The sequence below is a fragment of the Lactuca virosa genome, chromosome 4, assembly GCF_052849685.1.
Source record: "Lactuca virosa cultivar CGN04683 chromosome 4, Lactuca_virosa_CGN04683_v6, whole genome shotgun sequence".
Taxonomy (NCBI): Eukaryota; Viridiplantae; Streptophyta; class Magnoliopsida; order Asterales; family Asteraceae; genus Lactuca; species Lactuca virosa.
The window spans coordinates 359,798,459-359,870,547 of NC_136429.1; positions in this window are offsets into that span (position 1 = coordinate 359,798,459).

A 72,089-nucleotide genomic window follows, 5' to 3' on the forward strand; every position below is an offset into this window, starting at 1 on the left:
CAACCAACTTCCCATTAAGGAAAGCGGTTTTGACGTCCATCTGTCATATTTCATAGTCATGAAATGCAGCAATGGCTAGTATCACCCTAATAGACTTTGTCTTCGCAACCGGTGAGAAGGTCTCATCATAGTCAACTCCGGGAGTTTGAGTAAAGTCCTTCGTAACCAATCGCGCCTTATAAGTGTGTACCTTCCCATCCATGTCGGTCTTCTTCTTGAAGATCCATTTGCACCCGACCGTCTTACGACCTGGCACATTGTCAACCAAATTCCAAACTTGGTTGTCATACATGGGCTGAATCTCGCTGTCCATAGCCTCATTCCATTTCGCAGACTCCGGGCCTGCCATGGCTTCCTTTTAGTTGTTAGGTTCGTCCAAATTTTGCTAGTGCGTATCCCCTTCAGTAGTAATATGGAAACCATAACACTGGGGTGGAACGCTAACTCTTTCGGAACGTCTAAGAGGTAATGACTCGTCAATCGGTTCAATAGGAGTTTCCTCCTCATATTGAACGCCAGTGTTAGAGGTTCCTTCGTCGTTCGATTCTTGAAGCTCTTCAAGATCGATTTGCCTCCCACTGTGCCCTTGGCTTATGAGTTCTCGCTCTTGGAAAACCCATCTCCTTTCAACGAAGATAACATTGTCACTCGGTCTATAGAAGAGATATCCAAAGGACTTCTACGGGTAGCCTATCAAAATACACCACTCACTACGAGGTTCAACCTTGTCGTGAGTCTCTCGTATTACGAAAGCCTCGCAACCCCAAACCTTGATATGTGCCAACGAGGGAGCTTTCCCCGTCCACATCTCGTGAGGTGTTTTGGAAACCTTCTTTGTAGGGACTAGGTTAAGGATATGGTCGGCAGTCTCTAAGGCATACCCCCAGAGTGAGATAGGTAGCGAAGCACCACTCATCATGGAATGAACCATATTGTGTAAGGTTCGATTACGCCTCTCAGCTACACCATTCAACTGCGGTGTCCTAGGTGGCGTCAATTGCGAAACTATTGTGCATTCCTTGAGGTACTCATGGAATTCAAGACTAAGGTACTCTCCACCTCGATCAGATCGAAGCATCTTGATTTTCCTGCCCAACTGATTCTCCATTTACTGCTTAAACTCTTTGATCTTTTCAAAGGTTTCTGACTTGTGCTTGATTAAGTAGATATACCCATATCTGCTATAATCATCGGTGAAAGTCACATAGAAGCTGCTTTCATCCCTTGTGGTGGATCTAAAGGGCCCACACACATCGGTGTGTATGAGATCCAATAAACCCTCACGCCTTTCACAAGTACCAGTGAAGGGTGACTTGGTCATCTTTCCAAGTAAACAAGACTCGCATACGTCATCGTCCCTAAGGTCGAATGACTCCAACACTCCATCCTTTTGAAGTTGGGCTATGCGCTTCTTGTTGACATGTCCAAGACGACAATGGCATAAGCATGCTTTGTCGAAACTATTGGATGAATCGATATGCAACACATCATTTCCTTAGTTGTCTACAACCATCATAGTTTCATATATTCCATTACATGGCAATGCTTCAAAATAGAAAACACCATTAAGATAAGCATTAATAGAACCCTTTTCATTATCAAATGAATATCTAAATCCTTGTTTATACAAACCGTGAAAAGAAATGATGTTTCTTGCCATTTCTGGCGAATAGCAACAGTTATTCAAATCTAGTTCTAATCCATTACTAATCACTAAAGAGTAAACTCCAATCTTGGTGACAGGCGACGATCTTCTGTTCCCCATGATCAAGTTTATCTTCCCATGCTCCACATCCCTATTTCTTCTTAGGCCCTGCAAATTAGAACAAATGTGAAAACCACATCCTGTATCAAGTACCCAATAAATAGCATGTGATGAATCATTAGATTGAATAGTGTAAATACCTGTGTAAGATGGCTTGATCTTTCCATTCTTGAGATCTTGCAGGTACTTCGGGCAGCTTCGTTTCTAATAACCTTTTTGGTGGCAGTAGTAGCACTCTACATCCTTTGGGTTGGAGGTGGGTGCAGCGGGACCAGCCTTGGTTCCACTAGAAGAGGAGCCATCGTGGGACTTTCCTTTATGGTGGCTCTTGGAAGGAGCCTTCCTCTTCTTACCCTTCCCCAGCCCAGTAGCCAAGACGGGGGCAGCAGTAGGAGTTGATGCACTAGACATATCCTTGAGGTTGCTCTCAGTAGTCCTCAACAACCCTTGAAGCTTGCTCAACGTGACATCCTCTTTGTTCATGTGGTAGGTCATGCGGAACTGCTTGTAGCAAGGAGGTAAGGAGTGAAGAATTAAGTCAATCGCCAACTCTTCATTGAAGTCCACATTTAACTTCTGCAGACGGTCAACATATCTCTACATCTTCTGGAGATGAGCAGTGACAGACTCTCCGTCTCTCATCTTGGTCGTGATCATTGAAGTGATGATCTCGTACCTCTCCTGCCCCGCGCTTTGATGGTACCTATCCATCAAATCTTGATGCATCTCGTAGGGATAGAAGTCCTCGTAGGACTTTTGGAGTTTTGCCGTCATGGTGGCGAGCATGATGCAATGGAGTTTCGTAGCATCTCGCTTGTGGGTCTCATAAGCAGCAATCTCCTCGGGAGTAGTATTTTCGAGGTTTACTTCCTTCAGCTCCTTGTCGAGGACATACTCCTTGTCCTCGTAGCGAGTAACCATTCACATGTTACGGATCCAATCATTAAAATTATTTCCATCGACAATTACCCTCCCACACAAATTCATGAGTGAGAATGAGCTGGAAGAGTTCGAGCCTAGAGCGTTGTTTGATTAGATAAGAATCCCCAATTAAACACCTAAATGAGAAATTAGGGCTAGGATCCAAGAACATTATTTACAACTTAAAAGAGGGATGTCGTAGTTTAAATTGCAAATAATTTGAAGGTAAGTGAATGACGATTCACTAATTTCCACCATGAAAAACGAAAACAATTAGGTTTTAAATGTATTGAAACTCCTAGATCTTCTGAGATTCATTGAACTTTTCAATGGCATGCTTAAATCTCGATATGCCCTTCAAGTTTGTGATTGGGATACCGAGGATCACAAACAAGGTGTGAATAACCATGCGAACGTACTTGGTGCCCTCGATGTTACAGTCACCTAATCAATGTGCCGGTTAGCCACACACGCTCCATTGATCTATGACAAACAACAAGTCACCCTTTTCCACCTTTGCATAGAGCCAAATTAGTGTGCTGGTTAACCACACACGCTCCACTAACGTCTTAGCAAGGGTACAAAGTGTAATTCCATGATTTTTCCTAAAGTAACTAAGATTGGGAATTTTATAAAAACATTTAGTTACTTTATTAATCATTATACTTTTAATGAGGAATTAGGTTGCCCTATCCTACCCGTTCGGCTAACGACCCTCCACCAATCAAGGAAGCGGTGGGTGAGAGTGGACACCCATTAAACGGCCATTTTATAGGCCATAACCTTATACCCCCTTATAGATCGGCTTCGTGAATGAGTCCTACTAACGGTAAGACTAGCATTTATCTTATACATATATAATAATTATTCTTATAATATTATAATAGTATAAGGTGAATTTTAAACTTGTAAAATTCTAGGGTTTGGAATTTAATTATTTCAAAATTAAACTTTTAATCCAAAAAATTAAATTCCAAAACTTGAGGGCAAGTTTTGAAACATTTCAAAACTATCTAGATCAAAATTCAAATAATAATAATTAAACAATTAATTGGTGATCATCTAATTTCGACCTAATCCAATTTCATGCAAGATAATTAATCAAATAATTCAAATAATTAAGGTTTATCAAATAAGGCAATAATTATCCAATTAAATGATAAAAATCTTTTATTTTGACTAAGATAATCACATGGAATCAATAAAAATTGGATTTTATTAATCAAAAACAATTTTGGTAATTATCCCAAGTCAAAATAAGCCAAAATCCCGAGATTTGCACTCTGACTCGCCACCACGTCGTGACAATCTATGCCACGTCGTGGTAACCAGCCAGAAGCAAAAAAAACGCAAAAACTTTTGCTTTGAACGATTAATCTATGCATCAAATACAAAAGAAAAATAGTCAAGGCTCTGATACCACTGATGGGTTTTGAGCAAAAGAATATCCTATGTGCACATGCAAAACCCTAAAGCATTTGGATCTAGGTTTCTCTATTTTACATGCAAATTATCCAAAGCTTGTAAACCCTAATCTAGCATACTTTGAAAAACGAGAGCTATAACAAAACAAGTTTAGATGATACCTTTCAGTGGTTGGAATAATCTTCGATCTTCAAGAAGCTTAGTGTCACAAGTGTAACACCTCTAATGGCTTACAAACACCAAAGCAAGAAGATGATCTAGATGAGAGAAGGAAAGAGGCACAATTTCGGCTATAGTAACTCTAGGGTTTCTCGGTGTAAAACTGAAGCCCTGGGGTCCCTTAAATAGCTGAACTGCTAGGGTTTCAGTCAAAACCCTAATTGGATGACTTAGGCTCTAAGCAGCTTAAGAACCTTTTGGAATAAGGCCCCCTTGGACGAAATTAGAGTGGGCTTCCACTCCAAATTTCGTCCCCCTTATGCTCATGAGGATTCACAGCCCAAATTCAGTTATCTTATATATGACAGTTCCAGTCCCCCTTTATTTAATTATTCTCTTTTAGCCACAAAATTAATTCTTAACTAATTCTTGACCAATATTAATCAAACTATATGATTTATCTTTTAATATATTATTCATATAATATATTAATAAACCATAATAACCTCTCTCTCTCTCTTTATCCATAAATCATCATGTCCAGTTGCTTTGGTGAAGGCAACCCAAAAGGACCATGCACAACCGGGTCAAGTACATACCAAATATAGTTACGGGCTTAGACACTAATCCAGCATACTTTTGGAGAGAAGTTGAATTTATTATTTGGAATAATAAATTGATATATAAATGATTTATTAATAAATCCTGAGAATGATATATTAATTAGAAATCATGTTATTTAATTAATAACATGTTATTTAATTAATATTTAATCAGAAATTAATTTATAATTAACTTTGGAATTAAAGGAAAGAATTAAAAGTACAGGGTTGTTTTGCAACTAATTGATAGTTGTGAAATAGGGCTCTTGGACTCCTCAGATATGAGTGGAGGAAAATTACAGGGAGACCCTATAAGTTTTTGGCGAAGGCTTTTAGATGAGGAGTTTATGGGCTGCTTAGGCCTTAAGCAGGAAATTAGGGTTTCCACCTGCAAACCCTAGCTTTGGGACTAAGCAACCTCAAGTTTAAAAGGAGCTTAACCCTTTGGATTTTTTACCAATTGCTCTTAACCCTACCATAGCCAAAACTTTGGTGTTATCTCCCCCTCTCTCCTCTCATCCTCTTGCAAATAGTGTTTGTAAGCCATTAGAGGTGTCACATTTGAGGCACTTGCTCTCAAGAGTTCAAGATCTACAAGGATTAATTGTTATTACTGCATAACAATTTAGGTATGTATCTAAACCCTAGTATTAGGTTAATTTTGATTACTATAGATGCATATTAGGGTTTCTCTTTTGTATTCAAGTTTGCATGTTCATCTAGTGAAAACCTTGATCCAAAGTTTATAGGGTTGGATGATCACATAGGATTTGTAGTTATCCTAAAAAAAATCCATCAGAAGAGATTAAAATCTAAATAGATTGTACCTATATATGTTCACACGAGTCAATACAAATAGCTTCAAGACTATCACCCATGTCAAAGCTGCTCCACTTCCTTTCGCTCTTCCTTTCTTTTCTAAAAATCAATAGGTGTGGAGAGATGAGACATAGTCAGGGTTGCTAGGATATAATCGGTGTTTTAACTATTTTATTTTCTACCTTAATGATTGTATTGTTGGGTTTATTCATAATCATTTTCCTGAAAATGCTAAAAACAACAACGAAATCTTTAAAATTAGAATAAACTTAAAACCATTTTAACCCACTGAGGAACATTTTGCAAAGCATGTAAAGATTAAATCAACCATAGAAGGAAAAAAGAGTTAAAACCTTTGAAGAATTTGATTCCTCTTTAGAGGTTGGAAGTTTATGAAGATGGAAAACAACTCAAAGTAGAGCTTCCCTAGAAGTGTCCACCAAGCAAGAGTAAACCACCAATGATGCTAGTCTTCACTTATATATAAGTTATTCTTAAGCCATAATACATATATGAAATAATTCTTGAGTAGAAGCAACTAATAATCACTTATTTCATGCACCCAATTTCAAGAAGAATGAGAAAGGAAGATGCCATCAAACCCACAGTTTGGCAGCCCAAAAAGAGAGAAAAGAGGATGAAAAAACATAGTAGTTTTTGCCTCATGCTCTTCCTTATATACTTCCACTAATGAACCAAGTCAAAGCTAGTCATTAAATAAAAGTATGACCCTTTATGAAAAGCATGGTGTGAAGGATAAAGAAAGACAACACACAAACTCAACCTCTCTTGTAAGTTGCTGTTTTTTTGTTTGAAAGTCAATACTAAGAGTGTGCAACACTCCATATTACTAACTATTAGTTACATATCCAACTAGATGGTTACTCAAAGTGCCTATTTAATTTGTACATAACTTATATGTTCATCCCTTATGAATATAACTATTTAATGTTGTCTTTTATTATTATTTCCTAGAAACAATAAATCCCTATATGTTGGTAAAATATTATTTTCATAAAATAACAAATTTTCAATTAAATACAAGTGTTAATTATATTTATTAATAATCAAATTACTTTAACAAATAATCAATAAGTAGTAACTTGCTATAAGGTGTGACCCTATAGGATCATATGGCATTAGAAAATATCATTCTATAATGACTCCGGTCATAAAGATCTTTCAATCTCCTACCTGTATAAGATTCATCATAGATTCATATAGATAGTCGTGAACGTATAGCAACATTTCACTGCCTCTAATAACACACGATGAAGAATGCCATGATCAACAACCAATTCTCAAAAGCTTAAAGCTACAATTGTTGAATAAGGTAAGTTTACCAGTTATCCATTTATTACAGAAATCTTGTTGAACATGAGACTTAGATCGCAATCAATATCATTTGTTGATCAACTTTGGGTAACACATGTTAGATGTATAACTCTCAACACATAAGATGAAAAAATCCAATATTGACTACATAAGTATCTTCTGTTGTTCATACCACACCTGATAATAGTCATTATAATCTCTTGTTTAAAAATAAGCATTTCACCACATCAAAGTATAACATTCCCTACACTTAAGTCCCTATATGTATCTCATGAATTAAGGATAAAAAGTTAGTACCTTTTATCCAGTATCACTCATGATAGCTGTGTTGCTGAAAAATTAAAAAAATAATTTCGTAACCAAATTAGTAAGTGTGGTGTGATGTTTGAAATAAGGTGTATAAAATTTAAGTGCTTAAGATCCTGAAATGTGCTAATGATCTTGGACGTGCCCAAGATCATGAGAATAAAATAATGATATTCAAGAAGCCTTAGATTAAAAATGTATTATTGTGTTTTGTAAATAGACGCATTTGATATATCTGGGAAAAAAATACTATTAAATTGATTTAACAAGTAAATTTGTGTAATTATTAAATGTGACTTGAGCATTTGGAGAATTCTCATGGAGCATTTGAGTTCAATGGAGCACTTGAGGTTCATGGAGCATGTAAAAAAGGAACGAATCATCTTATAAGGGAATGAATCATATAACAAAGGAACAAATCAAGTGCCAAAGGAACTGATCATTTAAAAGGGGGTATAGAGCACATGTAAGAGGTTTGGAGCACTTAGGAGAGGAATGGAGCACCTTGATGCATAGTTACTCCATTTGATTAAGTGTTGGGCCAATTGGCAATCATGTTGCGCCATTAGGCAAGCATATTGCACCATTGTCATACATGTTGTGCCACTTTGGATCATGTTGTACCACTCTGGTGGATTTTGCGCCAAAGTGGTAGAAATTTCGCTAACCTGGAAGACCTTGCACGACCTTGAAAGGAAGTTGCGCCACCTAGAAGGAAGTTGCACCGTGCTTGAAGGATGTTGCACCATCCTTGCATAATATTGGTCATCATCCTACAAGATGTGCTATATTGGTGCAAGGTGCGCCATTTTGGTTCCTTGATGAGCCATGGTAACCCTGATGATCCATTTATGCTATGAATTCCTCTATGATGCTCAAGATTGTTCATGGATGCTCAGAAGTTGGTGATGTTCAATGAATACGCCATGTTGTGCCATCATGACAAATGTTGGGCCACTAATGTTCATGATGCGCCACATATGCATCATGATCTGCTCCACTATGGCTCATGGTGCTCCATCATGTATGTTGCTGTTGCTCATGTGTTGTATGCCATGGATGAATGTTACATAAGCTACTGGATGGCGGATTGTGATTGGTTAACACCATTCATGGGCCTATGGGCCAATGGGCTTGGCCCATTATGGTTTTATGTCTGATCCCTTCCGGATGAATAGGGATGCATGTTAAGTCATTTGATGTGTCTTGAATTCTAGAGTGATAGGCGAATCTGTATGAATTGTACTTGTAACCTCTATTTGAGAACTATGAAATAAAGAATACTCCTTTCCCGCTCGTGGATGTAGGTCACCCTGACTGAACAACGTAAATATTGTGTCTTATGTGCTTTTGGTTTTGCTTGTTTTCCTCTTTACTTACTAATAAGTTGTATCAGATCTTGGCAAGTGGCATCAGATTTATTTTGAGTCTTGACAAGTATCGTCTATTTTTCTTCCTAACAAGTCGTATTAGAGCTGCAGTTTTTGTTCTTGTGATTGAAGATGTCTACTCACAAGTTTGATTTAGAGAAGTTCAATGGTTCAAATGACTTCACTTTGTGGAAGGTGAAGATGAGGGCTCTTTTGGTTCTACAAGGATGTGCAAAGACACTGGAAGGAGAAGCAAAACTACCAAAATACATGGTGGCAGAAAGGAAGGTGGATATTTTGGGAAGAGCACATAAGGCAATTTTTTTTGATTTTGACAGACGAAGTACTGAGAGAGGTCGTGGATCAAACGATTGCATCTAGGCTTTGAGAGAAATTATGTGAAAAGTATCAGAACGATTCTCTGAAGAATAGGTTGTATCAGAAGCAATGTTTGTATACTCTTACGATGTCGAAAAGCACCCAAGTGAAGGATCATCTGGATAACTTCAATAGGAGCATCTTGGATTTACAAAGAGTGAATGTAAAGATTGAAGATCAAGATCAAGCATTTATCATCTTATGTTCATTACCGATTTCTTATGAGAAATATGTAGATACTATGTTGTATGGTAGGACAACGATCACTGTGAATGATGTGAAGGATTCTTTGATGTCTAAGGAACTGAAAAGAAAAGTTTTAGTTGGAGAAGAGGTTTCCAATTCTTTTTTATTTTCTAGAAAAGGAATAACATCATATAGAGGTAGAGGTAACAAAGGGAATTCAAGTTCTGAATCTAAAGCCAACATCAAATGTTATAATTGCAAGGAAAAGGGGCACTTCATAAGAGATTGCCCATTATTGAAAAAATGGAATAATGGTGTTGGATCAATCATCAACAAAGCTATTGTGGTTCAAGGAAATTCTGATGAATGGGATAATGGTGAAGTTTTGACTGTATGTACAACTGGTTCTGTTGGTGCTTGGGTCTTGGACTCTGGAGCATCCTATCATATGACATGCAATCATGACTAGTTTGACTCCTTCCAGGAGTGGAATGACACAGTCAAGATGAGTGATGATCGGGTGAGCTAAGGGTAGTGCCATAATGCAGATCAAGATGCACAATGGTAATGTTGGGAAACTAGATTGTTGGTACGTCTCGCAGATTCAATAGAATCTAATTTCTCTTGTTACTTTGGCGAAGGATGGATTGAAGTATTCTGGAGAGGGTGACTGGGTAAGAGTCCCTAAGGGTGCTCTTGTAGTTATGAATGGAAAGATGAATCCTCATGGGATTTATATATTGGAAGGCTATAAGGTTAGAGGAATGATGACTGTATCCTAATCCATGGATTAGTATGATGATGAAAGAAAGTTGTGGCATCATAAGCTAGGACATATATGCGAGAAGGGGTTGTTTGGTAGAGATGCAACTAGAAATGCTAAACCTGGTGAAGTTTGTGTTCAAGAGATACAATGCAGATGGAAGTTCGGTTTGGTTCAACACTTAGGCAAGGAGATCCTCGAGTGTGTTCACTCAGATTTATGGGTTCCTTTTCCGGTGAAGTCTCATGGTGGATGTCAATACTTTGTCACTTTTATCAATGATTACTAAAAGAAGACCTGAGTGTACTTTCTGAAGATGAAGTGTTTGGGTGGTTCAAGGAGTGGAAGAAGATGGTTGAGAAACATACCAAGAAACATGCCAGGTCACTTAGAACAGAAAATGGGTTGGAGTTCTTCAAGGCTTCGTTTGGCAATTTCTATAAAATATAAGGTACAGTGAGGCATCACACTATACGACTAACACCACATCAAAGAGAGTGGAAGAACAGATGAACAAAAACTGGTGGATCATGCTCAGTGTATACGATTATGTGCTGATTTATTGGAGCAATTCTAGGTAGATACAGTCATCACAACTTGTTATCTGGTGAATAGATCTCCATCAACTTTAATTCATTATATGTGACATCCCAAAATTTAGGTCTAAAACTGTAGACAATCTAGTCACAGGGACCTCTTTGCAATTTGACCTATTGAGCTTTAATGTATATTTTGGAAAATATATAGTGTCATTACAATTAAAATAAGATATCTCATGCTATCTTACTTCCAATAGTGGAAAATTTCAAACGAATCACAAAGGACAAACTGTAACCCAATTCAATACATCTGAAAATTCGTATTAAGAATTTGTGAGAAAAGAAAAAACAATCTAGTCTCGTAGTACATGTTCCATTGTTTCCAAAAATATAAAGAACGTCCAAAACAGAGTTCGTATGAAAACGATACGACCGTTATAAGAAAACAATCCAGTGTAACACTGATTTTCTTTAAACTGCTAAAACCATTTCTATCCGTTGAGGCACTTGCACACTTCAGATGGAATTTTCGAGAATGTTTTTGGACTCAGACCATTGTCTAATACTAAATTCCATACTCAAAATATTTGTAGACAAAATATTCTCAAAAGTCGAAAAATCAAACGTTTCGGGTCATTTAGACGTGAATCTTTAAACGCGATTTTCCGGAGTTCTACAACTAGAAAAATTAATCCGTTCGGGTTTCTAAAATCCTTGAAATCTACTCTATAATATGAAACTTTAAAAAAAAATATTAGGTGCCAGGATTTTGACACACAAAACTTGGATGGCTTTTGGGCATTTTTGAGAATGATGACATCACTAGGCCCTATGTTAAAACCGTTGTCGTGCACGATTTAAACAAATAAAAATAAATAGAATATTTTGCACAAACAGGTAGTACAGGTAAGCAGGGTCGGATCCTTAGAGACACGTCCTAAAGTCTATGCCTCTTTGCGTAAGGCACGAACTAATTGTTGACATGTATATAAAACTTAAAGGGGGGGGGAGAGGGTTATTTCTGAAAATTAAAATTAATAAAAGAAGAAAATTATAAGGAAACAACTCAATTTAAGTATTTGAAAAGTTCAATAAGAGAAAGCAATTTGAGTTCCGCAGTGACTCCCCTAATTATGCAATTGACTTTCAACATGATAATTGACTGTGTACTTGTTTAAACTGGTACTGAAGTTCATTAAGAAGCCCTAATGACCTATATTACAAAAATCATTTAATCAAAATAAGTTCTTTGAATTAAACCTAACTTTTTACCAAATTAACCAAACAAGCTCTTGATTAACATAGAAAAGCAACATTAAACACAATGTAATTTCCTAGTAAAGTCTGATACCTCTCATAAACTCGGAGGTGTAAAAACTTGTTTGATCAATTCATATTAGAGTTAATCCTTAATACAGAATTAATCTAATACTTGTTACTTTTTACTAATTAATCTAGACAATTACGGATCTAAACAATCAGATAACAAGAATGATTTACAAATAGTTAAAGTGGCCAACAGAAATTGAAATCAAAATCAAACAATCAATTAAACATAGAATTGATTAGACTAAATAGTAATCACAGCCAAACATTGTGCCTAATGATTAATCACATGAAAAGGTTGCGTCTTGCAAAACTGAAATCTGAGTTTTAGCCTGACATGGCTAAAAACGAATTACAAATAGTAGAAACGGAATCTAAACGATGAATCTTACTAAGCAATGAAAAGGAATCAAATCATATCCTCTAGATCTGCGTTTTTCACTTGAAAGTCTCTGAAAATTTCCTTGTAATTATCAGGAATCGCCAATTAGGGTTACTGGACAAGTCTGTGGGTCTATTTATACGTCCAACTAGTAAAAAATTCATGCATGCAATCGCATGTATGGAAGTTGTGATCGCATGTTTTTAGGAAAACGCGTCTCGAGCCTTTTAAATGAAGTAAGTCGCCATTTTGAAGCATTTCGGCCAACTTCCGATCGCACGGAAACAAGTTGCAATCGCATGGAGTGTAGTTTCAATCGCATAAACAGTCTTTTCTCATCCATTTGAATTTTTGGCATGAAAAATCTTCGAAGTTAAGTTGCGAGCCAAACCTGTGATCGCATGGTCAAAGTTGTGATCGCAAGGATAAGACATGCGATCGTGTGTATTCATTTTTGTCTCTTTTTGATCATCGTTCTTCCTTCCAAGCTGTTCTCAGTCATTCCTCGTCATCCTTCCTTAGTTTAGACTCCAGTTAAGCTCCAAAGCATCCACTAACGCATCCTGAACTCGCGTAATCATCCATGTGCTCCAAATTGCCCTGAAATTCATAGCAAACGTGAGCAGTATGGGCATTCTACAAAATAATCACGAAACACACAATACATAAGAATAATCGGAAGTTAGTTAGCTTTTTATAATGAAATATCGAGGAAATTGTTCTAAAAGATGCATGTAAAATGCATATAACAGACCTCCCCAAGCTTAGACCTTACTTGTCCTCGAGTAAGGAAAGGATAACATTGAAAATGGAATAGAGGGTAAGGGTAATAAAGAAATAACGTAGACACACAAACAACTAAAAAGGGAAACCAAACTCGCAAGAACAACAGAAAATAAAAAGAACAATGAATAAAATATGCATGCAAAAACAAAAGAAAACAATAAATTAACGACAATGATATGGAAAAGAGAAACAAACAACTGAAAATAAAAACATACTTCTTTTTTCTTTTCTTTCTTTTTTTATTATTTTTATACGATCAGACTTTACATCGAAAGGGGCTCCAATCACTAACACCTAAGCAACCATCCTGCTACCTTTCATGTATCACAGATTCCCAAAGTGAGGAAGACCATGAAACGGTGTAACCCAATAGTCCAACCATAGTTTTATTTAATTTTTTACCTTAATTAGCTTTGTCAACGAAAATAACACAGTCCAAGGTCTCATGTCCTTAAGACTAGATAATCAAAAATCAGAATCAACGCATCCTAAGAACCTGACATGACCAAATCAGCTTTCGCTGAAGCAGCAATGGGCCAACCCCCATAGAGCCCAAAGCTCTAGGCTTGCACTTGGTAGAGGACAACAAATATCATATCACACAGTTCTTGCGCCAGATTTGTCTTCGTTGTGGCTCTTTATTTGATTGAACTTGAATTTGCATCTTGTCTTCACTTTGATTTCTTCAATCATCTTTTGAATTTCTTAAGATTTCTTCGATTGAGTGCTTGAAATTTTTGATTTGGGTACCGGATATGACAGTTGTACGCTTCTTCCTTCTTGACTGTGTGGGTCTGATATAAGGTCCTAACTAGCGCCTACTAAAAGAAAGGGGAGTAAATGATGAAGAATAAAAGAACCATTTAAGGTGGCATTGTCCACGGAGAAACCACCCTGAAGCCAAGTCACTATGATATCTCCTACTACGGGTATGGAGCTAGCTAAGCTTGTAATTACTGTAGTCCCACAAAAGCTCATTTTACCCTAAGGTGGTACAGGATGTCGGAATAGGAGAGCACTCATCTTGGGGTGGGCTTACTACTTAGATGCTTTCAGCAGTTATCCGCTCCGCAGTTGGCTACCCAGCGTTTACCGTGGGCACGATAACTGCAGTTACCCAAGGGTAATTCATGTCAACAAATAGAGCCATGTTCTGTGGGTCCATAATTGTCGATAAAGATTCTTTTTAAACATTCAAATGCAAATCATCCCAAAGCTATTATTACCGCCCACAAAAACGTTTCAGTATGCCATTTTTTTATTCTCTAAAGTTGGGGTCTCAAATTACGGTATTTGGGTCCCCTAGTTATGACAGTTGATTCTACACTTCCAATAAAAATACGGTCGCTTCGGATTTTTTTCATTCTGATTTACATTTTCCCACTTCGCGGAGCTATCGTATGTAAAGAGTATCATCATCTCGTATTTTTTTTGAAATCATAACAAAAACAAAAGATCTTTTTTTTTTGGTTTTTTAATATGTAAATGCAAAAATGCAGAAAAATGATAATATTTTTGTTATGTTTTGTTTTTTTAGAGAAATTAGGAAGAAAAAAAATGAAAACTAAGGATATAAATGAAAAATCTTTTTGGATTTGTAAACTTGTATAAATATTTTTTAGAAAAACTTTGTACAGAAAGGTGACAAATCCCCTCCCCAAGCTATTAAGCATTGTCCTCAATGCTTAGGGAAGAGTGCAAAACGACTACTGTGGCAGGGGTGGAAAACAACAGAAAAACTCATCACGAAAGTCGGTGAAATCCTCTCTATAACGTTGATAGTTGAGGCGGAGACCAACCACACTCTGTTGAAGAGCAGCGATATCCTGACGGGTGTCTAGATTGTTGGGTTTTTATTCAAAAATCCGGTTTCATAACTGGTAAAATTGACAATGGACGCTTTATAAATGTTGAATAAAACTAAAACAATTTTACCCACCAAAGATCATTTTGCAAGGGTTAGAAAGATTAAAACAACCATAGAAGGGAAAACATAACAACCTTTGAAGACTTTGATCCTCATGGGAGGTTGGAAGTTGATAAACTGTGGCATGAAACTCTAAAACAAGAGTTCACCACAAGTATCCACCAAGCAAGAGTAGAACCATCAAAACATGCTAGTATTCACTTTTAATTTGTTGTTCATAAGCCTTTGAAATATATACCAAATATATGTTCAAAGGTGAAGCAACAAAGGGGCTTTTTCTAGCATCAAAATGCAAGAGAATGAAGAAGAATAAGAGCCTTCAAATTCCAAAATTTGGCAATCCTCTAGAGAGCATGGAGCTGTCAGATTTGGCTCTAAGAAGAGGAAGAAGAAGACTTATAAGAAGTGTATCAAAAACCCTTCCATGCTCTCTCTTATATAATGACCAAAAAGTGAAATGAGACCATAAAGAAAAAGGAGAGACAAATTTGTCCCAAGCATGACAAAAGAAGACCATGCTTGGTCTCCTCCCTTAATTTCAAGAAAAGCATGTCCAAAAGAAGACAAAAGTTGTCTCATGCCTAGTTTATACATACATATATGTTATCTTTACAAAAATTAATCATTTTTATAAAGAATTCCCAACATATATATTTATATTTATATAACTAGTCATATATAAATATCTTATTTTATATAACACTACCTTTTATATAAATTATAACTAGTTTATTAAGATATAAATATGAATATATAAATATATTATTTTATATAGAACTACCTTTTATATAAATTGAACTAGTTTATTAAGATATAAATATAACTTATAAATAATATATCATACTTTATGATATATTTCATAAGTTGTTATTTATCCAATAAATATTATTTCCACAAATAATAAATTCCCATTTAGTAAAATATTATTTCCATGAAATAATAATTTTCCAATTAAATACAAGTGTTGATATATTTATTAATAATCAAATTATGCTAATAAATAATCAATTGATGGTAATTTGCTATATGGTGTGACCCTATAGGATCATATATCATTAGCAATATCATTCTATAATGAGTCTTGGGCATAGTAGATATTTCATCCCACTTGCACAAGACTCATCATAGATTGATATAGACAGTGGTGAACGTCTAGCAACATTTCACTGCCCCCAATTACATATGATGAAGAATGACATTCATCAACATCCAATTCCAAAAAGCTTTAAGCTTCAATTGATGTATTAAAGTAAATTTATCAATTATCCCTTTGTTACAGACATTCTGTTGAACATGAGACTTGGATCGCAATCAATCTTATTTGTAATTCAACTTTGGGTAACACGCGCTAGATATCTAACTCTCAACACATAAGAAGAACAAATCCCATATTGACTACATAAGCCTCTTGCATAGTTCACACCATACCCGAATATGACTTTTATAACTGCCCGATCAAGGAACAACATTTGGTCATATCAAAGCACATCACTCCTTACATTTAAGTCTCACTATGTATCTCAGGTGTTAAGGATACAAAAGTAGTACCTTTTAATCAAGTATCACTCATAACTGTGATCTATGAGATGATCTTGATGCGGGTCCGTTCAGTACTAGTTCTCTTACGAGTACCTATGAAACGTGGTTACAACTACTTGCCTACTTTCATCTAGTGAGAGTCAACCAATCTATTTCATATTAGTATTACTTCATAATTTCTCCCACAATCATGACCGACTATGAACCTTTAGAATAATAAGATTATTCATGGATTAAACATGTTAATATAGAACACAACAAATATTAATGTAATGATCATATCCTAGTATATCAAAACATTATTTAATAGTTTTTGTTACAATGTTCCAATATCCAAATACTAAATTCAAATCAAAATCTCATTACTAGAGTAATAAAAGTCTTATGGATGAAATGTGACCACTCATACTTAGCTTAGAAGGAAAGACTTTATTAATGGGTTCGACTACATTTAATTTGTGTGAATTCTGCAAATACAATCATCTCCATATTTGACATTACTCTAAGTATAGTTAAATATTTTGGAGAATATAGTTGGTGCTCTTATGTGACATAGAGTTTCTTGGCTTGATTAAGTACACTCTATTACTCACAAAAGATTTATAGGTTATCCTTAAATGGAAGGATTCATCCTAGCTTTTCAATGATCTAGTTCATCCAATTATATTTGATTTCAACTTCTGAAAAGCAGTGTATTCTTATTTAGTACATTGTGCTATTTTGTTTTGCTTGGATCTCATTCCAACTAAACTCACTCTTCCTCCCATAATGAAGTCATAATCCAATTATAATTCATAATTATATATATTTATTTAGAAGTCAAAATCATATGTAGCTCTTTACATTAAGATTTTGTTCTAAACTAATTGTCTCATATACATTCTCTTAGCTCTTCTTAAGTACTCTTAGAATGTTCTCACAGTCATCTAGTGACATAACCTTGTATTCACTTTTGTATCTCATGATATGACATAAATGATGGATTCATTTTCCAAGAAAATTGTAACACCTGTTCCAGGTATTATTTAATTTTTTAAGTTTAGGGTTTTAGGCTCGGACTCGACGAGTTGGGGAGCTCCAACTCGTCGAGTTGAGACATTTATGTGGACGTGGATCCTACTCGACTAGTCGGAAGGCCCCGAATCAACGAGTAGGCGCTGTAAAGGAAAACCCTAATTTTTAGGGTTTGCACCATATATAATGGACTTAATCCGCCCCTTGTGGCCTCCCTTACCACTTCACTAGCCAGAGAAGAGATCATAAGCCATTCTTTGCTGTCCATTGTGCTTGAGAGGCTAATAGAGGGTTTTTGGTGCATTTTGTTGAAGAAGTTTGAAGGTTGAGAAGCTTGGAACAGGAAGGAGATTCTAGAGCCAACATCTACAACGTTTAGGCACTCATTTGAAGGTAACAAGCTATTACCTTGATCATTCTAGCATTACAACCTCTTTTCCTTGGGTTTAGGCCATTTTTAGTATATTTGTGAAGCATTTCGGGTGTTGGGTAAGATCTGGAGTTGTAACTTCAGATCTGGACTCCTCTAAGTCCTTAGAGTTATATAGTCACTGAATTTATCAAGCATTGTCCATTCTCTTTGGCTAAAACCCCTCCCTTAGCTTGGTTTTGGCACTTAAGAGCTTGCATGCACGTAAAGTTTGCAACTTTACATGGAAACCATGCCTTAGGAGGCTAGATCTGCAATCTGGAGCTTTGGGGTAGCTTAAAAAGGTTCGAACACAAAAAGGATTGAAGGAACTCGTCGAGTCCCTTAGCTAACTCGACGAGTCGGGTAGGGTTTACCCGTTTTTTGAGATTTCGAGTGATTTCAGTGAGGGATTGGAGTATTCGGTCTACATGGGTTTTCAGTTATCTGGACATTGAGGAACTCAACGAGTTACATAGGTAACTCGACGAGTTGACGAGTTACTCAGGTAACTCGACGAGTTGCTGGATGCACTCGACGAGTTGAGGTCAACATGGACTGTTGTCCTTGACATTGACCAGGGTTGACCAAGGTTGACTTTAAGGATATTTATGGTATTCTAGGATTGTGACAAGTTAATCACATGATAACTATACGCAATTGAGTTGGAGCAGTGCGTGGGATTTATCTGATCTTAGCTTGTCAGTTCAACATTCACGAGAGGTGAGTCTCCTCACCATACCAATGGGTCGAAGGCACCAAGGCCGGCCCATTTTATGATATGTGGTATACTAGCTGAAGTTATGTTATGAGGCATGATAATTGGTTATGTACTAGGAAGTATGCTAGTTTTATATGTAGTATGTTGTATGGAAGACCATGGGAGAGACCATGGTACCTCGATGTAAGACCTTGTTGAGAGCCCATGACTTTCCTACTAAAGACCATGGGAGAGCCCATGGCATCCGAATGTAAGACCATGTGGAGAGCCCATGGCACTTAGGTGTAAGACCATGTGGGATCCCATGGCATCCTAGAGTAGGACCCTGGGGACGAGCCCACGACATCCCTATATGTTATATGCATGGCTTTGTTGGGTTTTGGTATACTACAACATCCTATGGTGCACATACAACCCTAAATACCTTGGATCTATGTTTTCACTAATTATACATGCAAATGGTTTCCAAGGTATAAATCTTACAACTAGCATGCATTTAACATAAAATTATAATATACTAGTTAGCATGACATACCTTTTGATGGAGCTTGAATTGTTGGTGTATTTGGCCTTAAAGAGCTTAGCCCCAATAGTGTGGAAGCCTCAAATGGAATCACAACACACCATGGACAAAGGATGAACTTGAGAGAGAATTCCATGCACACAAAAGACACCATGAACTCTTAAAAGATACAAGTCGCGATTTTGGGCAATGAAGTATCTATTTATATGTGGGATTTCTAGGGTTATGGATATAACCCAAATCCATACCCATGGGTTTTATGATCCATGGTTCATGTGGCCCAACTCTTTATGTATCCATACATAAACTTGGTCCAACATGGATCATAAGCCCAACACATATAAATATAACTAATTATCATAATTAGTCCCCATATATTTTATTAGTCTCTTTCGACCACTAAATTAATTCCAAATTAATTCTTGATCACTACTAATTAAAACATATGATTTCATATTAATATATTATTACTTATAATATATTAATAAACCATAAATAACCTTCTCTCAAAAGTCCATCCTAACAAATTGTCCTGATGATATGCAACCCAAACGGACCATGCTACTCTCAGGTCGAATACATACCAATAATAGTTATGGGCTTAGACACCTAATCCAACAGTCTCCCACTTGGATAAGTCTAAAACTATTATTCAAGTATGACTCCAAGATCCCGACTAGCAATCGTAGCTCTTAAAGCCGCTGTCAAACTCTGAACAAATCAAATGACATGTCCATTAGATAAGGGATCATATATTCCTCCATTCTAGATATCATATGGACTGAGAAATGGATTATAATCATTCTCTCTGTCCATTTGTTGTTTCCCGATTTCCGATTTATGATGACTGACTAATTGAACAAATCAAATCAGTCCAGGCCCGGCCGAGCACTTACGTTTGTCATCACCAAATCATCGAGGGGCCCATAGATATCGCTTTTATCCCGAAGGTAAAAGGAATGGATAAACTTCGACTCATATGGCTTGTTCTACTCCTTGTTGAATCATACACAAAGGCACGTTTTATAACATCGAGTTACCAATGCGTTTTCATGCAATCAATGTATAACCAACTCATAGTAACAACTCATATCTCTAGGTTTGAAGAATATAAGATATTATCGTCTCATGGTCACTCGTGATAAAATCCATGAAGTGATTCCAATGAGCGCGGGTTGAATCCAATACTCAGAACTTATGAGCACTCATGAGTGTTGTAGCCCTTTGTCCAACATCTTAGACCTCTACAAGCCAACCCATGACAGTCTTAATTCATATCTACTTCCAACATATGACCGAATGTGGATGGTTTGAATAACTTAGTCATCCAGAACAATGACCTAGTTTATTCTGGAAGTCAAAACATGCAAAATGAAACACAAGAATAACTAAATCGAATATGGTATCAAAACCTATGAACATAAATAAAACACCTTTTATTTATCACCATATGATTACACATTATTCATTGTATACTGTTTCAGCTATCAACTTTATTCTTGAATTTAAAACAATAGTTGTCCCATGCTCCAAGCATGTACACTATGTTTTCTAAACACTAGTCATGCCATACACCAAGTATGCATACTATGTTTGTCTATGATCTTTACTTTGTGAAATAGATCAATTGAACATAACTCCAATGATCCTCTTTTCATAGTCCCAAATCCTTACTGCAAATGCAAGAATTCCAAATTCATGCCATTTACTGAAATCTGTTATATTCTAAACTTATATGCATTGATCCTCTTGTAATGCTTATGCACAAAGTCAGATAGACTTGACAACAAACATTACAGAGCATTCCAAAGGAGATCAACTCCTTGGAAACATCCTTCTTGCATTAAGTTTCCTAATCTTACACAGATTGAATAATTTCTAACTTTGAAACATTTCCATATTCCATTTTGACTATCACTTCTGAACAAGAGTTTCCTCCTTACAGATTATGTCAATATGGTCCTTCCAGAATTATCATTATACTTCCAACTGTCCTTGAGCAACCAATCTTTGGTAAACCTTAGATTGTCCTCGACAATTGTTTAATCCTTTTAGTCATATCCAATTCTAGACCTTTTCCCTTCTAAATACCCCAGGCATTTGGAAAATTTTAGAAAGGATGAATATAGCACATGCAATCGATCCTATATCCGAAGCATATGGGACACGATTCATGATGTATCACATAAAGACTACACCAGTCTTTTGCTATAATATTTCCATCTCAATTTGCCAAGTTCTCATAATTCAGATTATGAAAAGGGATGTCGTAATCATAATCGAATTTTAGAACGCAAATAATGGACCCTATATTAGAATTTTCTTATGTTGAGCCATTCCAACATAACATTCATATATATACTTGACTAAATACGATTAAAACCTCAATATAAGCTTTTAGATTTGAGATGAAGTATAATTTCCTCTCCCTTAATTATAGCAAAACAACTTTTTCCCAATTGAAACCTTTTGTTTTCTATAATTAACATTGCTAACTTGCAACCTTTATCATAATTATCATGCTCCCACTAACATGATGATTATTAGCATAACACTTATGCTCCCACTAGCTTTGACATGTACTCAGAAATCAGTTGAACTTCTAGAAAAAACAATACTTTATTGACTTTCTTACCAAAGTTCAGATTTCTGATACTAGATTGCTTTGATAAAATTTTATCAATATCATACACCTTATCTTAGATAGCTCACAGGTGTGTCTAAACAATTTCAGAACTATGAAAAGGGATGCCGTAATCATAGTCTCAATTGTTTAGACCTTTGCCACTTCTCACAAGTCCATGTTAGTGTGCCGGTTAACCACACAGCTCCACTAACGACTTTGAGAATGCAAATATCACAATTGTTATCTACTTCAAATCTACTTGGTGGAAGTGTTTCCTCACCATCATTTTCATGAATCAGAGAGAAACCTTATGACCCTTAGATTTAATGGTCTATGTGTTCTTATCCATGTGAATTGTCAAAACCATAGTCACAAGACAACAATAATGACAAATCCAAACTCATATGGACTGAACTCAATCTTAATTTCTTGCCACCTGGCAGCTCAAGGGCCTGCCATTGCTTCCAAGTTGTTGTGCAACTAATTGAGAACTCTAAGAACTCATATGCAAAGCCAACTTTAACTGGAATGGGCACAGAATATGTCAACACGATAGGTTATAAACCTCAAGTCGTGTGCTATTGAAGAATTTCAGGTTTTATTCTTGATTAGTACTTGAGACTTTCAAGACCTTTAAGACTCCCACTGTCCTCTTGACATACAAGACTTTATTGTCAGATATTCAAGAGATGGTGTGGATTCTAATCAAGACAAACACTTCACACAATTGGCCTTAGTTGGTCTTTGTTTTATCCAAAACATCACAACTTACCAATTTCAAATGTACAAGAGTAGAAAACTTTTACTCTTACATTTGATAAGTGTTTTAAACCTTCTTTAAGACATGTCACTCAAGTTACAATCTTAGAGTATAACTCTAAGAATTGTTTTTGGAACGAAGTATGAATCATCTTCTTGATTTAACCACTTCAATAATTCATAACTCATCTTCTTAACTATCAGAATGCACTTAGAGGATGAATTGTGATAAGGTCTCAAGATCATTAAGATGGTCTTAAAACTTGATACTAAAGTACTCTCCTATCTTTTCAGATTTGAGAAACTTTTATCTTTCTGCCTAAATTGATTCTGCTTATTCGCTCTGCCATACATTGGAACCTTTTCCAATGTCTCAGAATTACACTTAAGCTTGTAAGTATAACCATATTTATTGAGCTATAGTAAATTATGACGAATAGTCTTATCGATCTTTTATGGTGGACTCTGACCAGTGCACAAGAAGGTGTACCCGATCCCTTAGTCCTTCACTTGACTCACACACCCATGTGAACAAGTAGTTAGTCTTAATTTTTCCAATGCTCGAAAGTTCTCATTCATCATGTTATACAACTTGCATGATTCCAAGTTTCTATCCAACTGAAACTTGGGTGATGAGAATCTTTCCTTATTTTGTAAATTTAGACACTACCATAAATGAAAGAATCAAATTCATATTTCCACTCTTGCTCTTAATGGAATCTTATAAGCAACACAGATTTTCACAAATGCCATTGTAAGGATATTTTAAAATAAATAAAATCAAAAGATTTACCTTTTATTTTAAAACTTTACAGAAAAACTTATCCTTACAATCCATATGAAAACTTGTTGTTATCTATTCCTAAGCAAAATATCATAACTCCTAAGAAGTAGCTCAAGAATCCGATCTTCAAACTATGCGATAGAAATCCATCTACGCGATCAGATTCAGCATATTCTTTCTTTAAGTTTCTTCACTTTTCTTTGATTCTTAAAACATCAACATGTGACCCAGTCACATCATGTATCAAGAATCTCAGAATAGAAACTTAGTAGAGTTAGATAGTGGACTTTACCTGAAGTAGAGTCAAACTTATTGACTTTAACATCCTTAGGTAAATTTGGCAGCTTCGCAACCAATGCCCCTTTCTTTGGCAATATAAACATATGGACCCTTTGGTAATGAGACTATCTCAGACTTAGATTTTCTCTTTACCATTTGGTCAACCGAGTTGACTATGGCCGATCCATTTCCATTGGGAAGAGAATGCTTTTTTGGATTCCCAGTGTCATCATTGTCAATGTCCATAAAGTTTTTAGGAAGTTGATCTTAGCAAATAGATAAGATGATTAAGGGTCTTGTCATAGTCTGTTTCATAGGTGTTCCAAAAGAACTCACTATGTGACTTAGAAAGTAGTTGAGCCACCAACTTTCTCAAGACTTTGACGCCCAACTCTCCCGGCTTGTCAATATGTGACTACATCTCCAAGATGTGATCACACATAGACCTTTGCTTGCCAATAGGGCTTGAGTGACCTTAAACTTTTCAGGAACTTGTGGGTTAGGGAGGATAATTGGACGAGGTGAAAGAAGTATGATTTCCATGGGACATCATCTTCATTTAGGAAAGCTTGTTTCAAGAGATTTGGGAAGATCATAAATGTCTAAACCAGACATCTTTTGGGAGATACTCAAGATAGTTGATTTAAAGTCCTTAATATAACACCCAATATGAAATATTAAGGCTAGGACCCAACACAATACTTTTATAACTTGGAAGAGGGATGCCGTAATCCAAGCTATAAAATATTTGAAGGTAGGCGAATGACGATTCACCAATTTCCACCATGAAAACGAAATATATATTATTAGGTTTTAATTGGTTTTTGAAACTCCTAGATCTTTGAGATTCACTGAACTGTTCAATGGCATGTTTCAATCTCGAGTGTGCCCTTCAGGTTTTGTGACTGGGATGCCGAGGATCACAAAACAAGGTGTGAAGTAACCATGCAAATTACTTGGTACCCTTAAGTGTTTACCCCTCAATCGATGTGCTGGTTAACCACACACGCTCCATCGATACTATGATAAACATTAGGTTACCCTTTGCCTACTTTGTTAAATACGAGTTAGTGTGCCGGTTAACCACACACGCTCCACTAACCGACTTAAACAAAGTGCAAAGTGTAATTTCATGGATTAGCACCTTATTCACTTTTTCCTAAGTAACTAAGATTGGGTATTTATAAAAGGTTTAGTTACTTAGTATTTATCATTAATACTTTTAATGAAGGGAGAATTATAGTCCTTGTCCTACCCGTTCGGCTAACGACCCTCCACCGGTCAAGGAAGCGGTGAGTGAGAGTGGACACCCATTAAACTGCCATTTTATAGGCAGTAACCTTATACCCCCTTATAGACCGGCTTCGTGAATGAGGCCTACTAACGGTAAGACTGACTTTGTTCTTATACATATATATATATATATATATATATATATATATATATATATATATATATATATAAGTATTAACTATTAATATTATAATAGTATAAGGGTGTATTTTAAACATTTAAAATACTTGGTGGTTTAATCTATTAATTAAACTATACTCTTAATTTAATTAAACTTAAACCATGTCTTTATGGAATTATTAACTCTTTTAATTAGACACTTTAATTAATTTAATGAAGTCCATAAAGTTTGAACTTTAACTTTTAAAATTCTTGGGTTTGGAATTAAAGTGTATATGGGGTTTGACTTTACAAATTCCAAAACTTGAGGACAAGTTTTGAACAATTCAAAAAACTTACGGTTTCCATAACTTATGAATTTTAAAGTGGTTTAATGGAAAAAACCCTTCAAGTTCCATAACTTGTAGACAAGTTATGGAAGACTTTAAAAGCATTAAAAATGTGACTCTTCATTTTTTCATAACTTATGGAATTTTTATGGGTTTTAAAATTCATAAATGTGACTTTTCATGTAACTTGAGGACAAGTTACAAAAACACATATTATGAACAACTTCAAGATTAATTTGGATTGAAAACAACTATCTCATAATTTTTCCTATTAATCAAAACAAACTCATAAACATGAACATTCATAATCAACATTTTTCAAGCATCATATAAACATGTATAAAACTTGAAACTTTGATTATTATCCTTTATTTGGATGAGAATAAACATTACCATAGTATCAAAAAACAAATTTTATGAACAAAAACACTTTGCGGTAATGATTCTAATCCAAAACAGGCCAAAAAACTCGAAGATAAGCTGTCAGGGAGTCCAACTCGTCGAGTGCATGAACCAACTCGACGAATTGGATGAATTTGTTCATGGACTCGTCGAGTCCATCACTGGACTCGTCGAGTCTGCTGTCCCGACAACAAAAAATTCGTTTTTTTTCAGTTTTTTTTTTCAGCAACTTGCATCAAGTATAATTGAAAACAACCCATGCCTCTGATACCACTGTTGGGTTTTGGTATACTACAACATCCTATGGTGCACATACAACCCTAAATACCTTGGATCTATGTTTTCACTAATTATACATGCAAATGGTTTCCAAGGTATTAATCTTACAACGAGCATGCATTTAACATAAAATTATAATATACTAGTTAGCATGACATACCTTTTGATGGAGCTTGAATTCTTGGTGTATTTGGCCTTAAAGAGCTTAGCCCCAATAGTGTGGAAGCCTCAAATGGAATCACAACACACCATGGATAAAGGATGAACTTGAGAGAGAATTCCATGCACACAAAAGACACCATGAACTCTAAAAAGATACAAGTCGCGATTTTGGGCAATGAAGTATCTATTTATATGTGGGATTTCTAGGGTCATGGATATAACCCAAATCCATACCCATGGGTTTTATGATCCATGGTTCATGTGGCCCAACTCTTTATGTATCCATACATAAACTTGGTCCAACATGGATCATAAGCCCAACACATATAAATATAACTAATTATCATAATTAGTCCCCATAGATTTAATTAGTCTCTTTCGACCACTAAATTAATTCCAAATTAATTCTTGATCACTACTAATTAAAACATATGATTTCATATTAATATATTATTTCTTATAATATATTAATAAACCAAAAATAACCTTCTCTCAAAAGTCCATCCTAACAAATTGTCCTGATGATATGCAACCCAAATGGACCATGCTACTCTCGGATCGAATACATACCAATAATAGTTATGGGCTTAGACACCTAATCCAACAGGCTTATGTGGTATATGTAGCTTCTATAACTAATATGATATGTGTTTATGTGGATTTTGTGTGGGGTAGGCTCTGGGGAACTTACTAAGCATTAGCTTACATTTTGTGGATTTGTTTCAGGTACATCTGAGCCCAAGGGCAAGGGCAAGGCTTGATGGCACGGCATGCACTCTCTCTCTGACGTTTATGGGACACTCTGATGATTTGAAATAATATTGTTATTATTATGAATTTCAAAACAAATGTAATGATATTTTATGGCTTATGGTAAATGTTTTTGATTAGTTAAAAATGAAAAATTTCTTTTGAAAATTTGGGTCGTTACAAGTTGGTATCAGAGCCTTGGTTTAGGGATTCGGGCACACTCTTGGGCGTGTTAGGAAATGGTAAAATTGTTTACAAAAATAAAAGTAGAATGAGAAAAAGGAGAGTGCAATGCGCGCGATCGGCCGATCCAAGTAAGTAGTTCCCCCAATATGTTAGCCATATTATATTGATATGTAAGTTATGATAATCGTATGAATCTTGCTATGTGTATGCTTTCAAAATTGTATATGGTTAGGTTCTTATTGCCTCAGAATGATTTATTTAGCCTTATTTCCTGTTCCTTGTCTGGTTGTGGTCTTAAGGTAGAATCTATTATTCGAAAGTCTATTTGATCCTGTTCTGTGTATAATCTACATGCATAAGGAAACCTAGTATGATGGACTTCTGGTTTGATATGGATGGAGGAAATATTTTCTTAGCCTAGGATTTGAGCTATGTGGTGGTCTGTTGACATGATTTGTTTTGGGATGAATTAGAGTTATCAGGTAGAGCCTTGGGGAAGGTACGGGTAGGTGTGGAAGGTAGTATTAGGCCCGTACTATTGAACGCACAGGACCTGTATCCCGAACCAATGTTAGATCTAGAATCACTAAAGAGGACCGGTGTGGGAAGATCCCCTCTACGGAGATCCTGATCAGTATGTTTTGTGGTACTGCAGTACAGTATGGTGGTGACACGGTTCGGAGCACGGGGATCAAGATTTGGATCTGGGTCGGGTGACACTACTGAGCCCACTGACGAGAGATTCTGTGAGCTTATTGCATCAGAGGTTAAGAGGGGCATCCTTGACGCTACCCCAGTTATATTTGGGATGGTCAAGGAGGCTATGATGGAGATCATGGGAGAGGCTCAAGGTATTCAGAGCCGAGATTGCTGCGGGCCAAGTCGGGGCCCGAACTCCCTCGTTCCGGGAGTTCAAGGCGTGTGGGGCTCCAGAGTTTTTCGGGGTCAGGGATCCCATTGTTAGCAGACGCTGGGTGGCAGACATAGAGAATGCCCAGCGCACGAGTTCTTTCCCTGATGCGGCAAAGGTGGGGTTTGCTTCATGTATGCTGAGGGATCGGGCCCAGGATTGGTGGGAGCAACCGGTGTGGCTGAGATGACATGGGCTGAGTTTGTTAGGCGATTTGACTTGGAGTTTGCACCACCTATCGACGTGTGATAGAAATAAATCCTTAATGATCGAATAGATTAAAACAGGTAACCAAGAACACAATATGATCAAACTGGTGCTGAATGATTAACAGTCACACCTCAGAAGAACTCGATGAAGAATTGCTTCTGTAGAGGCGTAAAACAGGGTTACAAAGATAATTATGAGAGTTAACTAAAATACGTAGCATGCATGCACCTTATATACTATAACCCTAGCAGTAAATACGAGTGGATATACCCAACTCGTTTATACGAAATGGACTTAACAAAACAGGCCCAATGACGCAACACTAAATCTTCAACAATCTTCCCCTATGAGTCAATTGAGACCATAGCCATTTAGTTCTTGATTCGCTTCTGCAGTTCGTAGACCTTGGGAATGAAGCTCAACAACATCTTGCGAACATGAATATACCATGTGATCACATCCGTGAAACACTTCATGTCATCCTTGTTGTTGCCCCTAAACTTCGCAACTAGCTCCAAAATAAACTCCACACAAGAAGTAGTAAACAGGTGTCTGTCTTCGAGATGAAAGTATAACTTTCGTCGATCTGCTCTTGGACGATCTCTAGACGTGTACACCACAAACCATCCTTCCTTGTAAATTTTTCCTGGCTTGAGCTTCTCGAAGTCTTTCGGAGCTTCCTTTGGAACAACACTTGGTTTTTGCCTCAAAACAGTGGCAATCTCCACATCCATCATTCCAATTTCTTGAATATATGACTTGATCAAAAGTTGAAGATGGGACACCACCGGTTCGTACTTCTCCTTGTTTCTCAACAGAATATTATATATCACCATCCAGTCATGGGGGTTCAAGCAAGGCAGGTCTGCGAGAGTGAATTCGTTGGCTTGAGATGCTGATCCTCTCGCAACCTTAAACTTCACATTAGGGAAGCTTTCGGTCTCGATCAGCCCAGTGACCTTCACAACAACAATCTTGCTCGCACTCCAAGTCTTGTACTGGGGCTTCATATGCTTCAAATAGAAGGCAAACAACATTTGATCCGCAGTGCTGTCTGTGAAAGGTACATTAGCAACCTTTACAAAGGCACGAAACCTGAATGCCTTTGGTGTGATAGGTAGGTCCAATTACGAATTCTGTGTATTTTGGATCTCAAAGGAAGCAATTGGATTCAACCAATACTGGCTTGGCATATCCACGGCTTGGTTTTGAATTCGCTTCAGGGTCCAATTAGGAAATAATAACATTTTTCTTTTAAGAGTGGCCTGAGCCTCCTTTTCAGCTCTTTCTTTCTCTTCTGCCTCTTTGACAATGCGAGCATGTTCGTCTATCTCTGCCTCGCGAGCCTTCCGCCTTTTGAGCTCAGCTTCATCAGGCTCTTCGTCATCGCTATCATCAATAATGGGTTCTTCACTGAATAGCTTTTATTTTCTCATTGGTTCTTGCTTGATGACAGGAGGTTTGATTGGAGCTTTGGGGGGTTTATTCATTTGAACTTTGGAGCTGCCTTCTCCCCCTTGTTTCGGAAAAGACATCGGTTTCGAAACACCCTCCAAGCGGTGTAACATAGCAAACACCGGTCTTAGCATTTCAGATAAATGCTTCTTTATAGTTATGGAGATCATGGGATCACGAGTCTCAATGATATTAGAGAGTAGTCCAGTAACGTCGGAGATACAACTGCGTGTGACTGCCTTCTCTGCTAGCAAATCATCGACCTGCTTTTCAGCGTAGTGAAGCTTGGTTTCCAACACTTTACACTTTTCCTCCTTGATGGCGAGAGGATCCATGATCTTATTTTCTGTCGCCAGATCCTCCTGAAGCTTTGTGATTTTCGTAGGGATAGAAGACTAGAATGCTTCATGATCAGACTGATCGCCTTGCGAAGTTCAAAAAAGTTCGCCTTTTCCGTTCGGAACAAGGCACCAACATTCTGAATAGCCTTGTTCGCAGTCACTGTGTTGGCGTTGTAGGTGTTCTTGTAATCCTCCATGAATGCTAATGTGTTAGCAATTAGTTTATCGACTTTTTCGGTCGTTGTCTTGCAGACATCAGTAGAGTCAGAAACAACCTTGGACAAAGTAGAGACATTAGCAGTATGTTCCTTCGTAACACGCTCAAGGATTGACTCAACAACGACTTTGGAGTAAGCCTCAGAAGTGGAGACTTTGGATGCGAGAAGCAGCTGGTCAATCTTCTCATGAAGAGATTTGAGTTCCCCTTTCGTAGTAGAGACTTCATCTTCACTGTCAATCCTTATTTGAAAAGGACTGTAAACGAATCCGTCCAAATCAGCATCTTCATCATCTCCGAAAAGCATTTCCGAGTCATCGGTGCGAATGGGAGAGATGGGTGGTGTAACATGGCTTGAAAAACCTGAAGGGTTAGCCCCTGTATCAGCTATGTTGACTGAACCTGCAGGTACGGCAGAGGTGTGGTGCGAAACTGTGGATTCTGTGAAAATAGGGATTGAGACGGGAATAGTTGTGGATGGTTGAGATGATACTGGTCGTGGCATAGGTGCGATGGTGATTGGGATTAAAGTAGTTGTTTTTGGTAAGGGAGGTGGAGAAGGAACATAATCGTTAAGTGGTGGAGTTAGCTCATGTTTCGGAGATGAAGCCTCAGTGTGGACAGGTGGTTCGTTGTGAAATTGTTCTACCTCCTCGTTGCGAACAGATTCTTGTTCTTCAGTGCGAACGGGCTCATCTTCTACATTACGAACAGGGGGATCCTCCTCAATGCGAATCTCCGACTCAGTTTCGGAATCAGAATTTTCTCCTTCACTCTGAGATAGAGTAGGAGTGGGAGACTTTCACCTTCTAGCGGGTTGCTTCCTTCGCTTTGGTGCAGCAGTTGAAGCACCAAGAGCCTTTCGCTTCTTAGAGGGAGGTTTCGCAGCCTTAGAAGGTCCTTCTTTTGCAGTGTCTTTCTTGGTAGGTTTCTTTGACCCTCTGCCCCCTTTCTTGGCTTTATCTGCCTCAGCCAAAATTGCTTGAAATTCATCAGTCAATGGACGAGGTCCTGAAGGAGTAACAACGCGATAACCCTCTAGAATTTTACTGGAGGGAGGAACATCATGAAACATAACCTCCGGAATCGAGCCGATGAAAGAAAACTTTGACCTATCAGCCATAATGATACCAGTTGTATGGAGTGTTGCAATGGAAGCCATCAGTGCATCATACATCACTGGAATCTTGAGCTACTTAATTGCCCTGTTAACAACGATGGTCCAAAATCTCACACAGGAGATCTCACTATGACGAGTAACAGAGCGAGTGCTCTGGATTAGTTGAGCCCAGAGGATAGAACCATAGTCAACATTTTGACCAGTATACAGGCCATACATCAGACCCATGAAGAGCTTGCTTGCACAGTCGTTGCCAGTGACCCTTTCAGAAAAAGATTTGAACAAAATAGTGAATAGGGCGTTCCATGTAGGTGGAAGATTGGGTTTCTTGAACTTGGAATCAGCAGTGAGAGTTTCCTTGTACCCCATTTGATAAAACATTTCCAGGATAGCAGCGTTGGAGATGGTTTCCGGGTTGACCATGTTTTCAGACTGAGGAAACCCTAACAGATTGCAGAAACGGGCTTTTGAAATCGAGGTTGTATGATTATGGATGTTGAAGTATATCCGTTGTTCTTCCTTGACATAGTTGGCCGTTGTGTATGCTTTGGAGAGAATCGATATTGGAACATTCTCAACTTGATTCAAAGCAATGGTGAGAGGGGAGTATTTCAGGCACTCAATCAGAGGTAGTAGAAAGGGATCATATCTAACTAGATCCAGATCGATGATGAGATTTTGATGTTGCTTAATGGCCAGAAGAGTTGAATGAGCAGTCTGGTCTTGAACAGAAAGATTCTCTGATGAAGCCGCCATTGATGAAGCTTGAAGAAGAAGATGAACAGTGGAGAGATTTGTGATCGCCAGAAATCGTTTAGAGAAGTTGAAAGTGGTAAAGAGATATGGAACCGTAAAAACCTTTATATACGATTGGATTTGGTGAGGAAGATCCGGAGAGAGAGTATCTCGAATACTGAACCGTCGTCTGAAAAAGCGCGAATTGACAGTTGTGATAAGTCAGACGCATGCGTCACGCGGCGTATTAGTATCTGTCCGTTCAACTTTTCACGCGCCCATTTGAATTCTTATCTTTTAGAACTTGTCGCGTCAGCTCATCTCCTTTCGCAGTAACGAAAGCACGTTGAATTCAGTTGCGAACCTGAAAGTTATTTGTAACCACGAACTAGACTTTTGGAAAATCACTAAGATCTTCGTGCAAGAGTGTCAAAGAAAAAGAAATAAAACAAAGTTTATCTGTGGGATGTTGTGATATCTAAGTAGAGAAATAAATCTATTGATCCCAGGCAAAGATCTCTTCCTTCATAGTCAAGAGAGACTAAGAAGTGTCTGTGTGGTTTCCTGTTGAATACGATCAAATGTTTGATGAGAAACACTGAAAGGCATCTTTTAATAAGGCTTATAAAGGTGGTTCATCCTTCAACCAAACTACGAACTTGACATAAGTGCAAAAGTTGGAAAATGTACTCGTATGACCAGTGTAGTCAGTTGAACGAGTAGGTTTGGAATTTATTTAAGTGGCTTGGAAAAATATTGAAATTTTAAAAAAAAATTAAACTGGATCCATTGGAAGAAATGTCTTGGGGCGAGAACACTTCATTAGGATCTCTCAAAAGTAAAGAGATTTCTTGGTACTGACCACGAATGTGGACTTTCGTTAATTCTTGGGTGAAAATACTAGAACGTTTGATTGTTCACCGTCAACTCATATAAGGTATTGAATTTTGGGTTTCACTTAGTTCATGGTAGAATGAAACTAAGATCATTAACAACGATGTTTGTGTAACCATAAACCTCAGTGGTAATTTCTGAGAGTCTCAAGGGTTACATGTATGGATGCAAAAGTGATGGAGAAGAGAGTAAATGGTTACAAGAAGGTGAAAGTACCTCTGCAATGCGAAAGTGACCATGCAGATAACTCTTAACTCAATATGAGAAGAGTAAGGTAGCTCATGAATAATGTGAATTCGCAGCCTGATTTGGAAGAATTGACTGGTGGTATCAACTCATTAAGGCTTCACAGTTGAGTCGTGGAGGCTTAGGTCAACATGCAGCATCATGCTTCTCGAGAAACTTAGCTAATACATAAGTAAGGAGATTTATACCCGCCCCATCACACGAGTTGATGAATGTTGCGAAGATCTTCGTCTATGATCTTGGTGTGAATCTATAGTTTTTTTTTTAATTTTTAATATTTTGTAACAAGAAAAGAAATAAAAATAGACACAAATTAAAAATATTTTTGAGATTTTGATTTTTCTGAAAAACAATAAAATAAAACAAATAAATTATTTTTGGTTTTTGGAGATTTTCTGAAAATGAAATAAAATAAAAAAAAATAAATTAAGTAAAAAAAATAAAATATACAATATTGAAAATAAAGATAAGCAAAGATATACACAATGTACAAAAGGATATATGAAATACCAAACCACGAATGAACAATGCTCTGTGAACTACTACGAACGTTCGCATTGATTCACATCCATAAAATAGACTGTGAATGAACAGTTGACTGCGAAAGCCTCCGAACGTTCGCACTAATTCGCAGTGAAGATTTTATGAGTGCGAAAGTGGATTTGGTACTGAATCAGCTTCCATCATTCCTAGCCCTTGAAGGATTCTATTAAAAGTTGCTTCGGGTAGGGCCTTGGTAAATATGTCAGCCAATTGATCAGAGGATCTTACGAAATGAATCTCGACATTGCCATCTTCCACATGATCCTTGATAAAGTGATACCTCAGTGCTATGTGTTTTGTCTTTGAGTGTTGCATTGGGTTGTGACAAATGCGAATGGCACTTTCGGAGTCACAATAGAGAGGAATTCTTTTCATACTTAATCCATAATCGCGAAGTTGTCTTTGAATCCAAATGACTTGAGATGTGCATGAAGCTGTAGCTATATATTCAGCCTCAACTGTTGACAACGAAACGCATGTTTGTTTCTTTGATTGCCAACTCACCAGCTTGCCATCAAGAAATTGGCATCCACCAGTTGTGCTTTTTCTATCCAAACCGTAACCGCCTAAGTCAGCATCTGAAAATGCTTGTACGAAAAAACCTGAGTTCGCAGGATACCATATTCCAAACCGAAAACATAATATCTGGTCAACTAGCTATTAGATACATGAGTGAACCTATCATCTGACGATAAAGGGTCATATCAGCAGCTGGTTTATCCAGCGAAGGAGTCAGTTTTGTTCCGAACGCCATTGGAACCTTTGCCTTTGAGTCTCCCAACATTCCAAACTTAGCAAGTAGGGTCTTCGTGTAAGCTTCCTGATTGAAGAAAATTCCTTCCAGTCCCTGCCTAATGTTTAAGCCAAGAAAAAAGTTAATTGGACCCATTGAGCTCATCTCAAATTTAGTTTCCATCAACTTTTAGAACTCAGTTGTTAGGCTGGGATTAGTAGATCCGAAGATGATGTCATCAACATAAATTTGTACGATCATCAAGTGGTCAGCCTCTTTCTTGCGAAAGAAGGTTGGGTCAACCGAACATTGCTTCAATTTGGACATTTTATGAAAACGAGTTAGTGTTTCATACCAGGCTCTTGGAGCTTGCTTTAGACCGTAAACTGCTTTGTCAAGAATATAACAGTGGCTGGGATATTTTTCATTTACAAATCCAGGTGGTTGTTCCACATAAACGGTCTCTTCCAGTTCGCCATTTAAGAATGCACACTTCACATCCATTTGAAAAAGTTCAAAAAAAATTTGTGTTGCATATGCTAAGAAGATGCGAACGAATTCCAACCTTGCAACGGGTGCGAAGGTCTCTTCGTAGTCAATTCCTTCTTCCTGGAAATAACCTTTGACCACAAGTCTAGCTTTGTTCCTAATCATATTCCCTTCTTTATCCATTTTATTCTGAAACACCCATTTTAAACCAACGACCGATGCATCTGGGGGAGTTGGAATCAGTCTCCAAACTTTGTTTCGTTCGAACTCATTGAGTTCATCTTGCATTGCTTACACCCAGTCAGAGTGATCGAGAGCAGTGTTGACGGTTTTAGGTTCAATTTTGGAGACGAACAAATTAAACATACATAATTCTACTTTGGAGAATAATGTAGTTTGCTTCGCTTTCATTTGAGAAAGGGTAAGGACACCTGCAGAGGATTCACCAATAACTTGAGCTTTTGGGTGATCTCTTGTCCATTTGTTCATAGGAGGATAATTTGGATCTAAGGATGGATTTAGCTCAGCATTTACTTCCACAAATTCAGATTGAACAGATTGAGCGTCCGTGTCATCACTCACTTCTTTATTCTTCCCCTCGAATGATGCGAACTCATTGACCTCAGGAATTGAATCATCACCTGTAAATGGAGGTTCGTGGGTCATAGTTGGTGGGGAACAATTTCCATCAGAAGGAGGCTCAGTAGAAATGGGTGATGCAAAACCCACCCCCTACAGAGAAGCATTCGTGGTTAGAGGTGTAGCATCCTCCCCCTGGAATTGTGGGTTAGACCGAGAATTCTCCCCTTGGAAAGTTGTGCGCGTGTCTCGAGGGTCATTCGCAGTGGATGGCTGTTGTGGCATGTCTTTCGCAGCATCGTCGATAATCTTCTTAAGTTCGTCGACTTTATTATCCGCTGCCTTAGCTTCAGATGTGATAGCTTTCTCAGGTTCATCAAAGAGTAACATGAATTCTTCATAAATGTTGGACATAGGAATAACAGCTGGACAAGGTTTAGGAAAGATTTCCATGATCTGGCTTTCGTTCGACTTAATTTTATTTAGATAATTGTCGTCAAACATGACATAGTAGGTTTCTTCTATCTTCTTTGAGCATTTGTTGAGAACCCTATATGCCTTGGATGTTAGTGAATATCCCAAGAATATACCTTCAACAGCTTTCACATCGAACTTGTTCCGTTGTTCTTTGGAGTTGAACATGAAACACCTGGAACCAAAAACATGAAAAACTTAACGTTAGGTTTGCGATTATTTATGATTTCATAAGGAGTTATTGAGAATCGCTTATTTAGGATGGATCGATTTTGGGTAAAGCAAGCGGTAGCAATCGCATCAGCCTAGAAGTAGAGTGGCAGACATGCGAACGTTAGCATGGTTCGAGCAGCTTCACATAAGGAACGATTTCTCATTTCAACTACGTCATTCTGTTGTGGAGTGTAGGGAGCAGAGAAGTTGTGTGTGACTCCCTTTTCAGCAAGAAATTCTTCAAACGCTTTGTTTTTTAGTTCTAGCCCGGTGTCGCTGCGAACATTGCGAACCAGCTTTCGCAGTTGAAGTTCGATTTGCTTGATAAAGTCCTTGAGCTTTAGCGTTGCTTCAGATTTCTGCTTAAGAAAGAACACCCATGTGATACGTGAAAAATCATCTATAATTACTAGAATATACTTACTACCACCAACTCTTTCAATAGCAGAAGGCCGACAAAGGTCGATGTGTAGAAGTTCCAAAGGTTCGATGATTTTCGTGTTCACAATAGTTGGATGACTTTTTCTACTTTGCTTTCCCATCTCACAGGCTGCATACAAATGATCATTGTCAAATTTCAATAGAGTAAGTCCTCGCACATGATCACCAAGAACGAGCTTGTTGATGTCTTTGAAGTTTAAGTGCGAAAGACGCCTATGCCATAACCAGCTTTCGTCTGAGTGAGCTTTTGTAAGCAGGAAAATGGCAGGCTTTCCTCGTATCGGATTTAGATTCAGTGGACACATTTCACCCTTTCGTTGTGATTTCAGAAGACCAGTCTTATATTTCTTTTTAATGATTTCTGATCCTTTCTCGTCAAATGACACTTTCAATCCGGTTCCTACAACCAACTGCGAGACACTGATTAGGTTGTGCTGCAAGCCTTCAACATAAGCCACTTTACGAATAGAAAATTCCGCATTCGTTATCATGTCATAGCCTTTTATTCTTCCAAAAGAATTATTCCCGTATTTTACATTGCCGCCATCCTTGAGAGCCCTGAACTCTCGTAGTTCCTCCTTTCTTCCTGTCATGTGACGTAAACAGCCACTGTCGATGTACCATTCAGTGTCGAACTATTCGTCACGAATAACCTGCAAAATTTAAGCAGATTTAGGAACCCAAAATTTCTAGGGTCCTTGTGAACCTTTCACAGAACTAGGAAAAGTACTATCAAGATCAACCATATATGTTCGGTTTATAAGAGTGGTTTCATCTTTTCGTTTGATGGTGAAAACTTTGATTTTGTTATCTTTTGAGTTAGTTTCTTTAGAACCAAAAGTTTTATTCTTGTTATTAGCTTGATTCTTGACGTGCTTCTTTTCAGCTTCCTTAGGGTTAGCATTTGATTTCTTAGTTGGAGCTTTCGGCTCCGAAAAAAGCTTTCCCTTGCCTTTGATGTTATTAGTCGTAGACTTCGTGGATTGAGAGTGACAGGGCTTTGTTCTCTCCATTGGTTTCTTTGTGAAGAAGGGTTTTGGACTCCCTTTTTGCTGAGAGTCCCTTGGACTATGAGAACAACAATGCGAACACTGATTGGAGTTCACTTGCGAAGGAGCTTTCGCTTTGTGATTCATTCTCCTTTCGTAACGAACATAATCTGAATTTTGGGATTGCCAAAATTGTTTCCTTTCATTGAGATTTCTTCTATATCTGTCATTCCTTTGTCGTTTTTGATCAGCAAGTTGTTTTGATGATTTATGGATGTTCACCTTAAGATTCGCTTTTCTCACTTCGGGTTCGCTCTTCACGTGGTTAGGTTCGCTGCGAACCTCCTTGGTACCACTTGGGCTACCTTTTTCAAATGCTGAGCGATTATTTAAGGGTTCAGCCACATATCTCCATTTGACTTTCCAAGAAGTTATTTTAGATAAACCAACGGTTTCATCAGCATTATCTATTGGAGCTGACCAGAAGATTTCATCACATCCGTCTTTGTTGTCTTCGTCGACAATGGTCTTTGGCTCGACGGTTTGATTTCCGGTTACCCCATTGACTTTAAAATCTTGATTGGGCGTTGTTTGAACTTTTGGAAAAACAGTTGCTTTTTCTTTCAAATTTCAGGTTTGTTTTGAACAACTCTTGCGAACTCAACAGAATTTTTCAGAAATAAGAGCTTTCGCAGGTTGAGATTAATTTTTAACAAACGCTGAGCAGTCAACCTCATCCCCTACAGAAATGTCACTCTTATCACTATCCTCATCGAATTCAGAAGTGCTTTCAACAATTATTTTATTTTCTGAACTCAAATTGGCATTCAATGAATCAAATTTTTGGACAGTATCAGATTTGATCTGCTTTTTATCATTTTCATTCGGAAGTTGTTTCAACATGTTTTTGTGGTCCTTGGACTTAATGTAAATTTCAATACGTTCAAGTCCGACTTTGTATGCATCAGAAGTTTCTTCAGACGAAACAATAGACTCGCAATTGTAGCAGTCTGCGTCTATTTCGTCTTACTTTAATTCGAGAAATGGAAAAATCATTTTATGGATTTTCTTACCGATTTCACAATCAAGGTGCAGTTGAGTAATATTAAAGTAAAGCCTTTTTGCAATCAAACAAAAAATGTTTCAATGTTTTAAAAGCATTAAATTATCTCTCTGCAAATAAATAGATTCGTCCCTAGACTTAGACAAATCGAACTCAACCTTCTGGATCCAAATACGCCTCTCCTCACTCTTGGATGTTGCCCTGCTCAATTGATCGGTTAGGATAGAGTTTGATAGTTGGGTTCGCTTTAAACTATCGCTTATACTTGAAAAGGTTAATTTTAGATCGTTAAGTTCTGTTTCGTATCTAGATACAGAAATATTAAGTGATTCAAGAATGGAATTTACCTTATTGATCAGTTGTTCGCATTCGTTGATATGTTCTGGAACAGGCCTTGCCGCGAAACAGCTATCTTCGCTCCTTCCACTCCAACTTGCATTCTCCTGCATCTGCGATCCGCCATCAGTCACCATCAAGCATCTTCCTAAGTACTGTGAATTATGTTCTTTCGCAACAAACACCCTTCCATGTGTAGGCTTGCGTACTTCTTCATCCTCTGAGTCTGTTGACCAGAATTCTAATCCTCCGAACTTACCTTGAGCCAAGTTTTCCTGTACAAAAAAGCAGGCATAGAATTATCATTAGATTTCTTCTTCCTAATCTCTTCCAACTTTCGCATGATAGGCCTTCTCATCCTCTCCTTCATTCTTCTCATTCTTCCTTCGTAACATGCACTCCTTTGCAAGATGGTTTTTACCATGACAATAATTGCAATCGTATCCGTAGTCACCAACTACCTTTTTATCCTTCTTCTCTTCCTCTATCTGAGAACCACTTTTGTTCTCCTCTTTCACTTTCTCTGAGCTATAACTTCCCTGCCAGTTACAATTTTTGCTTGAGGGAACCTTCTTCCTAGCAAATCGCTTAGGGTTAGACACCATTAAAGAAAAATCTTCGTTTGAGAGCTCGTACTCAGAATGATCTAAATCAGATCCGTCATCAGCAACAGTCTTGCCTTTCGCAACTAAGGCTAAAGACCCCATCCCAGACACCACCTTTGCTTCTTTGATTACTTCACTCTCTCGCGCCTTCAGAATTCCGAAAAGCCTCGCAAGAGTATAGTTCTTGAACTGTTCGTGTGCTTTAACAGTTGTCACCACTGCCTTCAATTCTGATTGTAATCCGTTCATGAACGTGACCTTTTGCTCAATCACCTCACGTCCAATCATGTGCTTCGTCATCTTACTTAGAATATGATTATATCGATTGAAAGTGGCACTCAGAGTTTCTTCAGGCTTTTGAACGAACTCGCCAAACTCGGATAACAAGAGCGTTTGGGTCGAGTGTTCTAGATCTGCGTCTATGGAATAGAGCTCTCTCAACCTATCCCATATAGCCTTCGCTGTGTCACATGAACTTACAAGATGAAAAGTATATTCTTGCAAAGCGAATCTGATGATCCTCATTGCTTTAATATTTCTTAAGAGTTTGTCTTTTTGGTCTTGAGGCACGTCCTTCACGTCAAGACGCAGTTGGTTTTATTCTTTCTGGGTTTTGATTGTTCTTTTGGTTTCTGTGTGAACAAGCGGACCTAGAGTGATTGCTTCCCAAATCAGATAACCAATATCTTCTGAACCTAAAACATAATCTTCAAAGTGCATTGCCCAGACTTCATATTCTTGAGGAAAAAGAATAAGGATTCTGGTTGTTGATCCGATGCTGCTTGAGATATTCAAGGAGTTTATGTTTGAATCGTCGTTCTGCATGGTGATTAATCTTTTAATACCTATAAATAATCAGACCGTAAACACTTATTAGGTTAATATCAAGATCACAGAGTAACGTCAATAAATCTGTGACAGCTCTTAACAGATCCAATATTTGCGGAAACCCTAATAATTTCTTCAAACAGAAGAGATGTGTATTAAGAACACAGTCTCCTGCTCTGATACCAATTGATATGAATAAATCCTTAATGATCGAATAGGTCAAAACAGGTAAACAAGAACACAATATGATCAAACTGGTGCTGAATGATTAACAGTCACGCCTCAGAAAAACTCGATGAAGAATTGCTTCTGTAGAGGCGTAAAATAGGGTTACAAAGGTAAATATGAGAGTTAACTAAAATACGTTGCATGCATGCACTTTATATACTATAACCCTAGCAGTAAATACGAGTGGACAGGCCCAACTCTTTTATACAAAATGGACTTAACAAAACAGGCCCAATGACGCAACACTAAATCTTCAACAAGGTGCAACGGATAGTGAGGGAGTTTCATGAGCTCCAGCAGACCACCAAGACTGTGGCAGAGATCACCGCCAAGTTTCGGGAACGGGCATTTTTGATTCCACAGTATGCTACTGACGAGGATATGAGGCGGACGAGGTATCATTCCATGCTGAGGGATGATATCCAGGAGTTTGTGCGTTCTACAGGGTGCAAAACCCTGCATGAGATGGTGGAGAAGGCCCGTGAGTGGGAAATGGAGTTGGACTTTCCACACCAAGCAGAAGTCGGAGCAGGCACAGACAGCAGTAGGTCAGACTAAAAAACCTAAGACCTCAAATTCTTATAGTAGGGGCCAGCAGGGTCGTGGCCAGTGTGCCAAGTACGGTATACCGCACAGTGGGACTTCATGGATATTCGACTCGGGATGTTATGCATGTGGCCAGGCGGTCCACGTGATCAGGGACTGCCCCAAGAAGGTCCTGATTTGTTTCCACTACAACTAGACTGGCCACAAACAGGCCGATTGTCCGAGGTTGTAGGAAGGAGGAGGAGCAGTGGCGGTGCCTGCACCCGCCACACTGAGGATTACCGATGGCCGCCCTGCTAAGGCGGATGCTCCTGCGGTTAAGAGCCGTGCATTTCAGTTGACCACCGAGGAGGCTCGGGCAGTGCCAGACGTTGTGTCTAGTACATATTTTATCTACCAGCTCTAAATTTATTGCATTGCTTATGTGTATATTGTGCTTATGTATAGGGACCTTTTTGGCCAATGGTATGTCTGCTCACGTTTTGTTCGATTCGGGAGCTACCCGATCGTTTGTATTTCTTGCACTTAGCAAGAAGTTTTGGGATGCATCAAGGACTTTGGATTCCCCGCTTGAGGTTGAGATTGCGGACGACCGCACCGTGAGTGCTGCGAGGGTGTATCGGGTTGTGTCCTGAATGTGTTTGGGGAGAGGTTTCGTGTTAATCTAGTCCCAATACCATTGCGAGGGCCGAAGGTGATTGTCGGGATGAACTTGTTGGGGGAAAATGGGGCCATGATAGATTGCGAGCGCCAATTGGTGAGGGTTCGAACCCCAAGTGGGGGAGAACTAGTTATTCATGGGAAGAGGGCCTCATAGGGCCAACCCTCTGTTCATCTGCGAGGGCTAGAAGATTTCTGCAGCGGGGTTGTACGAGATTTCTGGCATACATCTCGGATACGAGAGTTGAGACCCAGAGGGATTTGGACAGTGTACCGGTTGTACGGGAGTTTCGGGATGTCTTTCTGGAGGAGTTACCTGGAGTACCTCCGGAGAGGCAAGTGGAGTTTCGCATCGATTTGATTTCGGGTGCCGCTCCGATAGACAAGGCACCGTACTGGCTAGCTCCGCCCGAGATGCAGGAGCTATCTATGCAGCTTTAGGAGCTGCTAGGCCGAGGTTTTATCCATCCAAGAAGTTCCCCGTGGGGAGCCCCGATCTTGTTCGTGAAAAAGAAGGACGGGTCACACAGGATGTGCATTGATTATCGAGAACTGAACAAACTAACGGTGAAAAACCGTTATCCACTACCGAGGATCGACGATTTGTTCAATCAGCTGCATGGTGCGTCATGGTTTTCCAAGAGTGATCTTCGGTCGGGATACCACCGGATGAGGATTCAGGATGAGGATATACCGATGACAGCTTTCAGGACCCGGTACGGGCACAATGAGTTTGTGGTGATGCCATTTTGGCTCACCAATGCCCCAGCAGCGTTCATGGACCTCATGAACAAAGTGTGTAGACCGATGCTGGATCGGTCGGTGATCATATTTATTGATGATATCCTGGTCTATTCTAAGACCAAGGAGCAACATGAGCGGCATCTGAGGGAGGTATTGGAGACATTGAGAGAAGAAAGGCTATATGTCAAGTTCTCAAAATGTGATTTCTGGCTGCATGAGGTGCAGTTTTTGGAGCACATCAACCAGGAGGGCATTTCGGTTGATCCGGCCAAGGTTAAGGCGGTGATGCGGTCGGAAGTACTGAAGAACGCCTCTGAGATTCGTAACTTCTTGGGTCTAGCAGGGTACTATCGGAGATTCATCCAGAATTTCTCCAAGATCGACGTGCCTTTGACCCACTTAACCATGAAGTATGTGACATTTCGATGGGGCACGGATCAACAGTTGGCTTTTGAAACGCTGAGGTAGAGGTTATGTAAGTCTCTGATTCTAGTACTACTTGAGGGGCTCGATGATTTGGTAGTGTACTGTGATGCATCGATCTCAGGGTTAGGGCGATATTGATGCAGAGGGGGCATGTGATCGTCTATGCCTTGAGGCAACTTAAGAGTAATGAGGCGAATTACCCCACTCACGACTAGGAATTGGGGGCAGTGGTGTTTGCCCTCAAGATTTGGAGGCACTACTTGTATGGAGTATGGTGCACTATTTATACCGATCATAAGAGTTTGAAGTACTTGATGGACCAACATAACCTCAACATGCGGCAGAGAAGGTGGTTGGACGTGCTGAAGGATTATCATTGTGAAATCTTATACCACCCAGGAAAGGCCAACGTTGTGGCTGATGTAAAGAGCCACAAGACGGCAGGTTCCCCGATTGGGAACGTATGTTTGAGGATGACAGTGATCTCTCCGTTGTTAGAGATGATCAAGGGGGCTCAGGTGGAGGGTTTAAAGAATGAAAATTGGAAGTTAAAGCGGATACCGGGGCAAATTCATTTGTTCGTTCGGAACGGATAGCGTCTCTTGACCCAGTGTGGCCGAGTGTGGGTCTCGGCATCTGGGGGAGTGAGGCAGAAGTTATTGGAGGAGGCGCACAAGTCCAAGTTCTCTATACACCTGGGGGCTACAAAAATGTATAGAGATCGCCTGGTTTGTAGAGCGGTGCTAGACCTGCCGGAAGGTCAAGGCCGAGCATCAACGACCTCATGGCAAGGTTCAGCCACTACCCATTCCCATGTGGAAGTGGGAAGAGATCACTATGGACTTCATCACGAAGTTACCTAGGAAAACGATGGGTGTGGATGCCATATGGGTGATTGTGGACAGGTTGACGAAGAGTGCCCACTTTATTCCGATCTCCGAGAGCATCTCCACGGAGAAATTGGCGGATATTTATGTGCGAGAGGTGGTGGTTAGGCACGGGGTGCCGATGTCAGTAGTCTCTGATCGGGACGTTTGATTCACATCTAGATTCTGGAGGAAGTTCCATGAGGAACTGGGGACTAAGTTGCATTTCAGCATGGCATACCACCCCCAAACAGATGGCCAAAGCGAGAGGACGATCCAGACACTCGAGAATATGCTTCGGGCATGCGTGTTGGATTTTGGAGGTAGGTGGGATACATACCTCCCATTGGCAGAATTTTCATACAACAATAGTTAGCATGCCAGTATCGACCAACCTCCATGTGAGATGTTATATGGTCGGAGATGTAGGACCCCAGTTTGTTGGGGGAGGTAGGACACCGAGTCATGGGGAGCACCGAAGTAGTGCTCAAACTACCGGATTGATTCAGCAGGTGCGCGACAGGCTACGGGTCGCACAGAGCCGTCAGTAAAGCTATGCTGACCGGCGGCGATCGGACCTTGAGTTCCAGGTGGGGGACTTTGCGTTACTGACGGTGTGCCCATGGAAGGGGGTCATCAGATTCCAGAAGAGGGGCAAGCTAGGGCCCCGATATATTGGACCGTTCAGGATTTCGCCCCGAGTGGGCAAGGTGGCTTATCGCTTGGATCTGCCGAACGAGCTTAGCCAGATACACAACACCTTCCATGTGTCTCAGCTCCGGAAGTGTGTCACAGACGAGGCCACAGTTGTTTCCCTGGATGACATTCAGGTGGACGAGAACCTGAACTACATTGAGAGGCCTGTCGCAATTTTGGATAGGAAGAGCAAGGTTCTTTGGAACAAGGAAGTGAAGCTGGTGTAGGTGCAATGGCAGAACTGAAGGGGCTCCGAATGGACATTAGAGACGGAAGAGGAGATGCGAGATCACTATCCGGACTTGTTCGTGTCAGCATACTTCGAGGACGAAGTCTAGTTCAAGTGGGGGAGATTTGAAACATCTGTTCGAGGTATTATTTCATTTTTCAAGTTTAAGGTTTTAGGCTCGGTGTCACACCCCAAAACCAAGAACGACGGAAATGTTCAGGGGTGGAGGACGTCATGTAAAGTATCATAACAGTGCAAAGTAGTAAACAAGCAACAACATCATCCATTGCATTAAAAGTAAAGTTTTAATACATGAGTGTTCTTTCATAGTAATAAGACACCAAAATATGTAATCAAAATAAAAGATGAGTCTTGTCTGTGCTCCGTCTTCTCAAAACCTGGTCATCGTACCTGTCTACTGGTGACCTGAGAATACAAGTTATTTTGAAAGCGTTGATCAGCATAAAGCTGGTGAATTCATAAGTATTTTAGTGTCATTGATTTGAAAAGCTGTTATGAAAGACTTGTAAATGTTTAATGAAACATTTAGTATAAGTGTGAAAACCCTAGAAAATCCCATATTTCCTACTAGTAAAAAAAGTAGTCTTCTACCAAGACCCGAGTGCTTTGAAGGTTTGCATTTCTGTATCAATGAAGGTTTTTCCCATGTGCAACTATTATTATAAATATATAGTCTACCTCATCCTTTATGTGAATGTGTCACAAAATAAAAGTAATAGGGAAAAGTATATAATCATTGAAATCGTATCCTTTTGCCTTAGGATAATCACGGCGTGGAAACTCGCCGAACAGTACAACCGAGAACATCCTTCGATGAACAGGTCCCGCTGTAGCTAGCAGCCAGGTGTAGGATGGTCAGTCCCGTATAGTATATATAGTATCTCTCTCTGTATAGTATATAGTATTTCTCTCTGTATAACAAGTAATAGTATCTTTTCATATAGTATTTAGTATATTTGTATAGACTCATGAATGAACTGACTCTTGTGTAATTCCTTGTACTAGGAATAATATTTTGTATCTCCTAAACTATACCTATAATGGTTTACTGGAATGTGATTGAATGTCCAAGTATGTTTACACACCCTTGCTACACAAGAGTGTTGGAACTGAAGAAAGAATGAAAGCTCTCATATCAATACATATATGTATGAAACATAAGTGTATAGATATGGTTTTTAACAATAAGTTGAAAGAGGTTTTGTAATACATTTAAGAGTTTTGAACAATAAGTAATAATGACTTGATGTCAGTTTATATAACGATTCAAAAGTAGTTCATTTGATAACAAAGAATAAAATAACTGAAAACCATTGTATTTAACACATTTTGAAGTATGTGAAATCAGTTGGTTGAAAACACAGTTATAAATCACATATGATTGATTCTATAACTTCCTGTTTTCTACTTGTATTCCCCCCCATGAAAGCATTTAAAATCATTTAAAAGGATTGATTAAGGGGTATGAACTCACCTGTAGTGGGTGGTTTGGATGAACGGATGATGTAGGATGCTAAGTGTCAAGTGAAGACTTGTACACACACAATGATCCTAGTTAACATATAATAACACATATATGTATCCAATTAGTCATAAAACAACTAATTAACCAAATTTAAGACATCCTAAGACATGTAAAACACTGATTTAAGTGCTATAAGTCCTAAGGATTGCATCTAAGGGTGGTAGGACCTTGTAATTGAGTTTAGGGTTCAAGGGTAAACTCCTTTGGAGTTTACGGTTTTGTGACCAACTCTTATTGAGTTTACGGTCGTAAACCCATGAGTTTACGGCCGTAAACTCATGGTACTTTTACCATGTTGAGTTTTGAAGCCTAAAAGGTCATCAGAAGCATTCCTACTTCATATCTAAGCCTTTGGAAGTGATTAGGGCACCATTTCACTCCTTTGTGGAGTTTACAGTCCTTGGACCACTTCTCCTTGGGTTTACGGTCGTAAACCCAAATGGTTTATGGTCTTTTTGATGTTTCAAGTCCTAAGCACTTTAAGGATATGATCTAGACTAGTATCCAAGGCTTGGTAAGGGACTAGGGCACATTTTGGCCCCTTTATTAGGGTTTACGGTCCAAGAACATCTTGGACCGTAAACACCTTTGATCTTGTGTTTCTTGGGTGTTTTCTTGATGATTAGAAGTGTAGCAAGTCTTATAATATACTAGGGTAAGAGTACTTACTAGGTAGAAGCTTGAAAAGGTGCTAAAAGTCCAAGAACACTAGTGTATGTTCTTGGTGTTCTTGGTGAAACTTGAAGATCTACACTTTTGGAATGATTTCACGGATGCAATCATGTAAGATCACTAGATTAAGTAAGATATCAACTTTTTAGGGATAGAAACACTTACAAAGTTGAAGATCAAGAAGAAAAGTTGGATGATACTTGAGAGGATTTGAGTTTGGATCTTGAAAATGTGAAAAAGTGGTAAATAATGACTAAGTGTCATATTTATACCCCCTTTTAGGGTTTACGGCCGTAAACACCTTTGTTTAGGCCGTAAACTCCAAACTCTTGGAGTTTTGGGACATTATTGTTGCACAATAAACCCTAGGGCATCCTCTCTCCTGTTATCTCCTGTAGTACTAACTTCTAAACACTCAAACTTACTCCAGAAAGCTTGAAAGTTAGCAGAAACTGTTCTGACTTCTATTGAAGTGAATGGTTGTACAGAATAGAAATTTCAGGTTGTCACATCATCCCCCCCGTTAGAAGGAATTTCGTCCCGAAATTAGAGTTTAAGCAAATAAGTAGTTACAAATAACTAAGTAAAAAGACGAGGATATTTCAGTTTCATCTGATCCTCTCGCTCCCAAGTGAATTCAGGTCCTCGCTTGGCGTTCCAGCGAACCTTCACTATCGGGATACGGCTTTGTTTCGTTTGCTTGACCTCCCGGTCCATGATCTCTACTGGTTCTTCTACGAAGTTGAGGCTCTCGTTGATCTCGATCTCGACGAGTGGGATTACAAGAGTCTCGTCGGACAGACAGTTTTTCAAGTTCGAGACGTGGAAAGTAGAATGTACGTTACTGAGTTCGCGTGGTAAGTTAAGTTTTTAAGCTACAGGACCGATTTCTAGCGAGAATCTCGAAAGGCCCTATGTATCTTGGATTTAGCTTTCCACGCTTTCCAAAGCGTATCAAGCCCTTCCAGGGTGAGACCTTCAATAGAACACGGTATCCCACCTGGAATTCCAACGATTTCCTTCGTTTATCAGTGTAGCTTTTCTGTCGGTCTCTAGAGGCTTTCAATCGTTCACGAATCTGAACGATCTTCTCTGTCGTTTCCCGAATGATCTCCGGACCTGTGAGAGTGCTTTCAGGAACTCGTCCTTTAGCTAACTGGGTGTCACCCACCTCAGCCCAGCACAGAGGGGATCTGCACTTTCGGCCATTGAGGGCCTCGAATGGAGCAGCCTTTATGCTCGTATGATAACTATTGTTGTAGGAAAATTCGACAAGGGGTAAATGAGTATCCCATGCCTTCCCAAAGTCGATCACACAGGCCCGCAACATATCTTCCAAGTTTTGGATAGTTCTCTCACTTTGTCCGTCGGTCTGTGGATGGTAGGGTGTACTCATGTCCAGCCTAGTTCCTAGGGAACTTTGTAGCGACTGCCAGAACCTCGAAGTGAATCTACTATCTCTGTCCGAGATAATGGATATGGGAACACTGTGCAGTCGTATAATCTCCCGAATGTAGGTTCTTGTAAGCTTCTCCATCTTGTCTGTTTCTTTGATAGGCAGGAAGTGTGTGGACTTGGTCAATCTGTCGACGATGACCCATATGGTAATAAGCCCACCCGTTGTCTTGGGCAACTTGGTTATGAAGTCCATAGTGATCCGCTCCCACTTCCATTCCGGTATCTCTGCTTGTTGTAGAAGACCGGAGGGTTTCTGGTATTCGACCTTGACCTTGGCGCAAGTAAGGCATTTACTTACGAAGGTAGCAATCTCTGCTTTCATGTTAGGCCACCAGTATAGCTTTTTAAGATCCAGATACATCTTATCTGAACCTGGGTGGACGGAATAACGAGTGTTGTGTGCCTTGGTCATGACCAAGTCTCTGAAGCCACTGTGTTTCAATGTCCAGATCCGATCCATGAGGTATAAGGCTCCGCCACCCTTGACTTCCAAATTCTTATCCATCCCTCTTAGGTTTTGACTCGCCACATTTTCAGGTTTCAAAGCGTCGAGCTGAGCCTCCTTAATTTGCGTGGACAAGTGTGAATGGATAGTCATAGTCAATGATTTGACTCTACGACCAGAGTATTCTTTCCGACTTAGGGCGTCGGCTACTACGTTGGCTTTACCCGGATGATAACGAATTTCACATTCGTAATCACTGAGTAGCTCGAGCCACCGTCGTTGTCTCATGTTGAGCTCCTTCTGGTCGAATATATGTTGTAGGCTTTTGTGGTCTGTAAAGATAGTACTTTTTGTACCATACAGGTAGTGTCTCCAGATCTTCAGAGCAAACACAACTGCTCCTAGTTCAAGATCGTGGGTGGTGTAGTTAACCTCGTGTGTCTTCAGCTGTCTCGAGGCATATGCGATGACCTTACCTCGTTGCATCAGAACACAGCCGAGCCCTTGATTTGAAGCATCACAATAGACAACGAAGTCTTCTATCCCTTCGAGGAGGGATAGTATTGGTGCGGTGCACAAGGCTCGCTTGAGCGTTTGGAATGCTCTCTCCTGCTTCTCTTCCCAGTCAAAGGCCACGCCCTTCTGGGTCAGTGTTGTAAGAGGTTTCGCAATTCGAGAGAAGTTCTGAATGAACCTGCGATAGTAGCCAGCGAGACCTAGAAATTGACGAATTTCTGTAGGTGTCTTCGGTGCTGACCAGTTCTCAATGGCCTTGATTTTGGAGGGGTCCACGTGAATTCCCTCTTCACTAACTACGTGGCCCAAGAATTCGACTCTTCGAATCCAAAATTCGCACTTAGAGAACTTCACATAGAGCTTCTCCGATCGTAATGTTTCTAAGACTCTTTGTAGGTGTTGACTATGTTCCTCCTTACTTCGAGAGTAGATGAGTATGTCATCGATGAAGACAATGACGAACTAATCCAAGTAAGGACGACACACCCTATTCATTAAATCCATGAATACTGCGGGCGTGTTTGTTAATCCGAACGGCATCACTACAAACTCGTAGTGTCCATAACGAGTTCGGAAGGCTGTCTTGGGAACATCCTCCTCTAACACTCGTAGTTGGTGGTACCCGGATCGTAGATCTATCTTCGAGAAGTAGTTGGCTCCTTGAAGTTGATCAAATAAATCGTCAATGTGGGGTAAGGGATAACGATTCTTAATGGTAATCTTGTTGAGTTCCCTGTAGTCGATGCACATACGAAACGATCCGTCTCTCTTCTTGACGAACAAGACAGGTTCTCCCCATGGTGAGAAGCTTGGCCTAATGAATCCCTTCTTGAGAAGTTCGTTAAGCTGACTGGAAAGTTCCTGCATCTCCGCCGGTGCCAGACGATATGGAGATTTGGCTACTGGAGTAGCCCCTGGCACTAAGTCGATTCTGAACTCGACTAGGAGTTGAGGTGGTAATCCCGGTAGTTCTTCTGGAAAGATGTCGGGAAAGTCGCGTACTTCTGAGATGTTCTGAATGTCTTTCACTTCTTGACTCGTATCGACGATGTGTGCGAGGAATGCATGATATTCCTTTCGCAAGCACTTCTGAGCTTGGATACACGAAATGATGCGAAGGTTCATACTAGGTTTGTCGCCGTAGATAACTAGGGTTTCGCTGTTAGGGAGGTTAAGACGAACAGCTTTCTCAAAGCACATGACGTCGACGCGACGATGACTTAACCAATCCATGCCGATTATGACGTCGAAACTTTTAATTGGGATCGGCATGAGGTCTATTTTGAAAGTATGACCATCTAAAGTTAGAGTACAACCTACGTAGATGCAGTTAGTACTTTCCGTTTTCCCGTTTGCCATTTGTACAGTGAATGATTCATCTAGTGCACGTGGTTTTTGTTTAAGAAAGTGTGCAAATTTCTGGTTTACGAAGCTTTTCTCCGCTCCACTGTCGAAAAGTATGCATGCATAAGAGTTATCGAGGAGAAACGTACCAGTGACCACTGTGGTGTCAGCAACCGCTTCCTCGTGGCCTATGGCTAGAACTCTTCCTACTCTGCCAGCTATCCCTGCCTTAGGGCAGTTCCTATTATAGTGGCCCACTTCGCCACAACCGTAGCAAGCTTGGCCCACACCGGTGTTAGGAACTTGAGCGTTGGGCCTTGCTGGAGTCTTGCAGAAATGGGCAGTATTCCCCCTTCTGTTGCAGTTAGTGCACTGCATTTCCCGGCAAGGTCCGTTGTGATGGAAGGTGCATTTGTTGCACTTCGGAAGATTACCGGCATAAGGCTTCGCTGGTAAGGGATTAGCAGGGACAACAGGAGTTACCGTGGCAGCATTGATTGTAACTAGTTGTTGTCTCTTTGAGGATTCTTGTGAACTAAGTCGTCGTAGTTCGATATCAAATGAGAGTATGAATTTCTAAATAGATTAGATAACTGCCGAAATTACTGGTATATAAGATGTAAATGAGTTCGGGAAAATGACCTAACTATAGGTCTTACATCATACCATAAGGAAAATGTCGACAGTTTAGAAATCTAAGAAAGTACTTGAGAGACAGGAAGATTTTACAGAAAAGTGCTACTTAGAGCTCAGTTAGGAAAGGCTATTCCTTATATCAAAAGAAAAGATGTACTAGACATCTTCTACCGGCGATGGGAATTCCTGGGGAGAATCCTCATATCCGCCAGTTGACGTACCACCTCTTGGAGATGTCGCTCGTGAGCCCTCTGACGAACTCAAAGTTCTATGACTTCGGTCTGAGATGCAGCTAACTGTTGCCGCAGAGTCTCATTGGTTCTTTTCGTCCCTTCGACATCGTCTTCCAGATGTCGAATGCGGACGGTGTTAACGCCCGAGTTGGGATCAATTTCCATGACTCGGTCGATGGCTGCTCGACCTTGCTCGACATTTCGAGCAATCCTACGGATCATAACAGGCAGAGCTCGATCCGCAGAGCCACCTCCGCTAAGGTCATAGAAGCTTCGGTCCCCATAGTAGGGTAAGGGTTGACCCTGTTCGTCGCTCCAGCGATTCAAGTTTGTTGCCCACAAGGGTGTGGGACCTTGAAACGCGGGTTGGGGGTTGAGATTCGGGGCCTGACCCACTTGGGGTAGGTTGTTGACTTCAGGCTCTGAGTCAGAACTATCATAAAAGCCTTCAACATGGTGATCATCCAAAGGGATTGGGTGATCATCTTCTGGTTCTTCCTCTAGCCATCCAGCATCGCCTTGGTTTGGGAAGTACGGGTCGCCGTGGGGATGGAATCCAGCCATAATATCTACGCGAGAAAAGGGATATAAGAAATAACTAAATAGACATACTAATTAGATAATTATAAGATGATCTTTATCACTTACTCCAATACTTGTTTAGTGCATACCAGTTATATGTACTCAGGACAGGATAGACCTTCGAATAAGTGACCCTAACTCTAAGCCCACAACCAAACAAGGAACAAGAAGTAAAGCAAAGATCACACATTCTAAGTCTATGACGTCCTAGGTACATATAATCTTAGTGTATCCACTTAGCAACTATTGACCTACTGATAAAGACCTTTTTAGTTCGTAGATAAGTAATTATAGTAACACCAAATACTCCCATAGTATTTCATTGTGGTAGTGTTGGTAAGTTTTTAGACTTGTTGCCATATCACAACCATTCTTGGGCATATGCTAATCACTCCTCGGACCAGCATAATTGATCAGGCTATGCCACTCCCAGGACTGACCATACATCCCCGAGCTTACCTGTGATATTCAACAATCGTAATACTTTTGTTTTTGTCATTGTGACACTGATTTTTAGTATGAATGCAGGCATGTATACTTAGTTAAATATTTTATTATTTAAAAGTATAAACTCTTGGTCAGAGTATTTTCATCCCATTGTATTTATAGTCTGTATATATTTTATGGGTTGATATACTCAATTCACTATAAACAATGCTCTGATACCAATCTGTCACACCCCAAAACCAAGAACGGCGGAAACGTTCAGGGGTGGAGGACGTCATGTAAAGTATCATAACAGTGCAAAGTAGTAAACAAGCAACAACATCATCCATTGCATTAAAAGTAAAGTTTTAATACATGAGTGTTCTTTCATAGTAATAAGACACCAAAATATGTAATCAAAATTAAAGATGAGTCTTGTCTGTGCTCTGTCTTCTCAAAACCTGGTCATCGTACCTGTCTACTGGTGACCTGAGAATACAAGTTATTTTGAAAGCGTAGATCAGCATAAAGCTGGTGAATTCATAAGTATTTTAGTGTCATTGATTTGAAAAGCTGTTATGAAAGACTTGTAAATGTTTAATGAAACATTTAGTATAAGTGTGAAAACCCTAGAAAATCCCATATTTCCTACTAGTAAAAAAAGTAGTCTTCTACCAAGACCCGAATGCTTTGAAGGTTTGCATTTCTGTATCAATGAAGGTTTTTCCCATGTGCAACTATTATTATAAATATATAGTCTACCTCATCGTTTATGTGAATGTGTCACAAAATAAAACTAATAGGGAAAATTATATAATCATTGAAATCGTATACTTTTGCCTTAGGATAATCACGGCGTGGAAACTCGCCGAACAGTACAACCGAGAACATCCGTCGATGAACAGGTCCCGCTGTAGCTAGCAGCCAAGTGTAGGATGGTCAGTCCCGTATAGTATATATAGTATCTCTCTCTGTATAGTATACAGTATTTCTCTCTGTATAACAAGTAATAGTATCTCTTCATATAGTATTTAGTATATTTGTATAGACTCATGAATAAACTGACTCTTGTGTACTTCCTTGTACTAGGAATAATATTTTGTATCTCATAAACTATACCTATAATAGTTTACTGGAATGTAGATTGAATGTCCAAGTAGGTTTATACACCCTTGCTACACAAGAGTGTTGGAACTGAAGAAAGAATGAAAGCTCTCATATCAATACATATATGTATGAAACATAAGTGTATAGCTATGGTTTTTAACAATAAGTTGAAAGAGGTTTTGTAATACATTTAAGAGTTTTGAACAATAAGTAATAATGACTTGATGTCAGTTTATAAAACGATTCAAAAGTAGTTCATTTGATAACAAAGAATAAAATAACTGAAAACCATTGTATTTAACACATTTTGAATTATGTGAAATCAGTTGGTTGAAAACACAGTTATAAATCACATATGATTGATTCTATAACTTCCTGTTTTCTACTTGTATTCCCCCCCCCCCCCCCCATGAAAGCATTTAAAATCATTTAAAAGGATTGATTAAGGGGTATGAACTCACCTGTAGTGAGTGGTTTGGATGAACGGATGATGTAGGATGCTAAGTGTCAAGTGAAGACTTGTACACACACAATGATCCTAGTTAACATATAATAACACATATATGTATCCAATTAGTCATAAAACAACTAATTAACCAAATTTAAGACATACTAAGACATGCAAAACACTTGATTTAAGTGCTATAAGTCCTAAGGATTGCATCTAAGGGTGGTAGGACCTTGTAATTGAGTTTAGGCTTCAAGGGTAAACTCCTTTGGAGTTTATGGTTTTGTGACCAACTCTTATTGAGTTTACGGTCGTAAACCCATGAGTTTACGGCCGTAAACTCATGGTACTTTTACCATGTTGAGTTTTGAAGCCTAAAAGGTCATCAGAAGCATTCCTACTTCATATCTAAGCCTTTGGAAGTGATTAGGGCACCATTTCACTCCTTTGTGGAGTTTACAGTCCTTGGACCACTTCTTCTTCGGTTTACGGCCGTAAACCCAAATGGTTTATGGTCTTTTTGATGTTTCAAGTCCTAAGCACTTTAAGGATATGATCTAGACTAGTATCCAAGGCTTGGTAAGGGACTAGGGCACATTTTGGCCCCTTTATTAGGGTTTACGGTACAAGAACATCTTGGACCGTAAACACCTTTGATCTTGTGTTTCTTGGGTGTTTTCTTGATGATTAGAAGTGTAACAAGTCTTATAATACACTAGGGTAAGAGTACTTACTAGGTAGAAGCTTGAAAAGGTGCTAAAAGTCCAAGAACACTAGTGTGTGTTCTTTGTGTTCTTGGTGAAACTTGAAGATCTACACTTTTGGAATGATTTCACGGATGCAATCATGTAAGATCACTAGATTAAGTAAGATATCAACTTTTAGGGATAGAAACACTTACAAAGTTGAAGATCAAGAAGAAAAGTTGGATGATACTTGAGAGGATTTGAGTTTGGATCTTGAAAATGTGAAAAAGTGGTAAATAATGACTAAGTGTCATATTTATACCCCCTTTTAGGGTTTACGGCCGTAAACACCTTTGTTTAGGCCGTAAACTCCAAACTCTTGGAGTTTTGGGACATTATTGTTGCACAATAAACCCTTGAGCATCTTCTCTCCTGTTATCTCCTGATGTACTAACTTCTAAACACTCAAACTTACTCCAGAAAGCTGGGTAACTCGAACTCGACAAGTTGGGTAACTCGAACTCTAAACACTCAAACTTCTAAAGCTGAGCATCTTCTCTCCTGTTATCTCCTGTTATCTCCTGATGTACTAACTTCTAAACACTCAAACTTACTACAGAAACTGTTCTGACTTCTATTGAAGTGAATGGTTGTACAGAATAGAAATTTCGGGTTGTCACACTCGAACTCGACAAGTTGGGTAACTCGAACTCGTTGAGTAGAGACATTTATGTGGACGCGAGATTTATATCCTACTCGACGAGTCGGAAGGCCCCGACCCGACGAGTATGCACTGAAAAGGAAAACCCTAATTTTTAGGGTTTGCACCATATATAAAGGACTTAATCCGCTCCTTGTGGCCTCCCTTACCACTTCAGTACCCAGAAAAGAGATCATAAGCTGTTCTTTGTTGTCCCTTGAGCTTGAGAGGCTAAGAGAGGGTTTTTGGTGCATTTTGTTGAAGAAGTTTGAAGGTTGAGAAGCTTGGAACGGGAAGGAGATTGTAGATCCAACATCTACAACGTTTAGCCACTCATTCGAAGGTAACAAGCCGTTACCCTGATCATTCTAGCATTAGAACCTCTTTTCCTTGGGTTTTAGGCCATTTTTAGTATATTTCTGAAGCATTTCGGGTGCTAGGTAAGATCTGGAGTTGCATCTTCAGATCTGGACTCCTCTAAGTCCTTAGAGTTATAAAATCACTGAATTTATCAAGCATTCTCTTTTCTCTTTGGCTAAAACCCCTCCCTTAGCTTGGTTTTGACACTTAAGAGCTTGCATGCACGTAAAGTTTGCAACTTTATGTGGAAACCATGCTTTAGGAGGCTAGAATTGCTATCTGGAGCATTGGCGTAGCTTAAAAAGGTTCAAAGACAAAAAGGATTGAAGGAACTCGTCGAGTCCCGTAGCCAACTCGACGAGTCGGGTAGGGTTTACACGTTTTTCGATATTTCGAGTGATTTCTTTGAGGGATTGGAGTATTCGGTCTACATGGGTTTTCGGTTCTCTGGACATTAAGGAACTCAACGAGTTACACAGGTAACTCGGCGAGTTGACGAGTTACTCATGTAACTCGACGAGTTGCTGGATGCACTCGATGAGTTGATGTCAACATGGACTGTTGACCTTGACTTTGACTATGGTTGACTTTAAGGATATTTATGGTATTCTGGGATTGTGACAAGTTAATCACATGATGACTATAGGCAGTTGAGTTAGAGCAGCGCGTGGGATTTATCTGATCTTAGCTTGTCAATTCAGCATTCACGAGAGGTGAGTCTCTTTCACCATACCAATGGGTCAAAGGCACCAAGGCCAACCCATTTTATGATATGTGGTATACTAGCTGAAGTTATGTTACGAGGCATGATAATTGGTTATGTAATAGGAAGTATGCTAGTTGTATATGTCGTATGTTGTATGGAAGACCATGCGAGAGCACATGGCACCTGGATGTAAGACCATCTGGAGAGCCCATGTCTTTCCTACTAAAGACTATGGGAGAGCCCATGGCAACCGGATGTAAGACCATGTGGAGAGCCCATGGCTTTCCTATTAAAGAACATGGGATATCACATGGCACTTAGGTGTAAGACCATGTGGGGAGCCCATGGCATCCTGGAGTAAGTCCCTGGGGACGAGCCCACGGCATCCCTATATGTTGTATGCATGGCTTATGTGGTATATGTAGCTTCTATAGCTAATATGATATGTGTTTATGTGGATTGTATGTGGGGTATGCTCTAGGGAACTCACTAATCATTTGCTTGTCGTTTGTGGATTTGTTTCAGGTACATATGAGCCCAAGGGCAAGGGCAAGGCTTGATGGCGTGACATGCACTCTCTCTCTCTCAGACGTTTATGGGACACTCTGATGATTTGAGATAATATTGTTATTATTATGAATTTCAAAACAAATGTAATGAGATTTTATGGCTTATGGTAAATGTTTTTTATTAGTTAAAAATGAAAATTTTCTTTTGAAAATTTGGGTCGTTACAAAAATAGAATATAAATCATTTTATCTAGCTCAAACTTATGTGCTAGATCCATTTGAGACAAACTCAAAAATGTTGTCATTTCACAATGTCAAGAATCTTCCAAATGAATCTTTTATCTTTGACCTCTTTCAAGATATTGTCATTTTATGCAAAAAGAATTTTAAAACCTTTAACATTCATGTTTATCTATCTCTTATAGATTTTACATTCCAAGAATGTATCTTGTCATTCCTAAGTCTTTCATTTTAGAAATACTTTCCGAGTCAAGGTGAAAACCACCTTGCATAGTCGGAATGTCATTTCAAATGATTAAGTATGTCTCTTTCATACAAGATTAAGAATATCACTATCCTCCCACTCACTACTAGAAAAACAGCCTTTTACGACGCGTAATGCGTGTCGTAAAACGCTCAGACGACGCGCAAATGCGTGTCAAGGAAGGCCCTGTCATAACGAGAGACGACGCGCATTTGCGCGTCGTCTATTTACGACGTGTATTTGCGCGTCGTCTATTTACGACGTGCATTTATGACATGCATTTACGACGTGCTGTTATGACACGCAATGCGTATCAAGGAAGGCCCTGTCATAAGGAAGACGACACGCATTTGTGTGTCGTAACCTTACGACGCACGTGTTTATGACACACAATGCATATCAAGGAAGCCCTTGTCATAAATGAAGATGAGACGCATCTGTGTGTCATAAGCTTCAGTAACCATTTACGATATGCATTTACGACGCGTCTTTACGATACTCATTTATGCATAATACAAAAATATGTAAACAAATATATACCAAAACAATCAATTTCATCCAATAACATCATGTCAAAAAATTGTAATATATTGATATTAAGGGGATCTAATTGTACATTGTTATTAAGAGGTTGTCCCTAACTATATAACCTAATACTACATTGCTATTAAGGGATACCTTCTGCAATGTAATGCTATACAAACTAAAAAGATATACACAATGATGATAAACATCAAATTCCAACTAAGTAGAGTTGCATCTTGCCTTTCATAATTCTTTAAGACTAATGAACACATGCTCCGATAATTCTTGTGACCTGATCAAATAAAAGTTAAAAAATTAATATGCTAATATAATTATTAGAAGAATCAAACATGGAATGTTAGTTGTAAAAGACAAAATTACCCTTTTGTCCATCAAAAGATTGTGATTGAGGGGTTGTTTGTGGTAAAAGTGAGGTGCAGCTTCTCTCAACCATGAAGGATCAATGGAAATCACATTACGCATGTATTGACGATCCGTTCACACTAATGAATGATATATAACCCATTTTGGGTTCACCCAGCACAAGGCCAAAATCGTAAAAAAAAAAAAAAAAAAAAAAATTAGGTGGTCAAGTGTCCAAAGATATAACTTTTGGGTGTATTGTTGATTTACTCGATAGAACCAGGGCCGAAAATGAAAGCTTTTATTTATTTTACCTGAACAATACAGATGACGGATGAATGTAGACTTCCTGAGAACCCCTCAGCGTTTTGTACGTCCCATTATGACTGTATGCCTTCACAATGTTTAATTTTTATTATTTTTAAATTAAAACAACAAACTTTTCGTTTTAATTTTAATAAAATAGTTTATTAAATTTGCTAATTCACCTCTAAACGACATGCGTTAGCAAAAAAATCCAACTGTCACTGCCTTTCTTAGTACCTAAAAAACAACGAAAAATCACTGTAAATTTTGTATGAATATACAGAAAAATATATGTGTATATGAGAAGAGTTGTGATGAAATAAATAAATAATAAATACATGCATATCATTTTGGCATGATTTTAAACCTAACCCTAGTCTTTGTGCTACTCTTCTTAGCTGCTCTCTAACTTCCATTACTTTTTTCTGGAAAAAAAAAATTAAAAAAGATATATATAAAAATAATACAGTTAATGGATACTCCTTTTTTTTGGAAAAAATAATAGTATTGAGAATTGAAACACTTTTGTTACCATTGCATGGTAATTAATGAAGTTTTTGTGACACCATTTTGATGATTTATTAGACTGAAGAAATCATCAGTACACATTCAGGAAGGTCACATGATCACCCTTCAAAAATCAACACAAAAAGTTTTATTTATTTTTATCAAAATTAAATAAAGAAATAATCATCACCAATGATTTCAAATACATAGAGACATGTTTATACACCTAAACTGTCACACCCCAAAACCGGAACGGCGGAAACGTTCGGGGGTGGAGGACGTCAAGTTCAGTATCACAACAATGCAAAGTAGAAAACAAGCAACAACATCATCCATTGCATTAATAATATAATTTCATACAAGTGTGTTCTGTCAAGTTATATAGACACCAAAAATATGAATCAAAATAAAAGATGAGTCTTGAACGAGCTCCATCTTCTCAAAACCTGGCACCGGTAGCTGTCTACTGGTGACTTGAGAATACAAGTTATTTTGAAAGAGAGTATCAGCTTTAAAGCTGGTGAGATCATAAGTATATTAGTGTCTGTATTTGTAAGAAAGTGTTTGTAAGTCTGTAATTGTATAAGTTTGTAAAAGTTTGTAATTGTTTGAACTCCCCTTTTCCTACTAAAAGTAGCCTTCTACCAAGGCATCTAGTATTTGTGTGTGTCTCCTGTAAGAGTGTGTATATTCCTAAATCTGACTATCATTAACCAAAAATATAGTTTTTACATTATTGTTTATTGTGTGAATATCACAAAGTGAATGTAATGGGAAAATGAAATAGTACTATAGTGTTGTATTGAGTAACTACTTCTGTACTAACTACCTTAAACCAATTGTTATTTAAAGTACCATGTGATCGGCCTGTATCCTGCTACCGACTCTATAGAAAAACGACGATGTAAGACGTCGTAAGAAATGACGTTTGGCACCCGTAGACTTGCAAGTCCCACTGTAGCGAGCAACAAGGTGTAGGATAGTCAATCCAGCACAAATCTATACACAAACTCATATGCTCCCCACTTAAGGAGATTCTGGATACAAAAACGGTCATGGCAGGTAGTGCCATGCCCCGTTACGTGGCTCACATAACTGAAGTAATGTATATGTAATGTATGTGTTAGCTGTATTGTGTGTTCTTCCTCTGTCTAGCCTGTATGTATGTTCTCTCTGTAATGTATTGTTTGATTCTCATCACTATGTATTATGTTTCTTTCTCATCACTATGTATTATGTTTGTTTCTCATCACCATGTATTATGTTTGTTTTTCATCACTATGTATTACGTTTGTTTCTCATCACTATGTATTATGACTCATGTATGAACTGACTCATTGTATGTTTCATTGATCTAGTAATAGTATTAGTATCTCCCTAAACTATACCTATTATAGCTTACTAGTAATGTTGCTTGTATGTATGAAGATGTTTGTGTATACCTTTGCTACCCAAAGGTATTGAACTGAATGAAAGAAGTAACCTTTTATATCTATATACATATACATAATATATAACTAGGATTCAAATGACCTTCGGACAAATAACCCTGATACCTTAAGTCCACAACCAAACAAGGAACAGGAAGTAAGGTGAGCTATCAGTCCTAAGTCCTTTCAATCCTACTTATATAACTATATCTATATAGATACACATTTAACAGAATATAAGTTTAAAATAGTTTAAGTAACAGTATTTGACATGTACAAGAGTTTGATAAAAGCATTTGGTATATAAAAGAGTTTGTAAAACAGTTTGAAGTAAAACAGTTTGGTAACACAGTTTGAAAAGTAAGAAATCCACTTGTTTGGTAGTTATTAATCACATGTGATTGATATAATAACTATAATTGTTCAACTTGTATTCCCCCCCCCCCCATAAAAGCATTTAAAAACATTTAAAAGGTTAATTAAGGGGTATGAACTCACCTGTAGTGAGTGGTTTGGATGAACGGTTTTGATATAGGATGCTAAGTGTCAAGTGAAGACTTGAACACACATAAGGATCCTAGTTAACATATAATAACACATATATGTATCCAATTAGTCATTAAACAACTAATCAACCAAGTTTAAGACATCCTAAGACATGTAAAACACTTGATTTAAGTGCTATAAGCCCTAAGGATTTCATCTAAGGGTGGTAGGACCTTGCCATTGAGTTTAGGGTTCAAGGGTAAACTCCTTTGGAGTTTACGGTTTTGTGACCAACTCTTATTGAGTTTACGGTCGTAAACCCATGAGTTTACGGCCGTAAACTCATGGTACTTTTACCATGTTGAGTTTTGAAGCTTTACAAGTCCTAAGAAGCATTCCTACTTCATGTCTAAGCCTTAGGAAGTGATTAGGGCAACATTTCACCCCTTTATGGAGTTTACGGCCCATGGACCATTTCTCCATGTGTTTACAGCCGTAAACCCATATGGTTTATGGTCTTTTTAATGTTTTAAGTCCTAAGCACATCAAGGATTTGATCTACACTAGTATACAAGGCTTGGTAAGGGACTAGGGCACACTTTGGCCCCTTCATTAGGGTTTACGGTCCAAAAACTTGTTGGACCGTAAACACCTTTGATCCTTTGATTCTTTGTGTTTTCTATATGATTTAGATGTGTAACAAGTCTTATAACACACTAGGGTAAGAGTACTTACAATAAGGAAGCTTGAAAGGGTGTTAAAAGTCCAAGAACACTAGTGTGTGTTCTTGGTGTTCTTGGTGAAACTAAGAACACTTGAACATCTACACAAATGGAATGATTTCATGGATGAAATCATGTAAGATCGCTAGATTAAGGTAGATATCAACTAAACAAGGAAGAAAACACTTACTTTCTTGAAGATTTTTTAAGAACTTTGGATGATACTTGAGAGAGAATTGGTTCTAGACTTAGAAGTGTGAAAAAAAGTTAAAAATAAACTAAGTGTCACTTATATAGTCATTAGGGTTTACGGCCCTAATACCATTTGGGCCGTAAACTCCAAACTCTTGGAGTTTTTGGAACTTTATTGATGCACAATAAACACTAGGGCATCCTCTCTCCTGTTATCTCTTGAAGTACTTAACTGTAAAACACTCAGACTGATTCCTAAAAGCTGGAAAGTTAGCAGAAACAGTTCTGACTCCTATTGAAGTGAGTGACTGTACATGATAGAAATTTTGGGTTGTGACATCATCCCCCCGTTAGAAGGAATTTTGTCCCGAAATTAGAGTTTAAGCAAATAAGTAGTTACAACAACTACGTAAAAAGACGAGGATATTTCAGTTTCATCTGATCCTCTCGCTCCCAAGTGAATTCAGGTCCTCGCTTGGCGCTCCAGCGAACCTTCACTATCGGGATGCGGCTTTGCTTGGTTTGCTTGACCTCTCGGTCCATGACCTCTACAAGTTCTTCCACGAAATTGAAGCTCTTGTTGATCTCGATCTCGTCGAGTGGAATTACAAGAGTCTTGTCGGACAAACACTTTTTCAAGTTCGAGGCGTGGAAAGTAGAATGTACGTTACTGAGTTCGCGGGGTAAGTTGAGTCTGCAAGCTTACAGGGCCGATTCCAGCGAGAATCTCGAAAAGCCCTGGGTAACTTTTCTGTCGGACACTAGAGGCTTTTAATCGTCCACTAAACTGAACGATCCTCTCTATTGATGTCCTCTAACTCTAGATCGTGCATTTCATAGATAGATTTGAGTGTTTTCTACTGATGGGAGGCTTAGGTAATGACCTTACCTCGCTGCATCAGAACACATCCGAGCCCTTGATTTGACGCATCGAAATAGACAACGAAGTCTTCTATCCCTTCAGGGAGGGATAGTATTGGCATGGTGCACAAGGCTCATTTTAGCGTTTGGAACGCTCTCTACGGCTTCTCTTCCCAGTCACATGCCACACCCTTCTGGGTCAAAGCTGTACAGGCCTTCTCGAATCGGGAGAAGTTCTGAAAGAATCTACTTTAGTAGACTGTGAGACCTAAAAATTTGCGAATTCCCGTAGGTATCTTCGGATTTAATCATTCTCAACGGCCTGCAGTTTGGAAGTGTCTACTGGAATTCCCTCTTCACTAGAAATGTGACATAGGAATTTGACCCTTCGAATCCAAACTCGTATTTAAGAGAATTTCACGCAAAGATTCTCTGATCGAAATGTTTCCAATACCTGCTGAAGTTGTTGACTATAATCTTCCTTAATACGAGGGTAGATAAGTATGTTATCGATGAAGACAATGACGAATTGATCCAAGTAAGGACGACACACCCTATTCATTAAATTCATGAATACTGCGGGCGCGTTTGTTAATCCGAACGGCATCACTACGAATTCGTAGTGCCCATAACGAGTTCGGAAGGTTGTCTTCGGAACATCCTCCCCTAGCACTCGTAGTTGGTGATATCCGGATCTTAAGTCGATTTTTAAAAAGAAGTTCACCCCTTTAAGTTGGTCAAATAAATCGTCAAGACGAGGCAGAGGATAACGATTCTTAACGGCCAACTCGTTGAGCTCCCTGTAGTCGGTGCACATACGAAACGACCCGTCTTTCTTCTTGACGAACAAGACTGGAGCTCCCCATGGTGAGAAGCTTGGTCTTATAAAGCCCTTGCTGAGCATTTCGTTAAGTTGACTGGATAGTTCTTGCATCACTGCAGGTGCTAGACGATACGGCGATTTGGCTACTGGGGTAGTCCCTGGAACTAAGCCGATTCTGAACTCGACTTGACGTTGTGGAGGTAATCCTGGGGGTTTTTTGTTCTATCTGAATCTATTAACTCGATCGGTGGGAAGGGCATTTGGTTGGATTCTAAGTTTATCCGCATGGCAGTACCATCACTCGTAGCCTTGGGCAGTCTCCGTCCTAAAGTTCATATCAGAAGTCATATTTGGTTCATCAATCACAGTTTCGTGTATACGAGTCGTATATAATTAAGGCTGAAAAGGCAGTCGAATAAATAATTCTTCTTCAAGCTCACATCCAAACAAGGAAAAGAAGTTGAAGCGGAATTACCAATTCTAAGCCTGTAGGACCTTGATTATATACCACTCTTGCATATACCTTCTTGAGCGATAGATCAACCGTATGGGTCTTCGGGTTGAACTTGACGTACTGTACGAGTGGTACTCCGGGGAGGTTTGCTGAGGTGTCTTCGGGAAGGATACGAAACTTAAGGTACTTTCTGCATGGGTACTTCGGAGTTCTGGAATGACGGCTTCGCTAGAGAGGCGATTTCGGAGAAAAGGATTTATGCATGAAGCTGGCGTTGTGAAGGTCGAATTTCCTCAAGTTATATGAAAATGTCGGACTACTCGGAATTAAAAGGCGTTAGACTGGATAATAACAGTGTTACAAAACATAACGGTGCAACTCTTACTGAGTTCAAGTATTTTAGTTTTATCTAAAAGACTACTGCTGCGAACAGGGTATACTACAAAAAGCGAGTACACGCAGCACGAGAGTCCCTTGACTGACGGGATCTCGCAAAAGACTAAACTCGAGTTGCACTAGTTTTTAACAGTTTATAAGTCTGCTATTGCGAAACGCCCTATTATTTCAACGTAGGTCCGGAGTAGTCTCTCCTGCAGCTGTGATCCTTAGAATCTTCCCGTCTGCACCAGAGTTCTTCGTTATTGGACAATCCTTCTCGAGATGTCCTATCTCACCGCATACGTGACATATCTGGCTAGCACCAGCATCGGTGGTAGAAGTGAAGTGTCGTGTCGGAGTTATGTGGACACGGTTGCTTTCGTTTCCTATTTTCGGTTTTACGGCTTTGCAAGTCTGTGACGGTTACGATTTGTTGGTTTCCCGGATCGACACAACGATCGGAATGGTCAACTCCCTTGCTAGTCTTGCTCATGCTGTTAGCGCTGAGGTTTGCAAGGACAGCCGCCACTGCAGCTGTTACCGCGGCTTGGAATGTAGCGCCGTCGATATGAAGGATAGGGGTTTCGTTGCTCGGCTGACTATTTCTGGATGACGACATGATTCTGTTATACAAAAGAAAATGAATTTGTGAGTGATTATGGTTGAACCCAGATGTATTTCGACTATTCATACAAAGAGTAGGAGTAAGTTCTCGGGGGTTTGACTGTTGGATTTATGTCTAAGTCCATAACTATAATTGGTAAGACTTGACCCGACCCGGCCTGGTCCATTTGGGTTGCATGGCATCATGCATTTGGATAGACTATAATGAGAGAAATAACACTTAAGGTTGGTTAATATATTATAAGTTCTAATATATTAATAAGGTTATTTAATTAGTATTGATCAAGAATTAATTTGGAATTAATTAAGTGATCAAAAGGAGACTAATTAAATATATGGGTTGATTGTGTAAATCATTCATTCTTATATATGTGGGCTTGTGATCCAAGATTCCTTATGTTGGACTAAGTCCATGGGGTGACCCATGGATACTCCATGGAGGTTAAAATCCATGGAGCATATGAGTTACATGCTGTAACCCTAATAGCCACCATATAAAAGAATCCCATGGCTCAAGAAATCGTGCACTAATGTGTGAATGTGAGGGCTAGACGATTTCAAGGAGTGTTCAAGTTTCTCTCAAGATATTCCAAGTGTATTTGGTGTTGTGTGAACCATTTGAGGTGTCACACTTGGGGCACTAGGCACTCAAGCTTCATGAAGACATTCTACATCAAAGAGGTATGTATTCTATCTTGTTATATTTATTATTTTGTATGCTAGATTAGGATAATACCTTGGATGTTCATAATTGTATGTATAATAGAGAAAACATAGATCCAAGGTATTTAGGGTTGCATGTACACTTAGGAGTGTTAGAATGCTCATAACCCAACAGTGGTATCAGAGCCTAGGCTTGTTTTCTTGTTATTCTTGCAAAAGTAGCTGAAAAATCGAGTTGGATGCATATATTCGATTGTTTTGGCTGGAATTGGACTAGGAACATTACCCTAAGATGTTTTTGGACTTATAAACTTGTTTTTGATGTGGTAATGTTCATGCTAATCCAATTTCTAAGATAATTGTCATAATTTCAAGATTTGTATTAGTTTGTATGTTCATGCTAATTTCTTGAAGATTGATGATTTGAATTATCTTGTTCTTATGAGGTTCTTAGATTAATAGAAAAGTTGTGTGAAATAGTTGTTTTCAATCCATTTTAATCTAAGAGTTGATTCCAAAGTGTGTTTTTGTAACTTGTCCTCAAGTTATATGAAAAGTCACATTTAAGAATCATAAAACTCATAAAAGTTGGCAAATGTTACAAAATGAAGAGTCTCTTCATTAAATTAAAAAAAAAGTGTAACATTAATTAGTTCCATAAGTTACAATAAAAAAAAAGTTATTTTTTTTATTAATTAGTTTAAAGTCTTCCATAACTTGTCCTCAAGTTATGGAACTTGAAGAGTTTTTTTTTTTTTAATTAAAACTACTTTAAACTCATAAGTTATGGAATTAATTAGTTTTGAATAGTTTCAAAACTTGCCCTCAAGTTTTGGAATTTGAAAAGTTTTCACTTATGAATACTTTAATTCCAAGTTAGCCCTTAGAATTTTAAAAGTTAAAACTCAACCCTTATACTTTATAATATTATAAGTTAATAATATTTATATATATGTATAAGAGTAAAGTCAGTCTTATCGTTAGTAGGCCTTATTCACGAAGCCGGTCTATAAGGGGGGTATAAGGTTACTGCCTATAAAATGGCAGTTTAATGGGTGTCCACTCTCACCCACCGCTTCCTTGACTGGTGGAGGGTCGTTAGCCGAACGGGTAGGACAAGGACTATAATTCTCCTTTCATTAAAAGTATTAATGATAAATACTAAGTAACTAAACTCTTATTAATACCCAATCTTAGTTACTTAGGAAAATGTGAATTTTGTGCTAACCCATGAAATTACACTTTGCACTTTGCTTAAGTCGTTAGTGGAGCATGTGTGGTTAACCGGCACACTAACCTGGACTTAACAAGGTAGGCAAAGGGTAACTTAATATTTATCATAGTATCGGTGGAGCGTGTGTGGTTAACCGGCACACTGATTAAGGGGTAAATATTAAGGGTACCAAGTATATTTGCATGGTTATTCACACCTTGTTTTGTGATCCTCGGCATCCCAGTCACAAAACCTGAAGGGCACACTCGAGATTGAAACATTCCTTTGAACAGTTCAATGAATCTCAAAGATCTAGGACTTTCAAATCCAATTAAAACCTAATAAATTATTTCGTTTTTCATGGTGGAAATTGGTGAATCGTCATTCACCTACCTTCAAATATTTTATAGCTTGGATTACGGCATCCCTCTTCTAAGTTATAAAATAGTTTGTTGGGTCCTAGCCTTAACATTTCATATTGGGTGTCATATTAAGGACTTTAAATCAACTATCTTGAATATCTCCCAAAGAGATGTCTGGTCTAGACATTTATGATCTTCCCAAATCTCTTGAAACAAGCTTTCCTAAATGAAGATGATGTCCCATGGATATCATACTTCTTTCACCTCCTCCAATTATTCTCCCTAACCCACAAGTTCCTAAAAAGTTTAAGGTCACTCAAGCCCTATTGGCAAGGCAAGGTCTAGGTGTGATCACATCTTGGAGATGTAGTCACATATTGACAAGTCGGGAGAGTTGGGTGTCAAAGTCTTGAGAAAGTTGGTGGCTCAACTACTTTCTAAGTCACATAGTAAGTTCTTTTGGGAATCCTATGAAACAGACTAAGACAAGACCCTTAATGATCTTATCTATTTGCTAATATCAACTTCCTAAAACGCTATGGACATTGACAATGATGACATTGGATATCCAGTAATGCTCTCTCTTCCCAGTGGAAACGGATCGGCCATAGTCAACTCGGTTGACCCAATGGTAAAGAGAGAGGCGCAGTCTGAGATAGTCCCATTATCAAGGGTCCATAGGTAACTATTGCCAAAGGAAGGGGCATTGGTTACGAAGCTGCCAAATTTACCTAAGGATGTTAAAGTCAATAAGTTTGGCTCTACTTCAGGTAAAGTCCATTGTCTAACTCTATTAAGTACATGCTGATTCTGATCGCGAAGATGGATTTCAATCGCATGGTTCGGTGATCAGAATTTTGGGCTATTACTTAAGAGTTATGATATTGCTTAGGAATAGATAACAACAAGGTTTTCATATGGATTGTAAGGATAAGTTTTTCCGCAAAGTTTTAAAATAAAAGAAAAAGGTTTTGATTTTATTTATTTTAAGTATCCTTACAATGGCATTTGTGAAAAGTTGTTGCTTATAAGATTCCATTGATAGCAATATTGGAAAAATGGATTTGATTCTTTCGGTTGTGGTAGTGTCTAATATTACCAAATAAGGAAAGATTCTCATCACCCAAGGTTCAATTGGACCGAAACTTGGAATCATGCAAGTTGTATAGTATGATGAATGAGAACTTTCAGCTTGGAAAATTAAGACTAATTCCTTATGTGAATAAGGAAAGGACTAAGGGATCGAGTACACATTCTTGTGCACTGGTCAAGTCCACCACAAAAGATCAAGAAGACTATTCGTCATGATTTACTTAAGTTCAGTAAATATGGTTATACTTATAAGTTTAAGTATAAGTCTGTAGCATTGGAGAAGTTTCAATGTGAGACAGAACGAATAAGAAGAATCAAAGTATGGCAGAAAGATAAAAGTTTCTCAAATCTGAAAAGATGGGAGAGTACTTTAGTATCATGTTTATGATCATCTTAATGATTAAGATACCATATCACAATTGGTCCTCTAAAGTCATCTTAGTGCATTCTTATGACTAAGAAGAGGAGTCATGAATTGTTGAAATGGTTAAATCAAAAAGATGAGTCATACTTCGTTCCAAAACAATTCTTAGGGTCATACTCCAAGATTGTAACTTGAGTGACATATCTTAAAGAGGGTTTGTTAACACTAGTCAAATGTAAGAGTAAAAGGTTATCTACTCTTGTACATTTGAAATTGGTAAGTTGTGATGTTTTAGATAAAATAGAGACCAACTTAGGCCAATTGTGTAAAGTGTTAGTCTTGATAAAGAATCCGCACTATCTCTTGAATATTTGACAAGGGAGTCTTATATGTCAAGAGGACAGTGGGAGTCTTAAAGCTCTTGAAAGTTTCAAGACTTAATCAAGAATAAAACCTAAAGTCCTTCACTAGCACACGACTTGAGGTTTATAACCTATCGTGTTGAAATTTTTGTGCCTATTCAAGTTGGCTTTGCATAGGAGTTCTGAGAGTTCTCAATTTGTTGCACAACTACTTGGAAGCAATGGCAGGCACCTGAGCTGCCAAATGGAAAGAATTTAAGATTGCACAAGTTTAATCAATATGAGTTTGGATTTGTCACTAACCTTGTCTTGTGATTATGGTTTTGATAAATTCACATGGATAAGAACACATACACTATTAAATCTAAGTGTCATAAGGTTTCTCTCCGATTCATGAAAATGATGGTGAGGAAACACTTTCACTAAGTAGATTTTAGCTAGATAGCAATTGTGATATTTGCATTCTCAAAGTCGTTAGTGGAGCGTGTGTGGTTTACCGGCACACTAACATGGACTTGTGAGAAGTGGCAACGGTCTAAACAAGTGAGACTATGATTACGGCATCCCTTTTCATAGTTCTAAAATTGTTTAGACACACATGTGAGCTATCTAAGAGAGGTGTATGATTTTGATAAGGTTTATCAAAACAATCTAGTATCAGAAATCTGAACTTTGGTAAGAAAGTCAGCTGATTTCTGAGTACATGTCAAAGCTAGTGGGAGCATAAGTGTTATGCTAATAATCATCATGTTAGTGGGAGCATGATAATTATGACAAAGGTTGCAAGTTAGCAATGTAAATTATAGAAAACAAAAGTTTCAATTCGTGAGGTTGCAGGGGTTGAAAAAGTTGTTTTGCTATAATTAAGGGAGAGGAAATTATACTTCATTTCAATTCTAAAAGCTTAGATTGAGATTTTAATCGTATTTAATCAAGGATATATATATGAATTTCATGTTGGAATGGCTCAACATAAGGAAATTCTATATATGGGTCCATTATTTGCGTTCTAAAATTCGATTATGATTACGGCATCCCTTTTCATAATCTGAATTTTGAGAACTTGGCAAATTGAAATGGAAATATTATAGCAAAAGACTGGTTTAGTCTTTATGTGAGACATCATGAATCGTGTCCCATATGCTTCGGATATAGGATCGATTACATGTGCTATATTCATCCTTTCTAAAATTTTCCAAATGCCTGGGGCATTATGAAGGGAAAAGTTCTAGAATTGGATATGACTAAAATGATTAAGCAATTGTCGAGGACAATCTAAGGTTTACCAAAGATTGGTTGCTCAAGGACAGTTGGAAGTATAATGTTAATTCTGGAAGGACCATATTGACATAATCTGTAAGGAGGCAACTCTTGTTCAGAAGTGATAGTCAAAATGGAATATGGAAATGTTTCAAAGTTAGAAATTATTCAATCTGTGTAAGATTAGGAAACTTAATGAAAGAAGGATGTTTCCAAGGAGCTGATCTCCTTTGGAATGCTCTGTAATGATTGTTGTCAAGTCTTTCTGACTTTGTGCATAATCATTAAGAGGATCAATGCATATAAGTTTAGAATCTAATAGATTTCAGTAAATGGCATGAATTTGGAATTCTTGCATTTGCAGTAAGGATTTGGGATTCTGAAAAGAGGATCATTGGAGTGATGTTCAATTGATCTATTTTACAAAGTAAAGATCATAGACAAACATAGTATGCATACTTGGTGTATGGCATGACTAGTGTTTAGAAAACATAGTGTACATGCTTGGAGCATGGGACAACTATTGTTTTAAATTCAAGTATAAAGTTGATAAAACCGAAACAATGAATAATGAGTAATCAGTATGGTGAAAAATAAAAGTGTTTATTTATATTCATAGGGTTTGATACCATATTTGATTCATTTATTCGTGTGTTTCACTTTGCATGTTTTGACTTCCAGAATAACTAAGTCGCTCTTCCTGAATGATTAAGTTATTCAAACCATCCACAGTCGGTCATATGTTGGAAGTAGATATGAATCAAGACTGTCATGGGTTGGTTTGTAGATGTCCAAGTTGGTGGACAAAGTGGTGCTACAACACTCATGAGTGCTCATAAGTTCTGAGTATTGTATTCAACCCGCGCTCATTTGAATCACTTCATGGATTTTATCACGAGTGATCATGAGACGATAATATCTTATATTCTTCAAACTTAGAGATATGAGTTGTTACTATGAGTTGGTTATACATTGATTGCAAGAAAATGCATTGGTAACTCGATGTTATAAAACGTGCCTTTGTGCATGATTCAACAAGTAGTAGAACAAGCCATATGAGTCGAAGTTTATCCATTCCTTTTACCTTCGGGATAAAAGCGATATTTGTGGGCCCCTCGATGATTTAAAGATGATACATGTGAGTGCTTGGCCAAGCCAGGACTGATTTGATATGTTCAATCAGTCAGTCATCATGAATCGGAAATCGGGAAACAACAAATAGACAGAGAGAATGATTGATAATCCATGTCTCAGTCCATATGAT